At 43.9% G+C, this 72,089-nt stretch overlaps 1 long non-coding RNA gene across 1 annotated transcript; it reads left to right on the top strand.

Annotated features, from left to right (window-relative positions):
* The first annotated feature begins 36,751 nt into the window (after positions 1-36,751).
* Positions 36,752-65,150, top strand: LOC143781166 (uncharacterized). Its single transcript, XR_013216597.1, has 3 exons — positions 36,752-36,807; positions 61,771-61,930; positions 64,686-65,150. It is a non-coding gene; the product is annotated as an uncharacterized LOC143781166 (long non-coding RNA).
* The last annotated feature ends 6,939 nt before the right edge of the window (positions 65,151-72,089 follow it).

Here is a 72,089-nt window from a genome sequence, read left to right as displayed (position 1 = left end):
TTACCTTGTTTCTAAACCTGTATGGTGAGATGTTAAATATAAAAACGTATGCATCTAACAGACGCCTTGATGAAGCCACCTATAGGTCACCCATAAGCTCCCATGTTTAGAAAGTATACATTTGATGTATGCTTTTTTAACTGAAATCCTGTGACTAATACCACCTGATGGCTGTCAGTCATGGGCTCCCATATTTAAAAAAGGAGTATACATTTAACTTATACATATTTTTACAGGATGACACTAGATTGTATTGGCTTGATAGTATTTCAAATTGTATGGTATAATGGAGGCCACATGTGACCCATGATACCCTTCTGTGCGGTGCTCAACCATCTGCATTGTGTCTGGTCTCAAGTATATTCCAAGTTATGGGAAACACCAGTGGTGCGTAGCACCCTAGGGATGGGTAATTATGAATGGTGTGCTGTGTGGTCATTTCTAGGGCAGTCATATTTTGGCAGAATAGGTGAGTCCTGAGTCCTGTAGCACAGAAAGGAGTATATGGGGTAAATAAGTGGCCATGCATGAGTGCTGTTATATTCATTGTAGTTTATGGGATGAGGGAAACACTGTATTGTTTCAATGCAAATACTACAATGTAGAGAGTAGAGTGCATGGTCTTTCTTTTTCTGGTCTACAAACCCATGAATAGGGTGCCTCTACCATCCTGATAGGTGGGAGCCCTGTAAATGGAAACAGCACCTATTAAATATTTATGGCACAGACCTTAAATATGAGCAAACGTCTCATAAGGGAATACTTTGGTAATATTGTGTCTTATGGGGTTGATTCGGTTTGACAATGTGGCCCTCACCTGAAAAAGGTTGTGCACTAGTGATGAGCGAGCATTCTTAAGTGCTAATAGAGCATCTATGGCGTATTTTAATAATATGTTCGAGTCTCCGCGGCTGCATGTCTCTTGGCTGTTAGACCGCAACACATGCGGGGGATTCCTAACAAACAGGGAATCCCTGCATGCCTTGTGACTGTCGAACAGCCGTGATACATGAAGCCGCGGGAACTCAAACATAGTATTAGAGCATGACAAAGATATCTATTAGCACACGAGCATGCTCAGATAACAGCTTATCTGAGCACACTCGCTCATCACTATTGTGCACCCCTGGATTAAAGCAATTAAAGAAAAGTTAAGGATGACATATCTGTATATTATTGCGTACATCTACCTGATAATAGATTAGTCTAGAAATAAGTTTCAAATATTGTTCATTTAAAATTTATGGACTCTATGACTATTTCTGTGTTGCACCTCAAAAGACTTAAGACTCTTGTAAAACCCTTTGGCTCTTCAATGTGCCTCTAATCTCATTCTCTGAGTAGCCTTCCTCAGCTTACAGCAGTGTCTTCTTTGTAAATAGAGAACTATTGAAACAGGTGAGAAAATAAGTAAAAGGATTCAAATGTAAGCAGGGCTGCCACCGGGAATTTCAGGGCCCCATATTGGCAACATTTTCGGGCCCCTTGAGACTCTGCCCAGGCTCCACTCCAATTCCACCTCCACCCCTCAAACCTTCCACAGTCCCACCGCCCACTCTTTGAAAAACTCCAATTCTGCACCACGTCTTCACCAATCACATATTAACAGTTATCATCGAACACTATATCACACGCATAGCCATTAGCTTTTGTTTTGGCCAAAAGGTTTTATAAGCCAGCCACCATGACAAGGTGGACTCTATTAAAAATTTGCTAAAATATCCAATACTCTTTATGAACAATAATGCCACATGACAAATACCATCACACCATGACCAGACCACATATTACCACAACATAGTGACCAAATAATATGACATACATGGACAAATACCACCACACCAAGACAGACCACATATTACCACCACATAATAATCAAATAATACCATATACAAGGAACAAATACAGTCACACCATGGCTAGATCACATATTACCACCACATAGTGACTGAATACTACAATACTGATCATTAATGAAAAAACCCACAATGCTAATATTATTATAAGTGCCATTATACACATAAGCTCTGTGCCTAGTGTATAGTATAAGTGTACAGGTAATACAGGGACTCACCAGTGACATTAAACACAGGAGCTCTGTATATAGTGTCAGTGTACAGATAATACAGTGATCACTAGGGATATTATACACTGAAGCACTGTATATAGTGTCAGTGTGAAGGTAATACATTGATCATCAGTGAAATTATACACAAGAGCTCTGTATATAATATACGGGTAATACAGGGATCACCAATTATATTCTACATAGGAGCTCTGTATATAGTGTTAGTGTACAGGTAATACACCAGTGACATTATACACAGGAGCTCTGAACATAGAATACAGTGTATAGTGTAAGTGCACAGGTAACACACTAACTCACCAGTGACATCTCTAGTCTTCTTTTCTTTTTACTTTTCTTTTTTATCCAGCACAGACTGCCATCACTTCTTTCAGCCAGGACTCATCTTTGCAGAAATTGACACAGTTATCTAGAGCACATTCCTCAATGTTTCCCCAACTTCTACACTTCTGTGTGAGATGAAAAAAAAAGTGACATAGTGGTATCCCCCTAGTGAAAACAGTATCTTCAAAAATAACATACATCACTGCAGTAATAATATCACTTAATTTGCCCCTACAGTAATAATGTCCCACGTCCTGACCCCTTCCTGTAATAATATCCCACATACTGGCATCATGTGTCTCAATTCTGGCCTCATATATTTTCCCATCCTACCCCCAGGTGTCTCCATCCTGGCCCCAGGTGTCTCCAATCCTACCTCCTATGATCTCCAATGCTGCCCCAGGTGTCTCCCATCCTGCCCCAGGTGTCTCCCATCCTGCGCAATTTGATCTCCCATCCTGCCCCAGGTGTATCTATCCCATGCCAGGTGTCTCCATCCTGCCCCATATGATCTCCCATCCTGCCTCCTATAATCTCCCATGTTGCCCCAGGTGTTTCCCATCCTGTCCCAAGTGTCTCCCATCCTGTGCCATATGATCTCCATCCTGCCCCATGTGTCTCCATCCTGCCCCATGTGTCTCCATCCTGCCCCATGTGTCTCCATCCCATATTACGGCTTTCAGCACAAAAAAATAACAATTTCTCCTTACTTGGCCATGGTCCAGCAGTGTCTTCTTCCTCACCCATTTGAGGTGCGGATGTGCCAGCATATGGCAGTGACTTCATACACCAGCAACGTGAGCGCCAACATCAGCTGCCGTCCTTTGATAGGCTGGCGGCTGCCGTGGCTTCCTGTACAGCAATAGATTGTAACTGAATGTGCGTCCGAGGACACACATTCAGTTACTGAACTGGCAGAACCTTGTCCCTGGGGCTCAGTGAGCAGAAGCATAAAGAGGGAGGGCCTTGTCCGGGCCCTCCTCCTTGCTACTACTCACCGGGCCCCATATACCAGTAAGAGCAGTAATGCCCTGATGGTGGCCCTGAGTGTAATTATAAAGGGTTCTCCAAACTTTATTGAGTTACTCAAACTTATATAACAGATAAGCCACATAGCTAAATTCATAGTATGCAAATGCAAGGAAATCTGTCAATAGGATCAACCCTACGCAGCCGTCTGTGTGCCCATAGAGGTCATTTGAAGCTGAATAAAATATCTGCGATCTGAGATCTTATTCCATTGAAATCCCGGTTTTTCTTCATACGTATATGGGCCGAGCACAGATCTTCCTGAGAATCTGCCTCCAGAGCTTATTGTAAATGAAAGGAGGCATTACCAGTGTGATACATGTAGCCATGTTCATTAAAAAGGCCACAATCTGTCTTTTTTTCTGCCTTTTAACTGTTTTTACAATACTTTTTAACTGGCATACATAAAATCACTCCAGTGGAACAGCGGAATACATTTGCTGCAAGTTTTGCAACTTTTTCCAAAAGTTGCATTTCATGAATTAGTCTGCAACATATGGAAAAGCCACATAGATGTAAAAATCAGAAAAGTAACTAAACCACAAAAGACAACTTGAAGAAAGGCCCAAATCGCTTGATGAATTTATCGCAAATCAAAAGACTCACCAATTGGTTGGTATTAACACCAAAAACATGTCAAACATGCAATAATTAATTGGGTTCTCTGAGTGCATCGTTACAGGCTTGTGAACACATATCTGCCATGTGAATGAAGCCTTAAGCATTTACACCTTCTATAAGTGACAAGAGAGACTAATTTTTACATCTACTCACTCTTACCATATTGTTATTGACTATCTTGAAAACATGAGTATTCCAGGTTCAGATTTCACTTTATTTTCAGGTCTCTGTTTTACAGTGTGGGATGGTTTATTTAAAAAATTGTACAGTCCAACGGTTTTACATAATAAAACACTCAACTTACACTATAATACTAACACAATGAGCAGAGTAGTACCGTAATTAAACTAATAAAAATACATGTAATTCTGTACATTGTAAATTGGTTTAAAAGCCGCTATTTCTTATTGTCTTCATTTAAGTTTTACTTATTATTATTGATATAGCACCATTGATTCCATGGTGCTGTACATGAGACATTCATTCATCAAATTGTTCACGTCATCAAATAGAACAACCTAATTTTTTTCACAGTTTGTTCAAAATGTCTTGAAAGTCAGCAGATAACAGATCCTTCTTTCCTTTTATATGTCTGGAGCATATTGGATGTGCCAGTATAGAGCACACACTATTCATGCACAATAACTTGTCAAGTACATTGTATGTCTGATGAAAAATATGCTGGTACTATACAATGCCAGGCTGTCAAAATGACTTGAAATATTTTCTGTTTAAAAGAAAAAAAGTTGAATGTTGTAACTAAAATATTTGCCATTCATAAATGAGCATGATTGTCACATAATACCTTTACAAGTAAGGTGACATCTGACTGACTGACTTTTCTCTTTAGATATAAAGACTGTATAGACAGGCAACAAGACTTAAAAAAACCAGTCTTAAAAATGTTTATTTTTGCTGATCTTTTTAGAAATTGGTACAATGGAGTATTTTTTGTAAGTGATGCCATAGCTGTTATACTTTTTTAATGTTCATATAGTAACCTGGGACAAGCTGCATGCTCGTGTCTTCAACTATGCAGAATGCACCCTTAATAAAGGCTAGTTAAGCCGAAACGTTGGGATGTTCGCTTCTGCTAAGAAATTCTCCTTTGTTTATCATTGGCTGTGAAATCCCGGATTTAAATTTGTTGAAATAAAAATGTTCAACTGCAACCTGACTTCTCTACTGAATGTGTGCCCGAGGTTACTATATGAATATTATTCAGTTTTTTTTCCTCGGTGTCTCCAACTTCATTTATTGAGTGTGCAAATCTAGATCCTTACTTCCGGTGTTATACTTTTTTAATGCAAATTAAGGAGAGAGAGCGCACATAGGGCGATAAAAGTGATGATTTGGATGACAATACACGGTAGGTGCACTCACCTTTAGAGGTTGTGAAAAGTCACAACCCCTTGCAGAATGTGAGAAGAAACAGTGGTCGCTGCAGACTCCCGTAGATAACAATGTGACAAAGAAGGAAGGCGAATACCAGGTTTCTCAATGTATCCACGCTGACCACACACAATGGAAATATTCTTGAAATCTTTATTGTGCCGACGCGTTTCGTGGCAATCTGCCACTTCCCCAGGGGCCTATAGTGTGTGGCCAAGATTTTGATAGGTGCCAATTAATAAATAGAGGAGACAAGTTGGAAGTCTTTACCTGGTTTACTATGGATGACAGGCCACAGTCCAGGGCACCGGCAACAGGTCCATTAGGAGTCCAGGCAGCCCAGAGACAAGTGGAATCCCCTTGGTAGGTCAGGTAGGAGCCTTCCGCTCTGCGCTTGCTGTGTCTGAGGTCCCTGCTGCCACTAAGTGTCCACAAACAAGGTCCTTATTCTTTCCCCTGTCCTGGGACAGGTACCTGTATGGTAGGCAGCTTGAGCTGTGCCTACTGGGGTCCTTTCTCGGTGACTCCAGGCTCCAAGGTGCTGCTGTACCACAGGTGAAAATGGGCAAAGTCCATGTAATTCTATGCCCTCCAGTTCAGCTCTGTGTCTTATAGTTCCACAAAAGCCTCAGGCTCCAGGTACTCGGTTTCTGCGCATTGACTCCTTGGAGGCTTTCTCGTAGCCTCCTGGAGTCCTATATCTCCACTGTGCTCCGTTCCTGTCTGTCCTCGCTCACAGACTCTCCGTGCAGACTAACCTGCTCTCACTGGTCTCTTGGGACCAACTGTCTGACTCCTCCTCCAAACCAGGATCTTTATCCAGGGAAGCTGCCCTAAAACAGGGTTTTGAGCTCCCCCTCCTGGCCTGGATTTGGAAGGTGTTGTGTGAGTGATAACCTGTCAAAGGGAATCTCACTTGTCTCCAGGCATAGCACTACCCTCCCCGAGAGGAAGGCAGCACTACTGTGGTACCCAAACTCCTGGGGTGCCACATATGTACCGATTGGTATCTTCCCTGGTTTCCACTTCAGTTCTAGTGATGAGCAAGCGGGCTTGGATAAGGTGTTATCCGAGCATGCTCAGGTCCGAATTGATTATTTTCAGCGTGATCAGAAAATTTGCTCGAGTTGCCACAGCTGTTCGTCAGTCGCAGCATGCAAGTCATGCAGCCATGGTGAATTGAGCATATTTTTCAAGCACACCGAAAATATTCGATTAGGACACGAGTGTGCTTGGATAACACCTTATCCGAGCACGCTCGCTCATCACTATTCAGTTCTCTTCTGGCTCTTGTGATCTGAAGTCAGACTAGCTGACTCACACAGGGGTTTTTGAGCATACTCGAAGTCGCTTTCTCAATGTAAGTGTCACGGTGTACCAATGCTTTCTGGTTGATGATTTGGTCACTTTTGAATGTTGGTTGTGCTTTCACACTGTGGTGGCATGACACGGTCTCTACAACGCACACAAGTGGCTCAGGTAGTGCACATCAATGCAAGCTGTGGCAAGAAGGTTTGCTGTGTCTGTCAGCATAGTGTCCAGAGGCTGGAGGCGCTACAAAGAGACAGGCCAGTACACCAGGAGACGTGGAGGGGGTCGTAGGAGGGCAACAACCCAGCAGCAAGACTGCTGCCTCAGCCTTTGTGCAAGGAGGAACAGGAGGAGCACTGCCAGAGCCCTGTAAAATGACGTCCAGCAAGCCACAAATGTGCATGTGTCTGCACAAACGGTTAGAAACCGACTCCATAAGGATGGTCTGAGTGCCCAACATCCACAGATGGGGGTTGTGCTCACAGCCCCTCACCGTGCAGGATGCTTGACATTTGCCACAGAACAACAGGATTGGCAAATTTGCCACTGGCGCCCTGGGCTCTTAACAGATGAAAGCAGGCTCACACTGAGCACATGTGACAGACTTGACAGAGTCTGGAGATGCCATGGAGAGTGATCTGCTGCCTGCAACATCCTTCAGCATGACCAGTTTGGCAGTGGGTCAGTAGTGGTGTGGGGTGGCATTTCTTTGGAGGGCCGCACAGGCCTCCGTTTTCTCTCCAGAGGTAGTCTGACTGCCATTAGGTACCGAGATGAGATCCTCAGACCCCTTGTGAAACCATATGCAGGTGCAGTCGGCCCTGGGTTCCTCCTAATGCAGGACAATGCCAGACCTCATGTGGCTGGAGTGTGTCAGCAGTTCCTGCAAGATGAAGGAATTGAAGCTATGGACTGGCCCGTCCATTCCCCAGACCTGAATCCGATTGAACATATCTGGGACATCATGTGTCACACCATCCACCAACGTCACGTTGCACCACAGACTTTCCAATAGATGGCGGATGCTTTAGTCCAGGTCTGGGAGGAGATCCCTCAGGAGACCATCCACCGCCTCATCAGGAGCATGCCCAGGCATTGTAGGGAGATCATACAGGCACGTGGAGGCCACACACACTACTGAGAATCATTTCCTTGTCTTGAGGCATTTCCACTGAAGTTGGATCAGCCTGTAACTTCATTTTGCACTTTGATTTTGAGCATCATTCCAACTCCAGACCTCTGTGGGATATTAGTTGTGATTTACGTTGATCATTTTTAGGTTTTACTGGTCTCAACACATTCCACTCTGTAATGAATAAAGATTTACAACTGGAATATTACATTCAGCAGTATCTAGGATGTGGGATTTTAGTGTTCCCTTTATTTTTTCGAGCAGTGTATTAACGAAGAACTTCCATCAATAACCAAAATTCGGTAATCTTGTATTTTCCTTTTTAAAACTGTTATTAAAGGGGTTATCCACTACTAGGACAACCCTTTCTCAATTTGAATGTTTGCCCCTGTTAAAATAAAACCGCTCTATTTAACTCCAGTGCCTGTGTTATTCCAGCGGTGATGGCACTCCCATTCCTGGGGCTCTCGTGAGGCTGTTACATCACGTGACCCCTGTGCCCAGTCAGCACGGGCTTCACTGGCCATGCCTTCGTAAGAATCGAACATTAATAGGAAGCCTGGGCTTTGATGTAACTATGTTGGCATAGTTAAATCAAAGAGCTTACACTGATTTCTAGCCATGTGACTAATTCCTTTACGAATTTGTTCCTTGGAGGTCAAAATAGAAAAACCAGCAAAGAGATATAGAAAATTGTTGTTGTTCGGGATTTTTTTTATTGTTTCAGAACAGGCAGGGTCAGCTTTAGGGGTAGGCAGAACTGACAGCTGCCTAGGGCCCCCGCTCCTCTATTCTCCCCAGCCAGTGGCGTGCCGCTAATAGTGTCACACCATGCAGCCTCTATGGGGCTCATGAGTAAGAGGTGCCTGGTGCCGCCCCCTCCCCCGAATTGATACAGTTGAAAGCAGTGATGGAGGAGAGAGCGTCACCTGACCCTCCCTCACCCATCACTCTGCCTCTGACTCAGTTGAGCTGAGATGCTCTGCAGAGTGCAGAATCCAGAGTAGGGGGGAACGAGGAGGAGAGGTAAGCATTTTGTGGGTGTGTCTGCTGCACTATACTGTGTGTGTGTATGTGCATTATAGTGTGTGTGCCTGCTGCACTATACTGTGAGTGTGGGGGCTGCATTACACTGTGTGTGTCTGCTGCACTATACTGTGTGTGAGTGGGCTGTACTATACTGTGTGTGTGTGTGGACTGCATTATACTGTGTGTGTGGGGCTGCACTATACTGTGTATGGGGAGCTGCATTATACTGTGTATGTGGGGGCTGCATTATACTGTGTGTGGGGGGGCTGCATTATACATTGTGTTGAGGGGGATGCATTATACGGTGTGTGGGGCTTCATTATACTCTGAGGGGGCTGCTTTATACTCTGTGGGGCTGCACTATACTGTGTGTGTGGGGCTTCACTATGCTGTGTATGTGGGTGGGCTGCACTATACTGTGTGTGTGGGGGCTGTATTATACTCTGAGGGGGCTGCTTTATAGTCTGGGGGGCTGCTTTATAGTCTGGGGGGCTGCATTATACTGTGTGTGTGGGCGGCACTATGAGGGGGCTGCATTATACTCTGAAGGGTCTGCATTATACTGTGTATGTGGGGGGCTGCATTATACTGTGTGTTTTGTGAGAAGGCTGAATTATACTGTTTGTGTGTGAGGGCTACTTTATAAAGTGTGTGTGTGTGTGTGTTTGTAGGGGGCTGAATTATACTGTGTGTGGGGGGCTGAATTATATTGTGTGTGGGGGGGCTGCATTATACATTGTGTTGAGGGGGATGCATTATACGGTGTGTGGGGCTTCATTATACTCTGAGGGGGCTGCTTTATACTCTGTGGGGCTGCACTATACTGTGTGTGTGGGGCTTCACTATGCTGTGTATGTGGGTGGGCTGCACTATACTGTGTGTGTGGGGGCTGTATTATACTCTGAGGGGGCTGCTTTATAGTCTGGGGGGCTGCTTTATAGTCTGGGGGGCTGCATTATACTGTGTGTGTGGGCGGCACTATGAGGGGGCTGCATTATACTCTGAAGGGTCTGCATTATACTGTGTATGTGGGGGGCTGCATTATACTGTGTGTTTTGTGAGAAGGCTGAATTATACTGTTTGTGTGTGAGGGCTACTTTATAAAGTGTGTGTGTGTGTGTGTTTGTAGGGGGCTGAATTATACTGTGTGTGGGGGGCTGAATTATATTGTGTGTGGGGGGCTGCATTATACTGTATGTTGGGTGCTGCATTATACTCTGTGGAGGCTGCTATATACTCTGGGGGGGCTGCATTATACTGTGTGTGGTGTGTGGGAGGGCTGCATTATACTGTGTGTGGGGAGGTGCATTATACTCTGAGGGGGCTGCATTATACTTTGTGTGTGTGGGGGTGCATTATACTTGAGGGGGCTGCATTATACTGAGGGGTCTACATTATACTCTGAGGGGTCTACATTATACTGTGTGGGAGTCTGCATTATACTCTGAGGGGACTATGACTGGGCTGCATTATACTCTGAGGGGGGCTGCATTATGCTTTGAGGGGACTGCATTATAGTCTGTGAGGGGGTCTGCAATATACTCTGAGGGGGGCAGCATTATACTCTGTGAGCGGGGCTTCAATATACCCTGAGGAGCCTGCATTATACTATATGTACTATATGGGACCTGCATTATACTGTATCGAGGACTATCTGTACCCATAACTCTTCCTCAGCTGGTGTAAAGAGGCCAGAAAATAAGTGTCGAATGACTTCAATATTGTCGATCGCGCTTGTTTAGCGGTCTGAACTCAGTAGATGTAAATACAACAGAAATGTTTCTGTGTGATGGTGCAATATGCCCATGCCCCCACTTTGCCTAAAACAAGCCCTGAGAACAGGGAATATATTAAAACAAGTAAATCCCTGCTGTTCTAGGCACTTTTTGTACTGCTGGGCTTTGTTGACTTGTCCTGCGTACTTGACCACTGCAGCCAATCATTGACATCTCTGCATTCATGTATAGCACAAGACCACTGAGGCTACTGACTGAGAATCCAGTCACGTTCACATATATGGCATGTCTTCACTGCAGGATAAGTTAGCAAAGACCAGTGGGACCACCAGAGTATATGGGTATTTACTGAGCAAGTAAAATTTATTTTATTGCATACTATGCTTTTAGGAAATAGAAAAAAAATTCTGGTCCTCTTCTTTAAATTACATTACTTAAAAAAAAATAAGTGAATGCTTAAAGGGAACCTGTATCTCCATTCTTGCAGCCAAAACAAGGGGCAGCATGAATCAGAACCTGGCTGCACCGAGGCTATTGATTGAGTGCCCACTCACATACACATGTATGGCCTGTTATCACTTCAGGAAAAGCCAGCAAAGACCATTGGATCCACCAAAGCATCTGAGTATTTACTGAGGTGATCATATTTATTTTACCACATACCATGTTTTCAGGCAATAAGAAAAAAATCTAGACAACTTCTTTAAACTATTACTTAAAAAAGGACACTTTGGTTTTTGCATCAGAAAAATCTGCAGCAAATACTCAACATGTTCACATACCTTTTTAAATAGAGGATATCTTCGGATGCATCAGTGTTTCTATAATGAATAAGTCCAGAGATGAGTTTGATATGCTTACAGCAGATGAATGGTTAATCAGCAGATGTGTGCCAGGAAGTAGATGCAGATTGTAGAAACCACAGAAATTTGCAGAAAGATAGCCAGCTGGGAGAACTGATGATGCAACGGAGCACAGGGTTACTAAATTGTAGCTTACACAATACTCAGACACACATGGGTGAGAGAGTTGGCTTTGAGGGGCCTTAGGAGATGTCACTGGTGTTCATCAGGCAATATGTGAAAGTGGTGTAGACCACAGTAAAGTAAAGCAGTCATAGGAGAAGGGAGCAGGGGGCATCACCACAGCTGGGACAGTAATACCCCTTAAACTTCATGAATGTTAATTTATCCTTAAGTGATTGTGAATCACCTTCTTTCAACTGGTTTGGTGGCCAAGCACAATTACTCTTTTTATCTTTTCCAACTGATGTTTCTCTAGTTTAGCGTTTTGCTAGTGTTCTTGTCACTAATACATTACATAATACATTCAAGTTGCCAGTCCTGCTCATTCAGAATGGCACATCTTCAGATGCATCACGAGGTTTGGTGTGTCTTTTGAAACAGTGTCAAGAACGTGGAGCAGATACCAGAACACAGGCCATTTCATGAGAACAGTCATACAGGGATGTTGAAGGGAATCAACTCAATAATACTGATATTTTCTCTTCTGTGAGGAGGAACAGGGGGAGCACTGCCAGAGGCATACAGAATTATCTTTATATCTTCAGCAGGTTGCTGGTGTGCATGTTTCTGACTAAAGGTACTGTTACACTAAACGACTTACCAACGATCACGACCAGCGATACGACCTGGCCGTGATCGTTGGTAAGTCGTTGTGTGGTCGCTGGGGAGCTGTCACACAGACAGCTCTCTCCAGCGACCAACGATCAGGGGAACAACTTCGGCATCGTTGAAACTGTCTTCAACGATGCCGAAGTCCCCCTGCAGCACCCGGGTAACCAGGGTAAACATCGGGTTACTAAGTGCAGGGCCGTGCTTAGTAACCCAATATTTACCCTGGTTACCATTGTAAAAGTAAAAAAAAAAACACTACATACTCACATTCTGATGTCTGTCACATCCCCCGGCTCTGCTTTACTGCTGGCGCTGACACATTCAGTGCAGGAAGCTCTGAGCAGCAGCGCGTAACCCTGTGGACGCAGGGGGACGTGACAGACATCAGAATGTGAGTATGTACTGTTTTTTTTTTTTACTTTTACAATGGTAACCAGGGTAAATATCGGGTTACTAAGCGAGGCCGTGCGCTTAGTAACCCGATATTTACCCTGGTTACAAGTGAACACATCGATGGATCAGCGTCACACACGCCGATCCAGCGATGGACAGCGGGTGATCAGCGACGAAATAAAGTTTCTGGACTTCTAGCTCTGACCAGCGATATCACAGCGGGATCCAGATCGCTGCTGTATGTCAAACACAACGAGATCGCTATCCAGGACGCTGCAACGTCACGGATCGTCGTCGTTCTCGCTGCAAAGTCGCTTAGTGTGAAGGTACCTTAAACTATCAGAAACAGACTCCATGAAGACATGATGTCCTATAGGGGGACCTGTGCTCACAGCTTAGTACCATGAAGCCTGATTGGTTTTCAGAGAGAATGATAAAATTATCCAGTCCACCATTGATACCCTGTCCTCTTCATAGATCAAAGCAGGTTCAAGCTGAGCATATATGACAGATGTGAAATAGTCTGTAGTTCCCAGGGTGATTGTCATAATGCCTGAAACATAATACTGCATGAGCGATTTGGCAATGGGTCAGTGATGGTCTGGGAAGGCTTATCTTTCAGGGGTCTCATAAATCACTTAATAGCCAACAGTACACTGACTGCTGTTAGGCACCAAGATGAAATACTTGGGCTGTTGTCAGTCCTTGCCTGGGGCAGTGAGACATGGTTCCTTCCTGGTACAGGACAATGATTGGCCTAGTGGCCAGAGCTTGTAGGCATTTCCAGGATTACAAAGGCATTGATACCATTTACTGGTCCTCAAATTGTCCAGACCTGAAAACAATTAAAATCCTCTGGGACATTAGATATGAACATTGCCAAGTAGTGCCACAACTCTCCAGAATTATTATTATTATTTATTTATATAGCACCATTGATTCCATGGTGCTGTACATGAGAAGGGGTTACATACAAGTTACAGATATCACTTACAATAAACAAACTAACAATGACAGACTGATACAGAGGGGCACACACACGCCGATCCAGCGATGGACAGCGGGTGATCAGCGACGAAATAAAGTTTCTGGACTTCTAGCTCTGACCAGCGATATCACAGCGGGATCCAGATCGCTGCTGTATGTCAAACACAACGAGATCGCTATCCAGGACGCTGCAACGTCACGGATCGTCGTCGTTCTCGCTGCAAAGTCGCTTAGTGTGAAGGTACCTTAAACTATCAGAAACAGACTCCATGAAGACATGATGTCCTATAGGGGGACCTGTGCTCACAGCTTAGTACCATGAAGCCTGATTGGTTTTCAGAGAGAATGATAAAATTATCCAGTCCACCATTGATACCCTGTCCTCTTCATAGATCAAAGCAGGTTCAAGCTGAGCATATATGACAGATGTGAAATAGTCTGTAGTTCCCAGGGTGATTGTCATAATGCCTGAAACATAATACTGCATGAGCGATTTGGCAATGGGTCAGTGATGGTCTGGGAAGGCTTATCTTTCAGGGGTCTCATAAATCACTTAATAGCCAACAGTACACTGACTGCTGTTAGGCACCAAGATGAAATACTTGGGCTGTTGTCAGTCCTTGCCTGGGGCAGTGAGACATGGTTCCTTCCTGGTACAGGACAATGATTGGCCTAGTGGCCAGAGCTTGTAGGCATTTCCAGGATTACAAAGGCATTGATACCATTACTGGTCCTCAAATTGTCCAGACCTGAAAACAATTAAAATCCTCTGGGACATTAGATATGAACATTGCCAAGTAGTGCCACAACTCTCCAGAATTATTATTATTATTTATTTATATAGCACCATTGATTCCATGGTGCTGTACATGAGAAGGGGTTACATACAAGTTACAGATATCACTTACAATAAACAAACTAACAATGACAGACTGATACAGAGGGGCGAGGACCCTGCCCTTGCGGGCTTACATTTTACAGGATTATGGGGAAGGAGACAATAGGTTGAGGGTTGCTGCAGCTCTGGCGTTGGTGAGGCAGTAGCTTCAGTAGTGATGAGAAGGCAGAGGGGTCAGTGCAGGCTGTAGGCTTTCCTGAAGAGATGGATTTTCTGGTTCCGTCTGGGATCCGAATGTGGTTGATAGTCGGACGTGTTGGGGCAAAGAATTTCAGAGGATGGGGGATATTCGTGAGAAGTCTTGGAGGCGATTGGATGAGGAGCGAATAAGTGTGGAGGAGAGAAGGAGGTCTTGGGAGGACCGGAGATTACGTGAGGGAAGATATCGGGAGATTAGTTCAGAGATATATGGAGGAGACAGGTTATGGATGGCTTTGTAGGTCAGTATTAGTAATTTGAACTGGATACGCTGAGGGAATGGGAGCCAGTGAAGAGATTTGCAGAGGGGGGAAGCAGAGGAGTAGCGAGGAGAGAGATGAATTAGTCGGGCAGCAGAGTTAAGGATGGACTTAAGAGGTGCAAGGGTGTTAGCAGGGAGGCCGCAGAAAAGGATGTTGCAGTAGTCAAGGCGGGAGATGATGAGGGCATGCACAAGCATTTTAGTAGATTGACGGTTGAGGAAAGGATGGATTCTGGAGATGTTTTTTAGCTGGAGGCGACAGGCGGTGGAAAGAGCTTGGATGTGCGGTTTGAAGGACAGGGCAGAGTCGAAGGTTACTCCGAGGCAGCGGACTTCCGGTACGGGGGAAAGCATGATGTTATTGATTGCGATAGATAGGTCAGGTAAGGAAGATCTATGGGAAGGAGGAAAGATGATGAGTTCAGATTTGTCCACATTGAGTTTGAGGAAGCGAGAGGAGGAGAAGAAGGAGGATATGGCTGATAGACACTCTGGGATTCTGGACAGCAGAGCGGTGACGTCTGGGCCAGAGAGGTAGATCTGAGTGTCATCAGCATAGAGGTGGTACTGGAATCCATGGGACTTTATGAGTTGTCCCAAGCCAAGTGTATAGATTGAGAAGAGTAGGGGTCCTAGAACAGAGCCTTGGGGGACTCCAACAGAGAGAGGATGGGATGAGGAGGTAGTGTGGGAGTGGGAGACGCTGAATGTGCGGTTGGACAGGTACGGGGAGATCCAGGATAGGGCGAGGTCTTTGATGCCAAAGGAGGAGAGGATCTGTAGTAGGAGGCAGTGGTTAACTGTGTCGAAAGCAGAGGACAGGTCTAGAAGGAGGAGTACAGAGTATTGTCCATTAGCTTTGGCGGTAAGTAGGTCGTTAGTGATTTTGGTCAGGGCTGTCTCAGTTGAGTGATGGGGGCGGAAACCAGATTGTAGATTGTCAAAGAGCAAGTTGGATGAGAGGTGGGAGGAAAGTTCAGAGTGGACGTGCTGCTCCAGGTGTTTGGAATCTCACTGATACCCTGGTCCAAGTCTGGAAGGAGATTCCTCCTGACACCATATCTGCTGCTCTCATCAGGAACATGCTCAGACATCAGGAGTGCATACTGGCACAGGGGGATCATACTCACCACTGAGTTACATTGTTGCCATAATTAAATTCACAAAAGATCTGCATATGATTTCAGTTTTTTTACTTTGATTTTTGGGGTGATTTGGAATCTAGCTCTCAATTGTTTGATAGCCTTTAGTTCCCACTGACCGTTCATACATCCTTTTGTTCTCAATCAAAATTTTTCACCTTGAATCTTTGAATTACTGAGATTTAATGTATGATTTAAGTGTTCTCTTCCCTTTTTTCAGTTGTGTATACTTTTTTATATATGGAATTTTATTCTGGCCAATTATACAGTATGTTCTTGTAATCTCTAATGTCTTATCTGTTATATCTGTAACTAGATGTTTCAACAAAGTGAATTGATTTTCAGCAGTGGTGATTGAATTATTTAAAGCTTTTATGAAATATTAATTTTTCTCTAGTATATAACTAGAGAGCTATAAATGTTCTTTAACTACTTAATTAGGCATTTTTTATAAGATATACTCTGTGCTCCTTACTAGTGTTACAGTTACTGACTCAGTAGGAGGCAACTTCACATCATTATATGTAGTGTTTTTTTGTTTTTTTTTAAATGACACACACAGGTGCAAAGTTAACTGGAGATTAGTGATTATGATTACATTTGCATATTTGCCAGATGATGATATGTTAATTTAAAAGTTGATTGTTATTAGCTACTGTTAAAAAGTTTTATGATTTTCTTTTTCATGGATAAGTAGAAAGTTCTATAACTCCCCACCAGCTGTGGTGGAAGAGAAAAAAGTAGAGTGAGACCCCACAGACTGCTGAGGGTGACATACAGCTCTGTACCTCTTAGAGGTGGTACAGAACTGAAATACCATAGTATGTATGTGGCTAAAAGCATGTGATTTTAATCCACCAACAGAATAGCAACTGAATGGGCTCAAAAAAAAGTATCACCCCAGACCATGATAAAAATAATATCTTAAAAAAATAAAATAAATACTTCTGCAGTGCTCACCTTTCCGCCTCTTCCATTCCTCACCATCGTATATCTGGTTCCCGTTGCATCATCTTATCCCCACATCAAGCGCTGAAAGCCCAGGTCTGTTCACGCTAGGCTAGGATTTCCTGCTGTCATAAGGCCCAGGATGGTTCTGGGCATGCGACAGTAAGAAGATGCGATGAGGAAAGAACAGAGGATGGTGAGGAGCAGAGGGATCGGAGAGGTGAGTGGTTAGGTATTTTTTTATTTGTAACCTCTTGATGGTCCCACATGGTTCAGCAATATGGCGGCCAGTCGGCCGCCATTTTGCTGAATCCCCACAGAAGTGATTTTCAATAAATTTCCCATTTTGTAGATTGTATATTTTTGTAATATTCAAGTAGAATTTTTTTCCATTTAAATAAATTCCCTCAGCTCCAGATACACAGAGGTATTGAAGCAGAAATCTTTGTTTACTAGAGATAAAAAGATCTGTACAACCACTGGTCTGGCATACACTTCAGTACTCCAAGGCTGGTGGACCAGGACAGTGCAAACTTCCTCAGCTGGCACACAAATGTTGGCAACCTAAGCACCTCTTGCAATTACCAGACACCTGCAACTTCATGACTAATAATGCGTCTAATGTTCGGATGAGGCACCTAAGACGCTGGTATTCAAGTGCCCATGAAGGAAGTTCACACTGAACTGGTCCAGCTCACAGAGTACCGAAGTGGAGCCGAACCAAGGTAGTAGGAATCTTTTTGCTCATCTCTGTTTAAACATTACAGATGAGGCACAAAGCTTCATAGTTTACTATTAAGAAATCTTGTTTTTTAGGCAGATAAGTCAAAATATCATCTAATACCAATAATACTTTGTAACATTTCATACAAGCGCTGTTATTACTCACCTGTCCCGGATCTGGGCTTTGCTTCCCTCACTCTGGTCCACTAAACTCTGTTTTGTTCTACGTTGGGCTGTAAAGATGGGCCAGCGTGATCTCATGTGATCATCTTCCTGGACTTATATGTCTCACCAAGGCACACAGTTTACTTGTGTACAGTTTCCTGTCTGTGGTGTTTAAGACATCACCTGGTTTCTGGTCTCTCAGTTACATTTCTTCCTGTGACTTCTAGTACCTCAGTTATCTGGCTGCAGCTTCCAGTATCTCAGTTGCCTGTCTGCATGTTGCCTCCAATACCTCTGCTATCTGTTTGCAGATTCCAGTATCTCAGCTACCAGTTTCCTGTGAACCTCACCAGCCTGTTGCACCGACACCCATGGCCAGTGTGCCCACCCGTGACAAATAGGCTGTGACCCGCCCGATGCACTACACATACAGTTGTGTGAAAAAGTGTTTGCCTACTTCCTGATTTCCTATTATTTTGCATGTTTGTAACACTTAAATGTTTCAGATCACCGAACAAATGTAAATATTAGACAAAGATAATACAAGTAAACACAAAATACAGTTTTTAAATGAAGGTCTTTATTATAAAGGGAAAAAGAAATGCAAGCCTACAACACCCTCTGTGAAAAAGTGATTGCCCCTTAAACCTAATAACTGGATGGGCTACCCTTAGCAGTAATAACTGCAATCAAGCTCTTGCAATAATTAGCAAAGAGTCTTTTACAAGGCTCTGGAGGAATTTTGGCCAACTCATCTTTGCAAAATTGTGTAATTCAGCCCCATTGGATGGTTTCCAAGCATGAAGTGCCTTTTTAAGGTTATGACACAGCATCTCAATCAGAAAAAAGTCAGGACTTTGACTAAGTCACTTCAAAATCTTAATTTTGTATTTATAAGACATTAAGAGGTGGACTTGCTAGTGTGTTTTGGATCATTGCCCTGCTATATAACCCAATTGCACTTCAGCTTGAGGTCACGAACAGATGGCCGGACATTCTCCTTCAGAATCTTTTGGTAAACAGCAGAATTCATGGTTCCATTTACCACAAGTCTTCCAGGCCCTGAAGCAGCAAAACAGCCCCAGACCATCACACTACCACCACCTTACTTTAATGTTGGTATGATATTCCGTTTCTGAAAAGCTGTGTTACTTTTGTGCCAGATGTAATGGGACATACACTTTCCAAAATGTTCAACTTTTGTCTCATCAGTCCACAGAGTATTCTCCAAAATGTCTTGGGGATCATCAGGATGTTTTCTGGCAAAACTGAGATGCGCCTTTATGTTCTTATTGCCCAGTCTCTTTCTTATGATGGAGTCATGAACACCAATCTTAACTAAGGCAAGTGAGGTCTGCAATACTTTGGATGTTGCTGAAGGGTCTTTTGTGACCTCTTGAATGAGTGCTTACTGCGCTCTTGGGGTAATTTTGGTCAGACAGCCACTCCTGGGAAGGTTCACCACTTTTCCATGTTTTCACCATTTGTAGATAATGGTTCTCTGTGGATCACTGAAGTCCCATAGCTTTAGAAATGCCTTAATAACCTTTTCCAGACTGATATATCGAATTTACTTTTTTTTCTCATTTGAATTACTTTGTATCGCTGCATGATGTCTACCTTTTAAGGATCTTTTAGTCTTCTTCACTTTGTCAGGCAGGTCCTATTTATGTGATTTCTTGATTGAGAACAGGTATGGTAGTAATCAGGCCTGGGTGTGGCTAGGGAATTTGAATTCAGCTTCCCAAAGATGTGATAGACCACAGTTAATTTACGTTTTAAGGTGTGTGTGTGTGTGTGTGTGTGTGTGTGTGTGTGTGTGTGTGTGTGTGTGTGTGTGTGTGTGTGTGTGTGGGCTGGGGCAATCACTTTTTCACACAAGGCCCATTTAAAAATTGCATTTTGTATTTGTGTTATCTTTGTGTAATATTTAAATTTATTTAGTGATCTGAAACATTTAAGTGTGACAAACATGCAAAAAATAGGAAATCAGGAAGTGGGGAACACTTTTTTCACCCAACTGTATCTGTCTGATCGGGATCTTATACAAGTCTTATCGTTGTGCATTTAAAATACTAGGCATTCACTTGAGTGGTTGTTCATCAGTATTTTGCACCTGTGCTACCTCCATCATTTACCATGGGAGCCTGACTGCATTCTACAGTGAACTCGTATTTTAATCCATATATTTGTAAGCTTGGCATGTTACGCATCATTAGGATTCAGCAAGCTGTAGCTAGATGGACTGACAGACGGAAAAATATGCCTAGTCTGGAAAACCCTGCATTCCTTTTGCCATACCTGAGTGGAGATATCCATTAAGGGGCCAGTGTATCCATACTATTTGAAGGGTCACACCACATCACCCGTTCATGAAAGGGTTGGGTGGATGAAGCATTGTAGAAAGCAAGATACAAGAACTGTAAATCAGTGTCTAGATGATTGTGATTATAGAAATGATGGATGAACTAGGTCAAGTGTTTTGTGTTTACAGGCAGTTGTTGTGGCGACCTCTTGTCCACCATGCTGGATATCATATCATTGTATAGTGTTAGCAGAGCAGGATAAGATTAACAATCAGCTAAAAAAAAGAAAGTAAACTTCACTTCAAAAGACAATCTGTTAAAAAAAAAGTTGAGGTTACTTTACCATCACATATTAAATATTGCCATTTAATTTTTCATAATATTTAATATTTCATTAATAGTAACATATGAATTAGTAAAGTCTGATAATGTAGTTTGATTGTTGGATTGTCCTATATTACAAAAAGCTATTTCTTGTTATAGGGAGAAACACAAGAAGGGAGCAAGTTTTACAGGATTAGTACTCCATTACCCTTCACCCTTTTCTCTACTCTTCCTGGAATCCGCATTTCTTCTAGGACTGTTGTAGGTAAGGAGGCCTGTATGTAATGCTGTCACCATCTACTGGTGAGAGATGAGCATTACACAGTAGATATTCAGTTCAACTTTTAACAGCATATGGCAGACAATATTGCACACAGACATCAGAGTAGTCGGACAGATGAGGAGGGAGGAGAGAATAGGTTTTCTGCATGATTTAGGCTAGACAAGCCTGAGATGGTCACAGCTCCTCCTACAGGGGTGTATTTATCACAAGGGAAATTCTTTAAGGCCCCTTTCACACCTCAGTTTTTTTACTATCAGTCGCAATCTGTGAAATTTTGAAAAAAAACGAATCCGGTGATTGATGCCGCCGGATCAGTTTTTTTCTCATCGACTTGTGTTAGCGATGGATGGCCTCATGTTTCATCCGTCGTTCGTCGGATCCGTTGAAAAATTTTGTCTGGCGGCCGGAGATGACGGACAGAGTAACGTTTTTTGTGTACGTCGAAAAATCGGATCCGTCTCCATCCGTCGTTTGCTTGAATGGAAGTCTATGGGCGCCGGATCCGTCAAATGATGGAATCCGGCGAAGGATTCTGTTTTTTTACTGAGCGTGCTCCGATTTATTTAGGATCCAATTAGCCAGCCCCCAAATTTTTCTTGCTTTCATCCGAACATAGTTAAAAAAAATTCTCGGGGGTTTCCTCTCAATTCCATATACACTGTGTTCCAAATTATTATGCACATTGGATTTAAGTGTCATAAAGATTTAATTGTTTTGTTTTTCAAATAAACTCGTGGATGGTATTGTGTCTCAGGGCTCAATGGATCACTGAAATCAATCTTAAACACATGTGATAATTAGTTTTCCAGGTGATTCTAATTAAAGGGAAAATTAAAAATGATGTTCCACATTACTAAGCAGACCACAGGTTTAAAGCAATATGGAAAATAAAAAGGATCTCTCTGCTGCTGAAAAGCATTAAATAGTGCAATGCCTTGGACAAGGTATGAAAACATTAGATATTTCACGAAAACTTAAGAGTGATCATCATACTGTGAAGAGATTTGTTACTGAAAAAGAGCACAGACAGAGTTCATGCAGATAAAGGCACAATGACGAAGGTTTCTGCCAGACAAATTCATTGGATTAAAAGAGCAGCTGCCAAAATACCATTACAAAGCAGCAAACAGTTATTTGAAGCTGCTGGTGCCTCTGGAGTGAGTCCCTCGAACCTCAAGGTGTAGGATCCTTCAAAGGTTTGCTGTGGTGCATAAACCTACTATTCGGCCACCCCTAAACAGTGTTCACAAACAGAAACGATTGCAGTGGGCCCATACATTCATGAAGACTAATTTGCAAACAGTATTGTTTACTGGTGAGTGTCGAGCAACCCTGGATGGTCCAGATAGATGGAGTAGTGGATGGTTGGTAGTTTGCCACCTTGTCCCAACAAGGCTGCGACGTCAGCAAGGAGGTGGAGGAGTCATGTTTTGGGCCAGAATCATGGGGAAACAGCTGGTAGGGCCCTTTAAGGTTCCTGAAGGTGTGAAAATGACCTCTGCAAAGTATATAGAGTTTCTGACTGACAACTTTCTTCCATGGTATAAAAAGCAGAAACGTACCTTCAGGAGCAAAATCATCTTCATGCATGACAATGCCCCATCTCATGCTGCAAAGAATACCTCTGAGTCATTGGCTGCTATGGGCATAAAAGGAGATAAACTCATGGTGTGTCCACCATCTTCCCCTGACCTCAACCCTATAGAGAACCTTTGGAGCATCATCAAGCAAAAGATCTATGAGGGTGGGAGGCAGTTCACATCAAAACAGCAGCTCTGGGAGGCTATTCTGACTTCATGCAAAGAAATACAAGCAGTAACTCTCCAAAAACTTACAAGTTCAATGGATGCAAGAATTGTGAAGGTGATATCAAAGAAGGGTTCCTATGGTAACATGTAACTTGGCCTGTTAGGATGTTTTGGAGTTAAATAGCTTTTTTGTTCAGTGAATGTGACCTCCTAATGCTGCAAATTCCACAAGTGAGCATTTTCAGTTCTTTAAAACATATCAAATGTTTAGAAATTCTACTGTGATGAATAATTTGGAACAGTGCATTTTGAGTTTTTACTCATTTTGGAGATTATACTGTTATCATTGGGAGGTTTCTTCAATATAATTCGATGTTTACTCTAATGGGTGATGACTTTTATTAGACTGACTGTCATTTGCACCGACCATTTAGGAAAATCCGAGAAAAATGTCATTTGCATAATAATTTCGAACATGGTGTATAACGTAGAATACACCCCACGTGTCATTCTCAGTGCAGTGATTGGGTGGATCCAAAAACGACGCCGGCGCAGACGCATGATTCGCTGTCTTTCTTGCTCCTTTTCAAGAATGATCGCTTCCAAACAATTCGCCTCAAAAGTGAAATCCACATAGATCTTCACAATGTTCGCAATCACACCTTCCATTTTTGCCACTTGCTCTACAACCTGTCAAAGATGGGGTGTAGAAACACTGTATATATAGGTTTTCAGTAGCCAATAACGTTTGGGAGCCTCCCATTGGGTATTTTTAAAAAACCGGATCCATCGTAAAAGGGAAGAAATGGATGAAAAAACTGATGCGATGGATCCATAGAAAAAACGGATCCGTCGCATCAGTTTTTCATAATCCGTCGGAAAAACGGATCTGTCGATCTGTCGAGCCAACGGATTGTGGCTGATGGCAAAAAATTATGTGTGAAAGGGGCTTAAAGCACCACTCCAGTTTTTTGTTATTGCAGCACTGGACTGGTGTCACTAATCTAAGTTCCCTGACCCTAATATTGTACTTATCAGCTGTTCCTGGCCCGCTTGAGTTGGTCTCCAGTAGGTTGTGACCTGCTGGAGTTCTCCAGTGTTCGCTGAAAGTGTAGGAGAGCCAGAACAAGGCCAGAATTAAGCTCTGATAGATTTATGCTTAGTCAAAAGTTGTGGTCACAAGTTGGCAGTCCAGGACAGGAGCGGTGCTGGGAAGAGCTGAAGACAGCGGATGGTAAGTATGACTAGGGGCAGGGAACTTAGATTAGTAGCACCACTCCAGCACTGAAATCTAAAAAAAAATCTGTAGTGGTGCGTTAAAGTCAGTTTTATAGTGTACAGCGGCATGTAAAGGTTTGGGCACCCCTGGTCAAAATGACTCTTATTATGAACAGTAGAGATGGGCGGACCACTGGATGTTCAGGTTCGGCCGAGCAGTTAATAAAGTTCAGGTTCAGGTACCAGAACACTACCTGGATGCCATTTACTTGAATGGGGAGCCCAAACACCCAGTGTTTGCTATGCTGTTATGTGAATGACAGCGTGGCAAACACTGCTTCTTATCAGGGGTAAAATCATTACCGCCAGACAACAGTCACGGTTATCAAGCTGTCAAATAAATAAAGTTTATCTCAGGACACTGGCATGGGCTGATGGGACTACTGCTCCTATCAGTCTATGTCTGCTGCCACTAATAACAGCAGGAACAGCTGATGGGAGCATTCATCAGCCATTGCCTGCTCTCTAAATAAATAATAATAAAAAAAAAATTGCATGGGTTCCTCTGTATTTTTGATAACCAACCAGGCAAAACTGACAGCTAGGGCTACAACACTCAGATGTTAGCGTTAGCAAGGCTGGTTATCTAAAAATGGAGGGGTCTCCATGCTGTTTTTTTAAATTCTTATTTGTGTCCCCCCCCCCCCATTTTTGACAACCAGCCTTGCTAAAGCAGACAGCTGGTGGCTAGTATTCTCATGCCATTGATATTGGCCCCCAACCTAAAAACAGCAGCCCGCAGCTGCCCAGAAAAGGTGCATCTATTAGATGCACCAATTCAGGCGCTTTGCCCGGCTCTTCCCACTTGCCCTGTAGCAAGTGGGGTTCATATTTGTGGGTTTGATGTCACCTTTGTATTGTCCGGTGACATCAAGCTCACGGCTTAGTAATGGAGAGGCGTCTATAAGACACTTATTCATTACTAATCCTATAGTTATATTGTAAATAAACACACAGTCAGAATAAAGTGATTTTAATTGAAAGAGTGACAGACTCCTTTAATGATTCTATATTAAATCATACGGACCTCATGGCCAGTCCATTGAAGCCATTGTCTCCAGTAATAAAACAAAAATAAAAAGCAAACATATCCTTCATCTGCCCGTTTAGTCCCACAACGTACTCCATGTCTGACCGTCCATCCTGAGAACCACTGATGAATGAGCTGCTGTGATCATAGCCTCAGTGACCATGGTGACATCATCAAGGTTACCGCTGGTCACTGAGGCTGCTTCCCCAGCAGGACCACTGAATTGCGGTCACCTCGGTGAGATCATCGCTTTGGTTTACTGATACATTGATATCAGGGTTCATCATTGTCCATGTCATTATGTATGTCATTTCATTGATAAAATAATGTTCACCAAAGACAGACCAAACCATATGTTGTCTCCTGAAATATGCAGGATGTGCTGCTGTGAGACACTGCTGACAAAGAAGTTACACTGCCAGACTGTAGTTGTTATTCCCTAATTGGTGACGGGAGAAAGTGACTACAGACAACTAGAGTCCTTTTATCTTCCGCAATCTCCTTATAACAGTATCATAAAAGCGTTTTTTCACAAACTAAACTTAACATGAAATCATATTCTCCTGCTTTTATGCTACATTAAAATAATGATATATGTAGTGCATAGCAGCATGTGTTCATTACACTGCATTTCCAGAATATTGTTCCCAGAATCGGGTCAAATTAAGATTTAGATTTTTACTTCAATCTTATCTCAAAATATCTGGTTTTTTTTGCATGTAATCCAGCAGGCAGAAAATATCGGCTTTCAATAAGTATCTAAGAAATAAGTATCTAAGACTTGCACATTCATCAGGCAATATTGCCTGAAATCTCCCCATTGCCCTGTTATAATTTTTTAAATCCACTAAGTTTTATCCATAATGATATAGCAATTATATTATATGGATATCAGATGCCATCCAATAATATAAATAGACATATTTTATGATTAATATACCAATGGTAAGCATAAACAGATTGGTGGTAATTTTACGAAATTGTTTTTGAAAAACAGGTCACATCATACTGAAAAAATGATCATTAGTTCTTAGACAATTAAGCAATGACTTGCAATATATTTGTTGTTCCTATGGTCCCTTAAAAAAAAAAATATAATAAAAGTCAGCTTATGCTCTGAATAATCATTTTCAAATTTTATATGAAACTCCTTTGCGTGGTTCCTGCCGTCTGAAATTGTGCTCTTTTATAACAGCTTTGAGAGACATGTGTCAAGCTGAATGTGCCTTAACTCTAATGCACTTTCACCAAAAAACAATCAATAGGGGGACTGTAGACGTATGATGCCACCATGACAATGATTGGCTGAGATGGATGTTTTAAATAATAATAGGGGCATTACATGGGATTAACAAATGGAGTGGGTGGGTGGGAGCATAGGGGTTATATAGCCAAAAGTGCAGGAAAGAATGCCATTTTGGGATCATGTAACAATATTTGAGAACCCTACACACAAAAGTGCCCCTACCTTATGGACAATGTAGAGTGTCTCCTGGGGTAGCTTTGGGATGCTGCTGGCTTTAGGAGAGAAGTGTGGTTGCAGGAACAAGTTGCGGGCATGCTGGTGTGCGGCAGCAGGATGTTCCTGAGGGGTCCGGCCGGTGGGCGAGGGTGAGGCCGCTGGAGCGTCTCAGTCCTGAATTCACCCCTCACTGCAGGCGCAGGCTCAGGAGACCCTATGTGTGGTAGGGGCAGTACAGTTGCTACTGACTGGCACCTGAGACTCAGCAGAAATCTTTCCAGCCAGGCTGTGTCTGTGAGAGTGAGTTGGCCGCGGCCTATACCAGAAGTGCGGCTTACTTCTCACCAACCTCAGGTAACCAGCATCCTTGCGGCAGGCCGGCCTTGCGATGTTCCATTTGGGAGACCTACTAGGCGGAGCAGCAGAGAAGGTTCCCAGATCATCAAGGTGGCAGGTATGGGTGGGCCACACGATGGACTGGATATGCGACCTGTTTCCCTCCCAGCGACCAGGTGTGTGCAATGCAGTTGAAGATGGCAGATGGACTTCGGGCCTGAATAACACTGAGACTGTTGCTACCGTTCTGGTCCCCTCTGCCTTGACGGGGCGCAGGCTGAGAACATCCTGCAAATTTGGAGGAATCTTATGCTAGAACTGAGCTGTGCATGGATGCTGGTTCTGTGGCTGGTGGTTTCAGGTTGCCTGTGCAGACTGGTGAGTATGCTTCTATGTCTTGTCTGTTTCCACTTAGAATTAGATCAGAGCAGCGTAGTAACGGTTGGGCGGTTGGGCCCGTTTTTTCCAATAATGAGGATCGCAGTGAGTCAGAAGTATTGGGGTTGATGGATTTGTTGATAAATATGAAGGAAGTTTTGTTGCGGTGGGATCGAGGGTTGGTGGTAGGGCCAATGTTATCCCCATCAGCAGCGTGGATACCATTACAACAGGTATCGGAAAGGCTGAGGTGTGTCAGACAGAGGGCGCAAGGGATTGCTAAAGGGGTGTCGACAGGGCCGGTCTTAGCCTGAATGGTGTCCTGAAGCAAAACTGCCCATTGGTGCCTCTGTCCAATTGATTTTCTTTACCCAGTTTCCTAGGGCACTTGCCAGGACAATACCTCATTTTTTTTATATACTATGAAAATTATTTCTATACATATATTGTACTGTAAATTTCTTTGAATTTGTGGTGAGGACTCTGCACCTCAAATCCACATTAATTCCACTATGTCTCAGCTAACCCATACTGGGGTATTCTTATATTGTGCATTTATGCCTTATCAATGGATATTTCATAATCAATGGTATATGCGGAGAGATGGGACCCACATATATATTGAGAATGAGGCACTGTTGCTTTTCGAGAGAGGTGGTATAAATTACTATACACATGAATTGAAATTCTGCCATCTCTTGGCCGAGAGCAGCATATGTCATAACTCAGTTAGTGAGATCCACATCAACTACAGTGGGGGAAATAAGTATTTGATCCCTTGCTGATTTTGTAAGTTTGCCGACTAACAAAGACATGAACAGTCTATAATTTTAAGGGTAGGTTAATTTTAACATTGAGCGATAGAATATCAAAAATAAAATCTAAAAAATCACATTGTATAAATTATATAAATTTATTTGCATTTTGCAGTGAGAAATAAGTATTTGATCCCCTACCAACCATTAAGAGTTAGACGCTCCTAAACAACTTGTTACCTGCATTAAGGACAGCTGTCTTACATAGTCACCTTTTATAAAAAGTCTCCTGTCCACAGACTCAATTAATCAGTCAGACTCTAACCTCTACAACATGGGCAAGACCAAAGAGCTTTCTGAAGATGTCAGGAACAAGATCATAGACCTGCACAAAGCTGGAATGGGCTACAAAACCATACGTAAGGGTGAGAAGGAGACAACTTTTGGTGCAATAGTAAGAAAATGGAAGAAATACAAAATGACTGTCAATCCACATCGATCTCTGGCACCATGCAAAACCTCACCTTGTGGGGTATCCTTGATCATGAGGAAGGTGAGAGATAAGCCTAAAACTACACAGGGGAACTTGTTAATGATCTCAAGGCAGCTAGGACCACAGTCACCAAGAAAACCATTGCTAACACATTATGCCGTAAAGGTTTAAAATCTTGCAGTGCACACAAGGTCCCCATGCTCAAGAAGGCCCATGTGCAGGCCCATCTGAAGTTTGCCAGTGAACACCTGGATGATTCTGTGAGTGATTGAGAGAAGATGCTGTGGACAGATGAGACTAAAATTTAGGTATTTGGCATTAACTCAACTTGCGTGTTTGAAGGAAGAGAAATGCTGCCTATGACCCAAGAACACCATGCACACTGTCAAGCATGAAGGTGGAAACCTTATGTTTTGGGAGTGTTTCTCTGCTAATGGCACAGGACTATTTCACTGCATCAATTGGAGAATGGATGGAGCCATGTACCATAAAATTCTGAGTGACAACCTCCTTCGTTCCACCAGGACATTAAAAATGGGTCGTGGCTGGGTCTTCCAGCAAGACAATGACCCAAAACATACAGCCAAGGCAACAAATGATTGGCTGAAAAAGAAGCACATTAAAGTCATGGAGTGTCCTAGCCAGTCTCCAAACCTTAATTCCATAGAAAACTTATGGAGGGAGTTGAAGCTCCAAGTTGCCAAGTGACAGCCTCAAAATCTTAATGATTTAGAGATGATCTGCAAAGAGGAGTGGACCAAAATTCCTCCTGACATGTGTGCAAACCTCATCAACTACAAAAAACGTCTGACTGCTGTGCTTGCCAACAAGGGCTTTGCCCCCAAGTATTAAGGCTTGTTTGCCAGAGGCATCAAATACTTATTTCTCACTGCAAAGTGAAAATAAATTTATATAATTTATACAATGTGATTTTCTGGATTTTATTTTTGATATTCTGTCTCTCAATGGTAAAATTAACCTACCCTTAAAATTACAGCCGGCTCATGTCTTTGTTAGTGGGCAAACTTACAAAATCAGCTAGGGATCAAACACTTATTTCCCCACTGTATATACCTTTCTACATAGAAGATGATGCATGATGTAGCTGGGCCACTGCTCCACTGATCACAGCTGTCATCAACCTCAATTACCATTACGCCAATTCAGGTATGAACTGGTGCTAAAATTCAGCCTTGGAATTTGAAATCACATAGGCCCATGTTGTCTCCGTCCCCATGAGCCAAATGGGATATATTACTAATATTACCCTGGATGGAGGAAAGGAAGATTTTCTACACGACTAATATTTCTAATGATTGCCTGCTGGATTAAGTGACGGAGTCAGCAGCTTTGTGCTCCTTCACAACTCTGAACAGTATGGGTGTCTTGAGAACACAGATTTTGCTAACAATGTAGCAGACAAGGCAGCCCATGACCAGCATTTGCCAGAATTGCCAGATGGCCAGTCCAGCCCTGCCCGATTGCCACCACACCAGGGCAATCGGAAAGAACTGGACAAAGGCCAGAATTGGCGTATTTAATGTGATGCACCAATTCTAGCACAGGTGTGAGCTTGTATTTTTAGACTGGGAAGGGCCCAATAACCATGACAGGGCAAAGAGTGAGGTTTATATATGTTTTGAAGGGCCATCGGGGGCTCATTTAAAAAAAAAAAAAAAGGTAAAAGAAGATCTGATGGGATAAGTATGTTAAAATATTTTCTTGCCCTTTCAAGAAAAATGTAATTTGGGCAAGGGTAAAAAAGATGATAGCAAAGAGGAGAAGTGCAGGTGGCGTCTGATACTGCACACTTTTATTTATTAGCTGCAAGCTTTCGCTATCTTAACTAGTGTAGTTGGTGAAATGGTGCCCAAGGGCTGTTCCCCTCTTTTTTGCTATATAGATGCGATAGGGGAGGCACACAGAACTTATGGTGGAAAGGTTTGGCTGCAGTATGATGAGCAATTTCGTCAGATTAAAGGAGTTCTGATTCATCATCTTTGTAACACTCGCGCCTAGACTAGATGACACGAGCGAGGATTGTGGCCCCACTGTGTCATAAACCAGACTCACCCAGGAGGGACGTGACTAAGCAGCTACTTTGGTATTCAGTGGAGCCTCTAGTGGTGAGGTCAGGCTTGTGCGGCAGGTAGCTGCCAGGTACCACTCCAGGACGGTATCTTGCTGTAGCAGCTAGCCCCCACAGGGGGACAGGATGCTGCAACGACAGGTGCAGGTGAGTACTGGCGGGCACAGGTGACGTGCAGACAAACAGGCATGGCTGACACTCTGGCAGGCAGCTGGGCAAAGTTCAGACTGGAGAAACAGGAACTGTTTAGAAAGTACTGGAACATTGACAGGTACGAGTGAGAAACAGGGATGGGTAGGACCCAGTTCAGACTGGATGAGCAGGAATAGGTTCAGGCAAGTAATGGCGGGCACGGGTGACGTGCAGACAGGCGGGCATGGCTGACACTCTGGCAGGCAGGCAAAATTCAGACTGGAGGAACAGGAACTGTTTGGAAAGTACTGGAACACTGGCACGTACGAGTGGATACAGGGATGGGTAAGACCCAGTTCAGACTAGGAACACTTTCAGGAAGCCACTTGACGATAGGTTGGGGACACATTAGGAATGCGCACACTGTCTCTTTAAGAATCAGTGTAAGCAGGCGCCGCCACCCTAAGCATACAGCCAGGAAAAATGCACACAGCAAGCAGTGAACAAATGCTTTACAGCAGTCAGCAAGCAGAGCGCAGAAGTCACTGCATCGCCCGGAGTGGTGACTAAGTTTGTGCATCAGCATGGTGGGAGATGGGAAGCCATGCAGTGATGCCGGCAGGGAAGATACAATCTTTAGAACCCAAAGGGATAATCCGTTAATGATGGAATTGACCTTGAATTGTGTTCGGTTGTTTATACTTCGTTTGCGGCGGTAGAGTGGGTTCGGTGATCTGGACCGGGGTAGTTGGCAAAAACAGACATTGAATCAGCATTTAAGTTTTTACCAGTATACCTGGACAGTGTCAGGCAGTTGAGTTGCTACTGGATGTTGAGTAATATTTGGACAGGTGTTTACCCATAAGTTATGCGATTTTTGTTCGTTGTTTGAGGCATTTAGTTATTTTTTGTAGTGGGTGGTAAAAGATGTTTCGACGTCCCAGTCTATTATTCATCTGGATAATGTTTTGTTTCTAGGTCCACCCAATTTGTTAGTTTGTCATAATTTACTGTTAACAAACACAGAAACATACCTCTCCGCAGACACAGCTTGTCTACCCACAAGTCATTGGGTTTTCCAAACAAACTACATCCATCAGATGGCGTCTGGGGATGGACAATCCAACTACAGCGAAGGAGTATCGGACTTCACAAAGATGGCTGCTGGAGCCTCACACACTAGGTCCGTTTCCTCAAGTGGGTGTGACTTAGTGACAGCTGCTAGTACTGTGTCTCTGAAGTGCCATATTTGAAGTATTCGCCATTTTGTTTTTTGGAAGACGGGAAAGATTGAATCCGTATATCATCAAGAGAAACGCGAGAGGACGAGGAGGATGGCACCGGGGACCAATGGTGACCCTCTTGATCTTACCACATCTTTATGAAAGATATGGAGTTGGCTGAGGGCTCAATTTTTGCACCCCGAGCTGACGTTTTTATTGACACCATTTTGGATACAATAGATGCAATACAATGTTTTAATCGCCTGTTATTGCATTTTATTGCAATGTTGCGTCAGACAACAAAACGTAATTTTGGTGTTTTCATTTTTTTCTCGTTACACTGTTAACTGATCGGATTAATTTATTTTAAATTTAACAATGGAATGGGTAGCCAACCATTTTAGGATCACTTTAGCTAAGGAAAATACAGGCAACTGCATGCTTTTGATTTTTTGGGTAATTTTCATTGATGCGGTTTGTATGGAATGTCGTTTACCCGAGGATACATTGATGGCTTTACAGCTAGAAGTATCCAGGGAGTAAGGACAATGGAAAGTGACTTTGAAATAGTTGCAACCACTGTTCGGGAAGTTAAAGTTTGCATGTAGGATTATACCAATGGGAAAGATTTTCTGTTGCAGATTGGCTGTGGCAACCGCAAGGGTTAAGTCTCTGCATCATTATATCTGTTTGAATATTGATCATAGGGAGGATTTGTTTGTTTGGAAAAAATTCCTTGAGAGGTACAATAAGAGGTCATTAATACAGGTCAAAGGTAGTGGACATTTTTTATTTGGAAATTTACATGGACACTGCAGGTGGAGTAAGACATGGACCTTATTGTAAGGGGCAGTGGAGTGCAGGTTAATGGCCCACGTTTTGGAACGTTCAAGGTTTTCTTAAAAATATGTCATTGCTCGAATTATTCCCGATTATTGTTGTGGTATCTATATGGGGGAGGGTTTTAATAATCATAAGGTGTGATTTCATTGCATTTAACATGGGCATGGTTTCGATTATTGATAGCGTCTCAGCCTCATCACTGCCAGTAATCAGGCTAGTTAGGGAGTTAGGTAGGCAGTGTCTGGAGTTGAATGCATGGATGGTTGTTTTGAATGTTCCTGGGGTTCAAAACTCCATTGCAGATTCCTTATCTTGTTTCCAGTGGGATCGTTTCTGCAAGCTGGTGCTGGAATCTGAAATTTTGGCAATGGAATATTCTTCACATCTATGGAAGCTGGTTATGGAGGAGCTCGGCAACTGATTTGTAATTCAATTATGCATCAGACCTGGGCTCATATGATGTTATCTCGGACAAAGATAGGATGTTGCCAGTTCTATATTTTGTTGCTAGAGCTTCTGATATGGGCTGTACAGTAGCAAAAATTACCAGGTTTGTTACTGGTCTTGTTTTTGGATTTAAGCTAATAGGTCAAAGAGATACAACTTTTTTTTCTGGTCAGACAGGCTTTGAAAGGTTTTACGAGAGGGCATAGCAAGATGTATCATCAAAGGCCCATGTATTTGGGGTTTTTGGAAAGGTTAAGGGAAGTATTGCAACAAATTTGTATTTCAAGTTTAGAGTCAGGATATGGGAAAGTGTTTTTATTTCCTGAGGATGTTAATTTTTGGGTTGGGGGTACTGATTTTTGGATTAGGAGATCTAAATTGGATCAATTAGGTAGAAGCAGATGTGTGGTGCTGGGAACAGTTGAAGGTGCTTTGATGTGCCCAAGGCGGTGTGTTGAGGTATATTGGCGGTTATAGTCAGGCAGACTAGGCACATTACTTTGTAATGTGGATACATTTTTCCTGTCTCATTTTCAGTGGTTATGAAAAAGGGTTTATTGGATTTAGGTCTTGACCGGTCTGTGCACGCTTCTCATTCGTTCAGAATTGGTGCAGCAACTGAAGGAGCAAATAGGGGCTTGTGTCCTGAAGAAATTAAAATAATTGGGAGGTGCAGTTCAAATAACTGTTTGTCTTTATATAAGGCTTTAATTTGGTTAGTGATATCTTGAATGGTGATTCTTTTAAAAAAGCTGCTTAATTTTGTTTTGTGATTATTCCTCGCTGACTTCGGTCCATATTTGGCTTCGATTTTTGGACATTTGTTCATGCATTTGGGGCATTGCATGCTGAAATCAGACCAGATGGTAGGCAGTTAGGTTTTAGGAGAGAGCTGGTGGTAATCAAGTGGCTCAGTTTTAGGGATATTGTTTGCTGTAGAGTTTTGTCAGAAATACATAGGGCAGCGCGTTGGGACAGAATGCTAGAGATTTTGGTCCTGCATATGGGTGGGAATGATTTGGGGGGAGAGCAGTCAGAGAACTGATCAGGGATATTCATTTTGATCTTTTGTGGTTTTGGTTATCATTGCTAAACATTGTAACAGTTTGAACTGATATTGTGTTGAGGGAAAAATGGAGAAAAGCAAGATTGGAAAGAGTTATTAGTAAGGCTAGGATTAAGTTAAACACTGCCATATTGCCCTTCTTAATTTGCAACAGCTGAGTCTGTGTTCGTTTCCATGAATTGTAATCTAGAGAAGGAAATTCTTAGCTAAATGATGGTGATGGGGTGTACTTGAGTATGATAGGCATAGATTTGTGGGCACTCACTCTGCAATAAGGTATTGAGAGACTATTTGGTTTGGACGTCTCACAAGCTTGAGGTGTCAGCGCTGTTCATCCTTTGAGTTAGCAATGTAATTGGTGGATGGTTCCCTTGAGTACTAAATTGAGTAGGGGTCAATCTGGCACTTGGATTGGACTCTGCCCTGTGTTTTCACCCCGGGAGCTTGTGGTGTGGTTAATCTATCACATATAGTGGCAGTATGGTGCCCTCGAGCTGCAGTTTCTACATCTGAGTGTAAATAATGGTCAATTGGAAATGTAAGAAATTTGGTGTTATCATCAGTAAGAGGGTAGGTATTGGGGTATACATATAGAACAAGTTGGCCATACCTGGTCAAGACTTGTGCTCTATTTATGTGATTTGGACACCTTCTACAGCTTTTTGAAAAGGTGGCATAGTCTATCATGTAACACCATGTGCCAACATTTGTGTCATAAATTAAGTTAACTATAAAGTAATGTAAACTAGACTTCCAAAAGATAAGCCAGATTTATCAAACAACATGGACCCCCCTATGACACCTGGCACATTTCAAGACCCAATAGTCTAATGCACCCATACACATAAAACTAATGTTGACCAAACTTGTCAATATCGATGACAACCTAATGTGTGTGGGAGCCCAGGACAACTGAGTGTTGGAATAGATAACAATTGGGAATGTCTGATTTCGGACTGCTCATCTGTTTGTTCTCAAGAGATAAGCTTACACCAGCTATATCTATTTTATAGAGACCACAGAAGTGCTTGGCCAAACATGCGCTGAAGTGTTTGGGAGAGCCAGCCAAGATGGTTACTGGCCAAACAATTTTACTGACAATCATCTAACGTGTCTGGCGGACTTAAGACTGCACTGACAAAGACAGTATTGATAAAAATGGCCCTTTGTGTTTTTATTCTAATTAAGTCCAAAATTCTGTAGGTATTCATTTTCTAGCATTTCTTTATAGTGGTCAGAGCTCCGTGTTCATGATATGTGGCTGGTATTGTATAAACATATTATTAAATGATGCCACCGGAAGGACGAGCAGAGATTTATCTATGTCCATACAAAGTAGTTCTGTATCCATACATTCTATTACCTGTGCTATTTTATTTCTATGCCTTCTTGTTTAATTCATGTATAAGTTTTACTGTTTTTTCATGAGCAATTAATCGTCCTTCACTAAAGTTCTGCTGATCGTGACTCTGTAACAAATCCTGTCCTGAAGGAACAGTTTAGATCAATATTGCGCTATTCTTAGTTGCCTGTAACCTCAATCTTCCATTGCAGAAAGCATTCAAATGTTTAACTGGGTAAAACAGATGTAAATGGGATACTTGTGTAATGAGATGAGAACATCCAAAGTGTCCATTACAGATTAGAGGTGCATTATCTAGAGACGAGATTTATTTCCACTTCCAGTGTCAAATAGCTGCACAGTAATATGTAGGGTCATAGGTAACATTTCAAGAAAAAATATGTTTTATTTAGTTATATAGCAGCATTTCAGATGTTCAGTTCTGGCTATCCCACAATAAAAGATAAAGCTCTTCCAGCTCTGTTGCAGATATTCCTGGTAGGAATATATAGTAGGCAACAATCTGGGGCAGGGTTTTGTTGCTGGCACCTTGGAGGCAGAGGTGTGTTTTGACACTCATGATTCCTAATGCAACTTTGTGACAGGGCTACTTGTGATCTTCTGGTTTATATGTTCACTAGCTATTTCCATCCTTGAATCAACTTTGGGATAATACATATGGAAATAACATGGTCCAGTACAAGATCCATTCACTTGAATGGGAACGGAAAATTGAAAAAATGTCTTCCTTTTGCCCCTTCCCATCTGCTATCCATTTTTTAGAATGTTCAAAAATACAGTCTGCATAACTTTTTTTGTCCATCCAAAAACAGATAGCAAACCGTAACATCTGTGCTGGGTTCTGCATCAGCTGCTAGGCCTTTGTTGTGGGTGATGCTTGACATTATCAGTCCTTTTTTATTACTGGGACTTTTGGTGCCATGGGATCTGGGAACTATGGGGTTAATTGTCTGGTTTTGATTGCTACTTTCTGATAGCCCTGAGTGGTGCTGGTTGCTATTTAAACACCTGGGTCTCTGACTTTGACTGCCAGTCGATTAGCTTTGCTACCTGGCTTGTGCTAAACATTTCTTGTGTTATTTTCCTGATTTCTCTTGTTTTCTGATGTCAGCATAAAATTTGACTATCCTCTAGTTTTTCGATTTTGTTCCTGATGTGACCTCTTGGCTTTGACCCTGCTTGGCGTCCCTTCCTGCCTCCAGAAAACAAGAAAAGAAAAAAGAAGTGTGTATAAAATGGTAAGGATCACCAAAATATAATGCAATTAAGTTTATTAAGAAAAAGAACCAGCAACAATTAAAAACATTTGAAAAGCCAAAGTGTTAATGTGCAATGAATGAAAGCCCATGTAAAGACTGACTATCCTCCTCCGCTGTGCGTACTTGATCAAGTGATGAAGAACCTGCTATGTATTGACTAAAACATCAGATGGGCGCATAATTGTGGAAAATGTATGACAAGGTATAGATGGGAATATCAGAAATTACAAATGGTAACTATATTCAAGAACATATGCAGATGCACCAAAAGAAAAAAGAAAAGAAAATCATTATGTCATAGAGAAGTGCATGAAAAGGCAGCCTAAAGCATGGAATAAAGAAAGGCTGTTATGAAATAAGCAGGTCACAGAAATAGCAGGGCTATATACAACCTGTTGGTTGGAATATAAGAGAACCCAGTACAAGCATGGTGCAGGGAGAAGAGAGCCCCATGCTTATAGATACTAAGCGTGGCTTCCTCAGGAGAGATAGCGGCAAGGAATGATGTCTACCCTATACATAAAAGAATAAACATTAGTGATGAGCGAGTGTACTCGTTGCTCGGGTTTTCCCGAGCACATTTGGGTGACATCCGAGTATTTATGACTACTCGGAGATTTAGTTTTCATCATGGCAGCTGAATGATTTACATCTGTTAGCCAGCTTGATTACATGTGAGGATTCCCTAGCAACCAGACAACCCCCACATGTACTCAGCCTGGCTAATAGCTGTAAATCATTCAGCTACCGCAATGAAAACTAAATCTCCGAGTAGTCATAAAAACCCGAGCAATGAGTACACTCGCTCATCACGAATAAACATGAATAATTACTGAGGCAGCAGGTGTGTAGGTGACCTGGAATGATTGCGTCCGTAATAATCACGCATGCGTGCAAGATGCTTGATGGTATTCAGGGGTGCGCATGCGCACTGTGGACCAAGTCCTGGAGATCGCATAATACGGCTCCTTTGAGTGCATGTGTGCAGCAAAGCAAAGCGCAACAGCGCATGTGCCAAAGGGAAAAGAGTATATGATAGACATGCGTGTGCTTTCACAATAAAGCATGGAGACAGCTCATGCATCAAGACAAAGTACATAGCTTATGCTTACAAAGCCTAAGGCCGGGTCACACTTGTGAGTGCAATGTGAGAAATTCGCACGAGTCTCTCACCTCAATACCCGGCACTAGGGTTGAGCGACTTTCATTTTTTTAAGATCGAGTAGGGTTTTGGGAAACCCGATTTTGTCCAGAGTCGAGTCGAGTGCAGTCGGCCGATTATCGCTAAAAGTCGGGGATCGACCGAAACACGAAACCCAATGCAAGTCAATGGGGAAGCATAGTCGGCAGTGAGTGGAGGCCAGGAAAACACCTACAGTGCCCATTTTAATGCCAAAAACATCCATTCTTGTTTCTGAAGCTTGTCAATCTTAATTAACTTTATAATAATAGTTGGGCATAGGGAATTGGGGGTCATTTGGCAAAAGTTGTGGGGGGAGTAGGGCCGGCTCAAGTTTTTCGTGGGCCCAGGAAATGCGGACTACGTCACGGCGGTGTTGCAGGGAAAGGTAATTATTTAAAAGTTGCAAGTGCTGTGATCCTGAGCAAGCAGGGGGGGGGCCCACTCGTTCGCATTGCCACTGGCACAGGGCCCCTCAAAGTACGGCGGTGTGTTTGCATGGCGGGGGCGCCTCCCACCAGCAGCGACACTTTTGCGTACTCTGAGGGGCCCTGTGCCAGTGACGTCGCCAACGAGTATGCCCCCCCACCTGATGAAGGAACCTGCACTTTCATCTGCACCTTCCTCTTTGTCCCTGTGTAAGGTGGTATAACATGCGGGAAGGGGAACCTTACTTTCAGCAGGGACAGATTCTGGCTGTGTAGAGTACAAGGGGAATGTAGTGGTCTCGGTCAATGTACCAGCAGACTCATTTAGCAGTGGCTGGGCAATGGGCAGGATGAGGAGGAAACAGATACAGGGCCAAAGAATAAAGTAGGCTACATGCAGTTCAAAATTGGTAACAGGACTAAACAGGCGGCATTGCTTTGTTCAGTGGAGTAGCAAACCCAAGAGCAGCAGACACTGTTTCAAGGGCCTAACCACACTAGTAGGCCAAATGCAGTTTAATATCTGATAGTATAGGGCGAAAGCCAGAATGTGGAAGCTCAGCTTTGTTCAGTTGAGGACAACACCAGGGAGGGGCAGACACCTTTAGTAGGCCGGAAAAGCCTATTGCATTTTTTAAAATGGTAATTTGGAGCAGAAGGTTGAAGCTCAGCTTTATTTAGTTGAGGGCAACACCAGGGAGGGGCAGAAGCCGTTAGTAGGCCCTAACCACCATTTTTTTTTTAAAACCACTTAATGAGAGCCGGAAGGTTGAAGCTCAGCTTTATTTAGTTGAGGACAACACCAGGGAGGGGCAGAAGCCGTTAGTAGGCCCTAACCACCATTTTTTTTTTTTTAAACCACATAATGAGAGCCGGAAGGTTGAAGCTCAGCTTTATTTAGTTGAGGACAACACCAGGGAGGGGCAGAAACCGTTAGTAGGCCCTAACCACCTTTTTTTTTTTAAAACCACATAATGAGAGCCGGAAGGTTGAAGCTCAGCTTTATTTAGTTGAGGACAACACCAGGGAGGGGCAGAAGCCGTTAGTAGGCCCTAACCACCATTTTTTTTTTTAAAACCACATAATGAGAGCCGGAAGGTTGAAGCTCAGCTTTATTTAGTTGAGGACAACACCAGGGAGGGGCAGAAGCCGTTAGTAGGCCCTAACCACCATTTTTTTTTTTAAAACCACATAATGAGAGCCGGAAGGTTGAAGCTCAGCTTTATTTAGTTGAGGACAACACCAGGGAGGGGCAGAAGCCGTTAGTAGGCCCTAACCACCTTTTTTTTTTTTAAAACCACATAATGAGAGCCGGAAGGTTGAAGCTCAGCTTTATTTAGTTGAGGACAACACCAGGGAGGGGCAGAAGCCGTTAGTAGGCCCTAACCACCATTTTTTTTTTTAAAACCACATAATGAGAGCCGGAAGGTTGAAGCTCAGCTTTATTTAGTTGAGGACAACACCAGGGAGGGGCAGAAGCCGTTAGTAGGCCCTAACCACCTTTTTTTTTTTTAAAACCACATAATGAGAGCCGGAAGGTTGAAGCTCAGCTTTATTTAGTTGAGGACAACACCAGGGAGGGGCAGAAGCCGTTAGTAGGCCCTAACCACCTTTTTTTTTTTTAAAACCACATAATGAGAGCCGGAAGGTTGAAGCTCAGCTTTATTTAGTTGAGGACAACACCAGGGAGGGGCAGAAGCCGTTAGTAGGCCCTAACCACCTTTTTTTTTTTTAAAACCACATAATGAGAGCCGGAAGGTTGAAGCTCAGCTTTATTTAGTTGAGGACAACACCAGGGAGGGGCAGAAGCCGTTAGTAGGCCCTAACCACCTTTTTTTTTTTTAAAACCACATAATGAGAGCCGGAAGGTTGAAGCTCAGCTTTATTTAGTTGAGGACAACACCAGGGAGGGGCACACAGACAGACTCCTTTAGTAGGCCTGAAAAGCCTATTGCATTTTTCAAAATGGTAATTTGGAGCAGAAGGTTGAAGCTCAGCTTTATTTAGTTGAGGGCAACACCAGGGAGGGGCAGAAGCCGTTAGTAGGCCCTAACCAAAGTTGAAGGCCAAATGCAGTTTAATTTCTGATACTATAGGCCGAAAGCCAGAAGGTGGAAGTTCCGATTTAGACAGTGGAGCACAATTTGAATTAGGGACTGCAGACAGACTTAGTAGGCTGTCCCCTGTGGACCATGCATCCACCACATTAACCCATTGCGCCGTAATGGACACGTAATCTTCCGTGGCCATGCCTACAGGTCCATGCGTCTGTTGTCAGGTGCACCTTTGTACTCACAGATTGCCAGAGTGCATGGACAATGCGGTCTTCTACATGCTGGTGGAGGGTTGGGATGGCTTTTCTCGCAAAAGAAGTGTCGACTGGTTAGCTTGTAGCGTGGTACAGCGTAGTCCATCATGGCCTTATTAATAGTAAATAAAATATATAACTAGGCTCTATGAACTTTTAAATAGGTTCCAGGGGTACACGGGCAGCATTGGTGTGGTCAGTGGAGGAGTATTGCAAGTAGGGGCTGCAGACAGGCTATCAAAGGCCTAAAATAACAAACAGTAGGCAGTCATGGCAGTTTTACATCGGTTACATGGATACACAGGCAGGCACTCCAGGCAGCATTGTGGTCAGTGGAGGAGTATTGCAAGTAGGGGCCGCAGACAGGCTATCAAAGGCCTAAAATAACAAACAATAGGCTCATTGCAGTTTTACAGCGGTTACATGGATAGACGGGCAGGCAGCTTGGTGGTGGTGACTGAGTGGAGGAGTATTTAAAGTAGGGACCGCAGACAGGCTTCAAAGGCCTAACATAAGAAAATGGGCTGGCTGTAGGCACTTTATAATTGGTTCCAGGGGTACACGGGCAGCAGTGGTCTGGTCAGTGGAGGAGTATTTAAAGTAGGGACCGCAGACAGGCTTCAAAGGCCTAACATAAGAAAATGGGCTGGCTGTAGGCACTTTATAATTGGTTCCAGGGGTACACGGGCAGCAGTGGTCTGGTCAGTGGAGGAGTATTTAAAGTAGGGACCGCAGACAGGCTATCAAAGGCCTAACATAACAAACAATAGGCTCATGATGGCAGTTTCACAGCGGTTACATGGATACACGGGCAGGCAGCTTGGTGGTGAGTGGAGGAGTATTTAAAGTAGGGACCGCAGACAGGCTATCAAAGGCCTAAAATAACAAACAATAGGCTCATGGCAGTTTCACAGCGGTTACATGGATACACGGGCAGGCAGCTTGGTGGTGGTGAGTGGAGGAGTATTTAAAGTAGGGACCGCAGACAGGCTTCAAAGGCCTAACATAAGAAAATGGGCTGGCTGTAGGCACTTTATAATTGGTTCCAGGGGTACACGGGCAGCAGTGGTCTGGTCAGTGGAGGAGTATTTAAAGTAGGGACCGCAGACAGGCTTCAAAGGCCTAACATAAGAAAATGGGCTGGCTGTAGGCACTTTATAATTGGTTCCAGGGGTACACGGGCAGCAGTGGTCTGGTCAGTGGAGGAGTATTTAAAGTAGGGACCGCAGACAGGCTATCAAAGGCCTAACATAACAAACAATAGGCTCATGATGGCAGTTTCACAGCGGTTACATGGATACACGGGCAGGCAGCTTGGTGGTGAGTGGAGGAGTATTTAAAGTAGGGACCGCAGACAGGCTATCAAAGGCCTAAAATAACAAACAATAGGCTCATGGCAGTTTCACAGCGGTTACATGGATACACGGGCAGGCAGCTTGGTGGTGGTGAGTGGAGGAGTATTTAAAGTAGGGACCGCAGACAGGCTTCAAAGGCCTAACATAAGAAAATGGGCTGGCTGTAGGCACTTTATAATTGGTTCCAGGGGTACACGGGCAGCAGTGGTCTGGTCAGTGGAGGAGTATTTAAAGTAGGGACCGCAGACAGGCTTCAAAGGCCTAACATAAGAAAATGGGCTGGCTGTAGGCACTTTATAATTGGTTCCAGGGGTACACGGGCAGCAGTGGTCTGGTCAGTGGAGGAGTATTTAAAGTAGGGACCGCAGACAGGCTATCAAAGGCCTAACATAACAAACAATAGGCTCATGGCAGTTTCACAGCGGTTACATGGATACACGGGCAGGCAGCTTGGTGGTGAGTGGAGGAGTATTTAAAGTAGGGACCGCACACAGGCTATCAAAGGCCTAAAATAACAAACAATAGGCTCATGGCAGTTTCACAGCGGTTACATGGATACACGGGCAGGCAGCTTGGTGGTGAGTGGAGGAGTATTTAAAGTAGGGACCGCACACAGGCTATCAAAGGCCTAAAATAACAAACAATAGGCTCATGGCAGTTTCACAGCGGTTACATGGATACACGGGCAGGCAGCTTGGTGGTGGTGAGTGGAGGAGTATTTAAAGTAGGGACCGCAGACAGGCTTCAAAGGCCTAACATAAGAAAATGGGCTGGCTGTAGGCACTTTATAATTGGTTCCAGGGGTACACGGGCAGCAGTGGTCTGGTCAGTGGAGGAGTATTTAAAGTAGGGACCGCAGACAGGCTATCAAAGGCCTAACATAACAAACAATAGGCTCATGATGGCAGTTTCACAGCGGTTACATGGATACACGGGCAGGCAGCTTGGTGGTGAGTGGAGGAGTATTTAAAGTAGGGACCGCAGACAGGCTATCAAAGGCCTAACATAAGAAAATGGGCTGGCTGTAGGCACTTTATAATTGGTTCCAGGGGTACACGGGCAGCAGTGGTCTGGTCAGTGGAGGAGTATTTAAAGTAGGGACCGCAGACAGGCTATCAAAGGCCTAACATAACAAACAATAGGCTCATGATGGCAGTTTCACAGCGGTTACATGGATACACGGGCAGGCAGCTTGGTGGTGAGTGGAGGAGTATTTAAAGTAGGGACCGCAGACAGGCTATCAAAGGCCTAAAATAACAAACAATAGGCTCATGGCAGTTTCACAGCGGTTACATGGATACACGGGCAGGCAGCTTGGTGGTGGTGAGTGGAGGAGTATTTAAAGTAGGGACCGCAGACAGGCTTCAAAGGCCTAACATAAGAAAATGGGCTGGCTGTAGGCACTTTATAATTGGTTCCAGGGGTACACGGGCAGCAGTGGTCTGGTCAGTGGAGGAGTATTTAAAGTAGGGACCGCAGACAGGCTTCAAAGGCCTAACATAAGAAAATGGGCTGGCTGTAGGCACTTTATAATTGGTTCCAGGGGTACACGGGCAGCAGTGGTCTGGTCAGTGGAGGAGTATTTAAAGTAGGGACCGCAGACAGGCTATCAAAGGCCTAACATAACAAACAATAGGCTCATGGCAGTTTCACAGCGGTTACATGGATACACGGGCAGGCAGCTTGGTGGTGAGTGGAGGAGTATTTAAAGTAGGGACCGCACACAGGCTATCAAAGGCCTAAAATAACAAACAATAGGCTCATGGCAGTTTCACAGCGGTTACATGGATACACGGGCAGGCAGCTTGGTGGTGAGTGGAGGAGTATTTAAAGTAGGGACCGCACACAGGCTATCAAAGGCCTAAAATAACAAACAATAGGCTCATGGCAGTTTCACAGCGGTTACATGGATACACGGGCAGGCAGCTTGGTGGTGGTGAGTGGAGGAGTATTTAAAGTAGGGACCGCAGACAGGCTTCAAAGGCCTAACATAAGAAAATGGGCTGGCTGTAGGCACTTTATAATTGGTTCCAGGGGTACACGGGCAGCAGTGGTCTGGTCAGTGGAGGAGTATTTAAAGTAGGGACCGCAGACAGGCTATCAAAGGCCTAACATAACAAACAATAGGCTCATGATGGCAGTTTCACAGCGGTTACATGGATACACGGGCAGGCAGCTTGGTGGTGAGTGGAGGAGTATTTAAAGTAGGGACCGCAGACAGGCTATCAAAGGCCTAACATAAGAAAATGGGCTGGCTGTAGGCACTTTATAATTGGTTCCAGGGGTACACGGGCAGCAGTGGTCTGGTCAGTGGAGGAGTATTTAAAGTAGGGACCGCAGACAGGCTATCAAAGGCCTAACATAACAAACAATAGGCTCATGGCAGTTTCACAGCGGTTACATGGATACACGGGCAGGCAGCTTGGTGGTCAGTGGAGGAGTATTTAAAGTAGGGACCGCAGACAGGCTATCAAAGGCCTAAAATAACAAACAATAGGCTCATGGCAGTTTTACAGCGGTTACATGGATACACAGGCAGCTTGGTGGTGAGTGGAGGAGTAGTGCAAGGAGTGTCTGTCCCAGTACTCCCAAAATATAAATAGATGTTAATGTCTCGCAAAACAACCAAAACAAAAAAAAAAGGTGGCATACTTAGGTACAGGGGTGGGCTCATCTACTGAGTTTCTGACATTGTAATTTGGCAGTAACTATTTAATGGTGCCAATATAGGACACAGACACAGACTACTTTAAGTTGCATCATAGATGTCTACAAATTTGTATTGTCAGTGCCAGACATTGAATGATGTCAGCGAATAGACTAAAGATTGGTGGAGCTGTGCGACATAATTTTGCACGTGGTAGAGCACATTTTGAGCTGGGGTAGGGGGGAACTCTCTTGAGGCCGGCGGGACCGCCCCAGGGCCCCTCATGTTACAACGGTGTGTCTGACGTTGGGTGCGCACCACCACCGCCAGAGACACTACATTGTACTATGAGGGACCCAGTAGCAATGCCGTCAACCAAAAGCGAGCACACCCACCTCTTCAGACAAACAGCAGTCTCACGGGTGCTTGCGCCAAGTCGCGATACCACGGCCCCGTGTGGGGAGTTTTGCCATTTAGGGAGGTGTAAACATGTCGTATGCTGTACAATCAGCTGCAGCAAATTAGACATTAGAAAAGTAATTCACAGGCAAGAGCTTTTCATAGGAAAGCTAGGTGTCGGCCGGGCAAGGTGGGGCAAAAGATTTCGAAATCCAGTTGTGGTTCATTTTAATGAATGTTAGATCGTCAACATTTTGGGTAGCCAGACGAGTCCTTTTTTCGGTTAATATTGAACCTGCAGCACTGAATACTCTTTCTGATAGGACACTTGCTGCCGGGCAAGCAAGCTCCTGCAATGCATATTCTGCCAATTCTGGCCAGGTGTCTAATTTGGAGGCCCAGTAATCAAATGGGAATGACGGTTGAGGGAGAACATCGATAAGGGATGAAAAATAGTTAGTAACCATACTGGACAAATGTTGTCTCCTGTCACTTTCAATTGATGCAGCAGTACCTGTCCTGTCTGCGGTCATAGCAAAATCACTCCACAACCTGGTCAGAAAACCCCTCTGTCCAACGCCACTTCTGATGTGTGCACCCCTAACACTCCTAGTCTGCTGCCCCCTGGAGCTTGTGTGAGAACGATCACGTGCGCTGTGTGCTGGGAATGCCTGAAGCAAACGGTCAACAAGAGTTGATTGTTTGGTTGCTAATATTAGTTCCAAGTTCTCATGTGGCATAATATTTTGCAATTTGCCTTTATAGCGTGGATCAAGGAGGCAGGCCAACCAGTAATCGTCATCGTTCATCATTTTCGTAATGCGTGTGTCCCTTTTTAGGATACGTAAGGCATAATCCGCCATGTGGGCCAAAGTTCCAGTTGTCAAATCTCCGGTTGTGATTGGTTGAGGGGCAGTTGCAGGCAAATCTACGTCACTTGTGTCCCTCAAAAAACCAGAACCCGGCCGTGACACGCAACCAATTTCCTGTGCCCCCGTGAAAGTTTCCGCATTAAAAATATACTCATCCCCATCATCCTCCTCGTCCTCCACCTCCTCTTCGCCCGCTACCTCGTCCTGTACACTGCCCTGACCAGACAATGGCTGACTGTCATCAAGGCTTCCCTCTTCCTCTGGTGCAGACGCCTGCTCCTTTATGTGCGTCAAACTTTGCATCAGCAGACGCATTAGGGGGATGCTCATGCTTATTACGGCGTTGTCTGCACTAACCAGCCGTGTGCATTCCTCAAAACACTGAAGGACTTGACACATGTCTTGTATCTTCGACCACTGCACACCTGACAACTCCATGTCTGCCATCCTACTGCCTGCCCGTGTATCCTCCCACAAATAAATAACAGCACGCCTCTGTTCGCACAGTCTCTGAAGCATGTGCAGTGTTGAGTTCCACCTTGTTGCAACGTCTATGATTAGGCGATGCTGGGGAAGGTTCAAAGACCGCTGATAGGTCTGCATACGGCTGGCGTGTACAGGCGAACGTCGGATATGTGAGCAAAGTGCACGCACTTTGAGGAGCAGGTCGGAGAACCCAGGATAAGTTTTCAATAAGCACTGCACCACCAGGTTTAAGGTGTGAGCCAGGCAAAGAATGTGTTTCAGTTGGGAAAGGGAGATGGCAGCCATGAAATTCCTTCCGTTATCACTCACTACCTTGCCTGCCTCAAGATCTACTGTGCCCAGCCACGACTGCGTTTCTTGTTGCAAGAACTCGGACAGAACTTCCGCGGTGTGTCTGTTGTCGCCCAAACACTTCATAGCCAATACAGCCTGCTGACGCTTGGCAGTAGCTGGCCCATAATGGGACAACTGGTGTGCAACAGTGTCATCTGCCGATGGAGTGGTTGGCCGACTGCGTTCTGTGGAAGAGCTGTAGCTTCTGCAGGAGGACGAGGAGGAGGAGGAGGGGGTGCGAACGCCTACAGCCAACTGTTTCCTAGACCGTGGGCTAGGCACAACTGTCCCTAAATTGATGTCGCCTGTGGACCCTGCATCCACCACATTCACCCAGTGTGCCGTGATGGACACATAACGTCCCTGGCCATGCCTACTGGTCCATGCATCTGTAGTCAGGTGCACCTTTGTACTCACAGATTGCCTAAGTGCATGGACGATGCGCTGTTTAACATGCTGGTGCAGGGCTGGGATGGCTTTTCTGGAAAAAAAGTGTCGACTAGGTAGCTCGTATCGTGGTTCAGCGTACTCCATCAGGGCTTTAAAAGCTTCGCTTTCAACTAAACGGTAGGGCATCATCTCTAACGAGATTAGTCTAGCTATGTGGGCGTTAAAACCCTGTGTACGCGGATGCGAGGATAAGTACTTCCTTTTTCTAACCAGAGTCTCATGTAGGGTGAGCTGGACTGGAGAGCAGGAGATCGTGGAACTTTCGGGTGTGCCGGTGTACATGGCAGACTGAGAGACGGTTGGAGACGGTATTGTTTCCGCCGGTGCCCTAGATGCAATATTTCCTCCTACTAAACTGGTGATTCCCTGACCCTGACTGCTTTTGGCTGGCAAAGAAACCTGCACAGATACTGCCGGTGGTGCGGAAAATGGTGGCCTTACAGTGACGGAAGGGATGTTGCGTTGCTGACTAGCTTCATTGGCCGAGGGTGCTACAACCTTAAGGGACGTTTGGTAGTTAGTCCAGGCTTGAAAATGCATGGCGGTTAAGTGTCTATGCATGCAACTAGTATTTAGACTTTTCAGATTCTGACCTCTGCTTAAGCTAGTTGAACATTTTTGACAGATGACTTTGCGCTGATCAGTTGGATGTTGTTTAAAAAAATGCCAGACTGCACTCTTCCTAGACTCGGATCCCTTTTCAGGGATTGCAGACTGAGCTTTAACCGGATGGCCACGCTGTCCTCCAACAGGTTTTGGCTTTGACACGCGTTTTGGGCCAGATACGGGCCCGGCAGATGGAACCTGTTGCGATGTTGATGCCTGCTGCGGCCCCTCCTCCACCTCCGCTTCTGAACTACTGCCGCCTGCACCCTGTTCCCCCAATGGCTGCCAATCGGGGTCAATAACTGGGTCATCTATTACCTCCTCTTCGAGCTCGTGTGCAACTTCGTCTGTGTCACTGTGTCGGTCGGTGGTATAGCGTTCGTGGCGGGGCAACATAGTCTCATCAGGGTCTGATTGTGGATCTGTACCCTGAGAGGGCAATGTGGTGGTCTGAGTCAAAGGAGCAGCATAGTACTCTGGCTGTGGCTGTGCATCAGTGCACTCCATGTCAGAATCTACTTGTAATGGGCATGGCCTGTTAAATGTTTCACTTTCTAAGCCAGGGACGGTATGTGTAAAGAGCTCCATGGAGTGACCCGTTGTGTCGCCTGCTGCATCCTTCTCTCTTGTTGTAGTTTTTGCTGAGGAGGACAAGGAAGCGACTTGTCCCTGACCGTGAACATCCACAAGCGACGCGCTGCTTTTACATTTACCAGTTTCGGAAGAGGAGGCAAAAGAGCTAGAGGCTGAGTCTGCAATGTAAGCCAAAACTTGCTGTTGCTGCTCAGCCTTTAAAAGCGGTTTTCCTACTCCCAGAAAAGAGAGCGTTCGAGGCCTTGTGTAGCCTGACGACGAAACTGGCTCCACAGCTCCAGACTTAGGTGGAATATTTTTATCCCCACGACCACCTGATGCTCCACTACCACTACCATCATTACCAGCTGACAATGAACGCCCACGACGACCTCTTGCACCAGACTTCCTCATTGTTTAAAAATCGTAACCAAACTAACTTTATTTGTTGCTGTCAAACAACTTACACGGTGAGCTATAACTTCAGTATGATTTCAATATCCCTTAACAGGTTGGTGAGACCACAAGGAAAATCAGGCACAATGTTACACACTCTGTTTTCTGTGACACCAAATCACAGAGATGACACACACGCAGGACTGTCACTCAAGCACTAATGTCAATATTAATCTCCCACCTAATTTATTTTTTTTTTTTTCTCTGTGAGACTTTAGAAACCAAATAATATTTAAAAAAAAAACAAAAAAACAAGGCTTTCTATGGCCCACTGAATGAGAGATGGCACGCACAGGAGTGGCACACAAGCCCTGACTGAGGCCAATATTTTTCTCCCACTGATTGATGTAGTGTTTTTGTGTTGAGGTTGATTTTAAAACACAAATGAAGGAAAAAAATAAAAAGGCTTTCTATGGCCCACAATTAGAGAGAGAGGTGGCACACCCAGGAGTCAAGACTGGCACACAAGCTGAAATGGCAATATTACTCTCCCACTGTTTTTTTATGTATTTTTTTTTTATTTTCAGGGAGACTTTAGAAACCAAATAATATTTAAAAAAAAAAAAAAAAACAAGGCTTTCTATGGCCCACTGAATGAGAGGGACAGAGGTGGCACACCCAGGAGTCAAGACTGGCACACAAGCTGAAATGGCAATATTACTCTCCCACTGTTTTTTTATGTATTTTTTTTTTTTATTTTCAGGGAGACTTTAGAAACCAAATAATATTAAAAAAACCAAAAAATAAATAGGCTTTCTATGGCCCACAATTAGAGAGAGAGGTGGCACACCCAGGAGTCAAGACTGGCACACAAGCTGAAATGGCAATATTACTCTCCCACTGTTTTTTTATGTTTTTTTTTTTTATTTTCAGGGAGACTTTAGAAACCAAATAATATTAAAAAAAAAACAAAAAAACAAGGCTTTCTATGGCCCACTGAATGAGAGGGAGAGAGGTGGCACACCCAGGAGTCAAGACTGGCACACAAGCTGAAATGGCAATATTACTCTCCCACTGTTTTTTTATGTATTTTTTTTTTTTATTTTCAGGGAGACTTTAGAAACCAAATAATATTAAAAAAACCAAAAAATAAATAGGCTTTCTATGGCCCACTGAATGAAAGGGAGAGAGGTGGCACACCCAGGAGTCAAGACTGGCACACAAGCTGAAAGGGCAATATTACTCTCCCACTGTTTTTTTATGTTTTTTTTTTTTTTTCAGGGAGACTTTAGAAACCAAATAATATTAAAAAAAAAAAAAAAATAGGCTTGCTATAGCCCACTGAATGAGAGATAGCACACACAGCAGTGGCACACAAGCCCTGACTGAGGCCAATATTTTTCTCCCACTGATTGATGTAGTGTTTTTGTGTTGAGGTAGATTTTAGAACACAAATCACGGAAAAAATAAATAGGCTTTCTATGGCCCACTGAATGAAAGGGAGAGAGGTGGCACACCCAGGAGTCAAGACTGGCACACAAGCTGAAAGGGCAATATTACTCTCCCACTGTTTTTTTATGTATTTTTTGTTTTTTCAGGGAGACTTTAGAAACCCAATAATATTTAAAAAAAAAAATAAATAGGCTTTCTATGGCCCACTGAATGAGAGGGAGAGAGGTGGCACACCCAGGAGTCAAGACTGGCACACAAGCTGAAAGGGCAATATTATTCTCCCACTGTTTTTTTAGGTTTTTTTTTTTTTTTTCAGGGAGAATTAGAAACCAAATAATATTAAAAAAAAAAAAAAAAAATAGGCTTGCTATAGCCCACTGAATGAGAGATAGCACACACAGCAGTGGCACACAAGCCCTGACTGAGGCCAATATTTTTCTCCCACTGATTGATGTACTGTTTTTGTGTTGAGGTAGATTTTAGAACACAAATCACGGAAAAAATAAATAGGCTTTCTATGGCCCACTCAGTGAGAGATGGCACACACAGGGATGGCACTGTAGCAGAAATGCCAATCTTAATCTCCCACAAAAAAAAAAAACAAAAAAAAAAAAAAAACTGTCCTACAATTACTATCTCCCTGCAGTAATGTAAGCCAGGTATGGCAGGCAGCAATAGGAGTGGACTGATGCACAAATTAAATAAAAAGTGTGGAAAAACAGAAAAGATAGCTGTGCAGAAAGGAAGGAACAAGAGGATATGTGCTTTGAAAAAAGCAGTTGGTTTCCACAGTGGCGTACACACAGCAATACAGCTATCACGGAGCCTTCTAGGGCAGCCCAATGAGCTACAGCGCTGAGGGGAAAAAAAAAAAAAAATAGCTTCCACAGTCCCTGCACACCGAAGGTGGTGTTGGACAGTGGAAATCGCTGCAGCACAAGCGGTTTGGTGGTTAGTGGACCCTGCCTAACGCTCTCCCTGCTTCTGATGAAGCGGCAGCAACCTGTCCCTAAGCTCAGATCAGCAGCAGTAAGATGGCGGTCGGCGGGAACGCCCCTTTATAGCCCCTGTGACGCCGCAGACAGCAAGCCAATCACTGCAATGCCCTTCTCTAAGATGGTGGGGACCAGGATCTATGTCATCACGCTGCCCACACTCTGCGTTCACCTTCATTGGCTGAGAAATGGCGCTTTTCGCGTCATTGAAACGCGACTTTGGCGCGAAAGTCGCGTACCGCATGGCCGACAAGCACAGGGGTCGGATCGGGTTTCATGAGACGCCGACTTAGCCAAAAGTCGGCGACTTTTGAAAATGATCGACCCGTTTCGCTCAACCCTACCCGGCACTGCCGCCGACCGTTCGGACAGAGCGTTCAGCTGCTTAGAAATACATGCAGCCACATGCTCCGGTGCCGGCGACAGTGCCGGGTATTGATGCGAGAGACTCGCGTGAGTTTCTTTCATTGTACTTGCAAGTGTGACCCCGGCCTAATGGCGATAACAGCGCTGGCAACTTAGAAGAAAAAGTTTTAACTCTTGCTAGTCAAAGCACCTATGCACACAATGGACAGCGCAAACATAAGAAAAGTTTAGAAATATGATGGTAACATGCTGATGACTCAGCCGTTTATGCAGAACACCACATGCATCTTTTAGCACGAAAACAAAAGCTGTACTCTGACCAAGTTGAAGTTGTGTTTGTTGCACAAAAAAGAAAAGGGATATTTAGTGAAAAAAAAAAACAGTCGGTGAAGAAAGGTTGAACTTAATGGACCTAGGTCTTTTTTCAACCTATTTAACTATGAAATGAGAAGGGAACTGTTCCACATTCCTGAGGACAGGTGACCCTGAATGTTCCGGGAACCCCAAACGGCTGAAGTTTTGTGTTATTCCCCCTTCACAGTTGTTTTATGCATGGCTGTGTATCCCCCTGCTGGATGGAGGGACTGTGAACCACTTAAGGGTCTCAAACCCTTTTTGCCCCTATGGACTGTGCACATGCCCAATGGACTCTGACCCATCTACCCATGAACTCTGCCTCTTGTTTTTCCATAAAATATACCCCAAAGGACTGAGTATGACACTAGGGCAGCATTGTGCAATTTAAAAGGACTATTTTCCAAAAAATGGGGGAGGGGAGAAACCAGACTACCCTATCTTCGAGACAGGTCAGGACTTTGTGAACTGTACCCTTGTCTTAAAGGACTGATGAGGGACTGTATGGATTGTGCTCCTGGCTTGTTGAGCTATTGATCTGATGGCCAATGGGTCTTTGAGTACAAAGAATTTGGACACGTTGTGTCCGTGTCTCGAAACTAGTGAGATTCTGTTCATGTGGACCCATGGGGACAAATTGACAACCCATTGTCCCAAAAGAATTGAAGAAACTGGACTATGTCCATGGACTGTTGGGCAACTATTCTTTGGGCCTGAGGTCCATTGTTTTACAGGAAACATGGACTCGGATATTAGAAAAAACAAACAAAAAAAGGAGCGTCAGCCGAAGACAACAGGGAGTCTACACTGGGAGATGGGGAGTTGAAAGATTGAAGCTCCACTTACTTCGTAGTGTGGAGAAAGATTCACATACCCCAATCTTCCAGGTCAGCCTCTCTTCCTTGCACATAGACCAATGTAGTGGTAGATAAACCATATATGTGAGTGAATGCCAATCCAGCAAGAGACTTGCAGAATTAATTTAATGGATAATAGACTTTTTACAACTCAATAGCAAAGACGGAATGCAATTGTCTTTATCCAAATCCCTAAGATCATTCAAAACCATATCATAAAAAATATTGATACCTGGGCCTTTACTATCCACAGGATAAAACATTACTTTTTCTTTAGTGTAGTGTGATTAGCACCATTGCAAAGATATTCTAGACTTGCACAATCCACTAATTTCTAGCCTATCACATCCTTTGGTTTATCTTTAAACTTCCTTTGTTGATTTCATAATGCCTAGTGACTGTAATTTTCCTGATGAGCTCATTCAGGTCCAAAAAGGTTTCAAACAAATTAATTTTAGCAGAAGGACAAAATGGCAAACTCCTCCCCAATACTCGCATTTCATCCCATGAAATGTTGTGCTCAGAAATATTCAAAATACTCACCATCAGTGCCAGCTCCAGGTTTTTGTGGGTCCCGGGCGACAGACTCTCAGTGGGCCCCTTTAACACATACCACATTTCATGAGGCACAGAAATATAGGTGCGTTCCAATACCAAAGATTTCACTTCTTTCATTACACGAGTGATATCGATTTGTAAATTCTACAATAGCTCAGACACCGGACAGTATAGTCCTCCATATAGTATTATGGGCACTACATAGTGCTCCATACAGAATAATGTGCCCCATATAATGCACAACACGGTATCAAGGGCACTACATAGTGCTCCATCCAGAATAATGATCCCCATATATTGCTTCATATAGTATTCTGGGCACCACATAGTGCTCCATACAGAATAATGAACCCCATACATTGCTCCATACAGAATAATGGACCCTATATAATGCTCCATACAGTATATTGAGCCACATACAGTGAAGGAAATAATTATTTGAGCCCTTGCTGATTTTGTAAGTTTGCCAACTGACAAAGACATGACGTGTGCAAACATATTCAACTACAAAAAACGTGACTGCTGTGCTTGCCAACAAGAGTTTTGCCGCCAAGTATTAAGTCTTGTTTGCCAGAGGAATCAAATACTTATTTCTCACTGCAAAATGAAAATAAAATCATATAATTTATACAATGTGATTTTCTGGATTTTATTTTTGATATTCTATCTCTCAATGTTAAAATTACACTACCCTTAAAATTATAGACTGTTTATCTTTATTAGTGGGCAAACTTACAAAATCAGCAAGGGATCAAATAATTATTTCCTTCACTGTATACAGTATAATGAGCCCCATATATTGATCCATGCAGTATAATGGGCCCCATATAATGCTCCAAACAGTATAGGATGAATGCCATACAGTATAATGAGTCCCATATAATGGCCCCATATATGATGTTCCAGCGTATGATGCGATCCATATGATGCTCCAAACATTAAAAAAAAATAAAAAAAAATGAAATACTCACCTCTCCTCACTGGCCCCTGCTCTGCTCCAGATTCCTCCACATTGCTGTCTTCTGGCTCTCTGCACTGTGACTGCTCAGGCAGAGGGTGCACACTAGTCACATCATTGCACCCTCTGACTTTAACGTCACAGTCAGGAGACGTGGAAGGGGTGGAACTGGAAGAGGTAAGTATTGCAAGTTCCGAGAGCCCTGAGCAAGTGTAGGGCCCACTCATGGGCATTGTCACAAGCACCGGGCCACCATAACACCCTGGTGTCCCTGATGGCAAGTGAGGGGCCCCCCTACCTGCTCAGAGCCCCAGCACATGCCCGGGTGCACCTAGTGTTGACGCCGGCCTTGCCCACCATTGTAAGTTGTTCTTCATCAGAGATCCCCCAACTACTATTTATTCCTTTAATTCCCTTTGCCTTTTTATTAGAGTGTATCAGGAGTGGCATAAGGTCACCCAAAAGCAGTGTGAAAGACTGGTGGAAAGCATGCCAAGACGCATGAAAGCTGTGATTAAAAATCATGGTTATTCCACAAAATATTGATTTCTGAACTCTTCCTGAGTTAAAACATTAGTATTGTTGTTTCTAAATGATTATGATCTTGTTTGTTTTTTTTTTTGCATTATTTGAGGTCTGCAAGCAATGCTTTTTTGCTATTTTGACCATTTCTCATTTTCAGAAAATAAATACAAAATTTATTGCTTGGAACTTCGGAGACATGTTGTCAGTAGATAATACAATAAAAGAACAATTTACATTTTACTCAAAAATATACCTATAAAGAGAAAAATCAGATAAACTGAAAATATTGCAGTGGTCTCTTAATTTTTGCCAGAGCTGTATATAGTAAAATATATTTAGAAAAAAGAAGGCAGCACTCTAAATCCTTTTCAAGGTGAAAAAAGTGTGTAGTTTATTCAAACCCACATCTCTGTGCGACGTTTCGGCTCACACTGAGCCTTTCTCAAGCAGTGGGTATTACCAACAGTTGTGTTTTTATAGGCATAATCCACAATCATTTGCATATTACAACAATAGCCATAGATATATATATTTAACCCCTTCATGACCCAGCCTATTTTGGCCTTAATGACCTTGCCGTTTTTTGCAATTCTGACCAGTGTCCCTTTATGAGGTAATAACTCAGGAACGCTTCAACGGATCCTAGCGATTCTGAGATTGTTTTTTCGTGACATATTGGGCTTCATGTTAGTGGTAAATTTAGGTCGATAATTTCTGAGTTTATTTGTGAAAAAAACGGAAATTTGGCGAAAATTTTGAAAATTTCGCAATTTTCACATTTTGAATTTTTATTCTGTTAAACCAGAGAGTTATGTGACATAAAATAGTTAATAAATAACGTTTCCCACATGTCTACTTTACATCAGCACAATTTTGGAAACAATTTTTTTTTTTGCTAGGAAGTTATAAGGGTTAAAATTTGACCAGTGATTTCTCATTTTTACAACAAAATTTACAAAACCATTTTTTTTAGGGACCACCTCACATTTGAAGTCATTTTGAGGGTTCTATATGGCTGAAAATACCCAAAAGTGACACCATTCTAAAAACTGCACCCCTCAAGGTGCTCAAAACCACATTCAAGAAGTTTATTAACCCTTCAGGTGTTTCACAGCAGCAGAAGCAACATGGAAGTAAAAAATGAACATTTAACTTTTTAGTCACAAAAATGATCTTTTAGCAACAATTTTTTTATTTTCCCAAGGGTAAAAGGAGAAACTGGACCAGGGACATTGTTGTCCAATTTGTTCTGAGTACGCTGATACCTCATATGTGGGGGTAAACCACTGTTTGGGCGCACGGCAGGGCTCGGAAGGGAAGGAGCGCCATTTGACTTTTTGAATGAAAAATTGGCTCCAATCTTTAGCGGACACCATGTCGCGTTTGGAGAGCCCCCGTGTGCCTAAACATTGGAGCTCCCCCACAAGTGACCACATTTTGGAAACTAGACCCCCCAAGGAACTTATCTAGAAGCATAGTGAGCACTTTAAACCCCCAGGTGCTTCACAAATTGATCCGTAAAAATGAAAAAGTACTTTTTTTTCACAAAAAAATTATTTTAGCCTCAATTTTTTCATTTTCACATGGGCAACAGGATAAAATGGATCCTAAATTTTGTTGGGCAATTTCTCCTGAGTACAACAATACCTCACATGTGGGGGTAAACCACTGTTTGGGCACATGGTAAGGCTCGGAAGGGAAGGAGCGCCATTTGACTTTTTGAATGAAAAATTATCTCCATCGTTAGCGGACACCATGTCGCGTTTGGAAAGCCCCTGTGTGCCTAAACATTGGAGCTCCTCCACAAGTGACCCCATTTTGGAAACTAGACCCCCCAAGGAACTCATCTAGAGGCATAGTGAGCACTTTAAACCCCCAGGTGCTTCACAAATTGATCCGCAAAAATGAAAAAGTACTTTTTTTTCACACAAAATTTCTTTTAGCCTCTATTCTTTCATTTTCACATGGGCAACAGGATAAAATGGATCCTAAAATTTGTTGGGCAATTTCTCCTGAGTATGCCGATACCTCATATGTGGGGGTAAACCACTGTTTGGGTGCACGGCAAGGCTCGGAAGGGGAGGCGTGCCATTTGACTTTTTGAATGGAAAATTAGCTCCAATCGTTAGCGGACACCATGTCGCGTTTGGAGAGCCCCTGTGTGCCTAAACATTGGAGCTCCCCTACAAGTGACCCCATTTTGGAAACTAGACCCCCCAAGGAACTTATCTAGATGCATAGTGAGCACTTATAACCCCCAGGTGCTTCACAGAAGTTTATAACGCAGAGCCGTGAAAATAAAAAAATAATTTTTCTTTCCTCAAAAATGATTTTTAGCCCAGAATTTTTTATTTTCCCAAGGGTAATAGGAGAAATTGGACCCCAAATGTTGTTGTCCAGTTTGTCCTGAGTACGATGATACCCCATATGTGGGGGTAAACCACTGTTTGGGCGCACGGCAGGGCTCGGAAAGGAAGGCACGCCATTTGGCTTTTTGAATGGAAAATTAGCTCCAATCATTAGCGGACACCATGTCGCGTTTGGAGAGCCCCTGTGTGCCTAAACATTGGAGCTCCCGCACAAGTGACCCCATTTTGGAAACTAGACCTCCCAAGGAACTAATCTAGATGTGTGGTGAGCACTTTGAACCCCCAAGTGCTTCACAGAAGTTTATAACGCAGAGCCATGAAAATAAAAAATAATTTTTCTTTTCTCAAAAATGATTTTTTAGCCCACAATTTTTTATTTTCCCAAGGGTAACAGGAGAAATTGGACCGCAAAAGTTGTTGTCCAGTTTCTCCTGAGTATGCTGATACCCCATATGTGGGGGGTAAACCACTGTTTTGGCACACGTCGGGGTTCGGAAGGGAAGTAGTGACGTTTTGAAATGCAGACTTTGATGGAATGCTCTTCGGGCGTCAGGTTGCGTTTGCAGAGCCCCTGATGTGCCTAAACAGTAGGAACTCCCCACAATTGACTCCATTTCGGAAACTAGACCCCCAAGGGAACTTATCTAGATGTGTAGTGAGCACTTTGAACCCCCAAGTGCTTCACAGAAGTTTATAACGCAGAGCCGTGAAAATAAAAAATGTGTTTCCTTTCCTCAAAAATATTTATTTAGCCCAGAATTTTTTTATTTTTGCAAGAGTAACAGGAGAAATTGGACCCCAAAAGTTGTTGTCCAGTTTCTCCTGAGTACGCTGATACCCCATATGTGGGGGTAAACCACTGATTTGGCACACGTCGGGGTTCGGAAGGGAAGTAGTGACGTTTTGAAATGCAGACTTTGATGGAATGCTCTGCGGGCATCATGTTACGTTTGCAGAGCCCCTGATATGCCTAAACAGTAGAAACCCCCCACAAGTGACCCCATTTTGGAAACTAGACCCCCCAAGGAACTTATCTAGATGTGTGGTGAGCACGTTCAACCCCCAAGTGCTTCACAGAAGTTTACAACGCAGAGCCGTGAAAATAAAAAATCATTTTTCTTTCCTCAAAAAAGATGTTTTAGCAAGCAATTTTTTATTTTCACAAGGGTAACAGGAGAATTTGGACCCCAATATTTGTTGCCCAGTTTGTTGTGAGTGCGCTGATACCCCATATGTGGGGGTAAACCACTGTTTGGGCACACGTCAGGGCTCGGAAGGGAAGTAGTGACATTTGAAATGCAGACTTTGATGGAATGGTCTGCGGGCGTCACATTGCATTTGCAGAGCCCCTGATGTGCCTAAACAGTAGAAACACCCCACAAGCGACCCCATTTTGGAAACTAGACCCCTGAAGGAACTTATTTAGATGTGTGGTGAGCACTTTCAACCCCCAAGTGCTTCACAGAAGTTTATAACGCAGAGCCGTGAAAATAAAAAATAATTGTTCTTTCCTCAAAAATTATGTTTTAGCAAGTAATTTTTTATTTTTGCAAGGGTAACAGGAGAAATTGGACCCCAACAGTTGTTTCCCAGTTTGTCCTGAGTATGCTGGTACCCCAAATGTGGGGGTAAACCACTGTTTGGGCGCACGTCGGGGCTTGGAAGGGCGGGAGCACCATTTGACTTTTTGAACGCAAGATTGGCTGGAATCAATGGTGGCGCCATGTTGCGTTTGGAGACCCCTGATGTGCCCAAACAGTGGAATCCCCTCAATTCTAACTTCAACACTAACCCCAACACACCCCTAATCCTAATCCCAACTGTAGCCATAACCCTAATCACAACCCTAACCCCAACACACCCCTAACCACAACCCTAACCGCAACACACCCGTAACCCTAATTCCAACCCTAACCCTAATCCTAACCCTAATCCCAACCGTAACCCTAATCCCAACCCTAACCACAACTGTAACCCCAACACACCCCTAACCCTATCCGTAACCCTAACCACAAGCCTAATCTTAACCCTATTTCAAACCCTAGCCCTAATTCCAACCCTAACTCTAATTCCAACCCTAACCCTAAGGCTATGTGCCCACGTTGCGGATTCGTGTGAGATTTTTCCGCACGATTTTTTAAAAATCTGCTGGTAAAAGGCACTGCGTTTTACCTGCGGATTTACAGCAGATTTCCAGTGTTTTTTTGTGCAGATTTCACTAGCGGATTCCTATTGAGGAACAGGTGTAAAACGCTGCGGAATCCGCACAAAGAATTGACATGCTGCGGAAAATACAACGCAGCGTTTCTGCACGGAATTTTCCGCACCATGGGCACAGCGGATTTGGTTTTCCTTAGGTGTACATGGTACTGTAAACCTGATGGAAAACTTCTTCGAATTCGCAGCAGCCAATCCGCTGCGGATCCGCGACCAATCCGCTGCGGATCCGCGGCCGATCCGCTGCGGATCCGCGGCCGATCCGCTGCGGATCCGCGACCGATCCCCTGCGGATCCGCGGCCGATCCGCTGCGGATCCGCGGCCGATCCGCTGAGGATCCGCGGCCGATCCGCTGCGGATCCGCGGCCGATCCGCTGCGGATCCGCGACCGATCCGCTGCGGATCCGCTGCGGATCCGCTGCCGATCCGCTGCGGATCCGCGGTCGATCCGCTTTGTGTGCACATGCCATAACCCTACCCCTAACCCTAACCCTACCCGTAACCCTAACCCTACCCCTAACCCTAACCCTACCCCTAGTTCTAACCCTAGTTCTAACCCTAACCCTAGTGGAAAAAGAAAAAAATATATTTTCTTTATTTTATTATTGTCCCTGCCTATAAGGGTGATAAAGGGGGGGGGGTTATTTATTATTTTTTTATTTTGATCGCTGCGATAGAACCTACCACAGCGATCAAAATGTACTTGTAATGAATCTGCCGGCTGGCAGATTCGGCGGGCGCACTGCGCATGCGCCCGCCATTTTCCAAGATGGCGGCGCCCATGGAGAAGACGGCCGGACACCGGGAGGGACATCGAAGCTAGGTAAGTATGGGGGGGTGGGATCGGAACACGGGGGGGGGGGATCGGAGGACCGGGGGAGCAGACAAGAGGACCGGGGGAGCGGACAGGAGGGAGGAGGGGAGCGGACAGGAGATCGGGGCAGAAAGGACGACTGGGGGGGCGATCGGTGGGGTGGGGGGGGGGCAGATCGGGGTCTCCAGCCATGGCAGATGCTATTGCAGCATCGGCCATGGCTGGATTGTAATATTTCACCATTTTCATAGGTGAAATATTACAAATCGCTCTGATTGGCTGTTTCACTTTCAACAGCCAATCAGAGCGATCGTAGCCACGGGGGGGTGAAGCCACCCCCTTGGGCTGAAGTACCACTCCCCCTGTCTCTGCAGATCGGGTGAAAATGGAGTTAACCCTTTCACCCGATCTGCAGGGATGCGATCTTTCCATGACGCCACATAGGCGTCATGGGTCAGATTGGCACGGGTTTTCATGACGCCTACGTGGCGTCAAAGGTCGGGAAGGGGTTAAATAATCTTAAAATATTATATATATATTTGAATAAACTACACACTTTTTTCACCTTGAAAAGGATTTGGAGTGCTGCCTTCTTTTTTCTATTTTTTTCTATTTGATATACAATTTGGGTAGATGTGTGGACCATTCTACCCAGGAGGTAAGGCACCCATCGGTGAGCATTGTGCTGTTCCAATTTTTTCTATCTATTTTTGTCCGGAAATGTGTGCACAATTTAAACTGTGAAAGTTATTTATAAGTATTTTTTGCATAACTTACAATTTTTTGCTCTGAAGCCATTTTTTTGTGCCATGGATGGAAGCACCATGGAACTAGGAGTCTTTAAGTATACATCTGAAGACGAGGGGGCATTGATGGAGAAGCAATTTTTCTAAAAACACCTTCCACATTGGAATTAAAACGCAAGTATGAAAGTGATGTGAAACGTCTAGTGAATTTACAGCTGCATATGATGACTTTGGGGCAATACTATAAGGAAGGTAAAATCACTAGGGGATAGAGATCGAGCATACATCCAAATTTATTCCAAGGTAATGCAGCATATTGTGCACGCTTTGTCATGATATCGAATAAATATGCTATGGACACAATTTTACTCAATATTGACTTTTTGCAAGCTGAGATTAAGAAATTACAATTGAATATTGGAGAATCTGAGTGTAAAATACAAACATTATTAACGGTTGAAGAGTGGAATACTTTTAAAGAAAAAGTTGATAAGGAGAGTGTAAAATTATGTAACGACTTGGAAGAAATTAAAAGGAGAAAGTGGAATAGAGATCTGGAGGACTATGAAACAGGACATGTATATACATGGCAGAAGGAAAACACTAAACCTATTTGGAAAAAGAAAGGTGGCTTATGGAGCAACCATAAAGGTGGTGATAATGAGAGACTGATTAATAATAATGTTGTTTTTTATAGACCAGGACAATACAACAGAAGCACAAACAAGCGCAAGAGGAGAGGAGGTAAACGCCACCACCGGAACCAAAAGAAAACCAGAGAAGAACAGGTCACAGCCGCAGAGGCAAGCAACTTCCAAGAAGCGGGAACAGAACTTGTAATTAACATCTCTGAAAAGGTATTAACCCCTTCACAGGTCTCAATTTTGAGTAGAGGGCTGTCTTTTGCCCCCTGTTCACACACAAATTGGTTTAATTTACAAATGGATTTGGAGAGATTTCTTAGGACAATTAAATTAAAAGAATGGTTTCAGGACAAGAACGTAATGAGTAAAGTAAGAAGTAGTGAATTTCACTCTAAACATATGGAATTAAGGAAAAGCAGTGAGTTTATACCGCCTATGAACTCCACAGTTATAGATGCCTTTGAGAAAGTAGTAAGAAGGCATATTGAGGAAATAAGAGATGGGGCTTCAGATAAATTTAAACACCCTAATATAACAAGGGAGGAATTTGTGGCGTTGCAGGAACTTGTCCATGATGGCGACATCATAATAAAACCCGCGGACAAGGGTGGTGCTGTCGTCATCATGGACAGGTTGCAGAAATTGATGGACAATTGAGAGATGAGAGGGTATACCAAAAATTAGACCGCGATCCCAAATTTAAAATAATGGGGGAAATTAAAAACTGTCTACAAGAAGCATTAAATATTAAGATTATAGATCAAGAATTAATGGATTATTTATCTATAGAATTCCCCAGAACCCCGGTACTGTATACGACCCCAAAAATCCACAAATCACTAATAGACCCCCCGGGGCGACCAATAGTATCAGGGGTGTATTCAGTATTCAGTAGAATAGGAATATTTTTAGATAAAATCCTCAACCCCATTGCTAGAAATTCTAAATCCTATATTAAAGACACCACTGATTTCTTAAACAAACTGGAATCAATACAATTAGAAGGGGAAGTGATTTTGGCATCGTTCGATGTCATTTCACTTTATACATCAATTGAAATAGCTCTGGAATACGAGCAGTCAAAAACAAACTCAATACAATAGAGATATCTGTGGAAGGCAAAGCATTCATAATAAAATTATTGGAAATAATTTTAAGTCGGAGCTACTTCTTATTTGGTGATACTTTTTACTCACAACAACGCGGTACAGCAATGGGGGCCAATATGGCCCCAGCATATGCAAACCTTGTCATGAGTGTCCTGGAGGAGGACCTCGTCTATGTGTCCCACCACTTCCGATATGTGTTGGTGTGGTGGAGATATATAGATGATGTCTTCCTCCTATGGAAGGGCACAGAGAGAGAACTTGAGGACTTTCATCAGTACTTGAACAAAATAGATGAGACCATTAAATTTACGTTGATGTTTTCTAAGGGTACTGTCACACAGTGGCACTTTGGTTGCTACAACGGCACGATCCGTGACGTTCCAGCGATATAGTTACGATATCGCTGTGTCTGACACGCTACTGCGATCAGGGACCCCGCTGAGAATCGTACGTCGTAGCAGATCGTTTGAAACTTTATTTCGTCAAGTGTCCCGCTGTGGCGGCATGATCGCAGCGTGTAACAAAGGTGTGCACGATATTCCCAATGTCCCGTATGACTTCTACATCGCAACTACGTCATGAAATTATCGCTCCAGCGCCGTGCATTGCAAAGTGTGACCGCAGTCTACGACGCTGGAGCGATAATCAAGCAACGCTGCAACGTCACGGATCGTGCCGTCGGAGCGATCAAAGTGCCACTGTGTGACAGTACCCTTAGTCTAGCATATAATTTTTAGATGTCTCCATTAGACAAGATAATGGAGAACTGACAACCAGTCTATTTGTTAAGGAAACGGATAAAAATAACCTCTTAACCTATGATAGCCAGCACCTCCACAGTATGGTGAGTTCAATACTGTACCTCTTAGCCAATTACTAAGGGTATGTAGGATTGTAAAGGAGTAAAGGGAGGTAAAGGATGTCAGAGATACACTAGTGAAGAAATTTCTCGAAAGGGGGTATCCAAAGGAACTATTGAACATAGCGAAACATACAGTTCTAAAGAAAGATAGAAGGGAATTACTTGGAAGGAGTGGCAAGAAGAAAACACTAACTAGAATACTGTGTGTGATGACATATACTGAGGAAAGTAGTGATATAGCTGAGATCATTAGGAAACATTGGGGGATGTTGAGCAATTGTTTACCAGGAATAAAAGAATTTAGGGAACCTCCATTATTTTCATATCGTAGGGGCAAGAATATCAGAGACTACGTAGTCAAATCAGATATTGGCCCCTTAAAAAATACTTGCCAAACCACAATGACTGGGGTGGGTCAAAAAGGTTGTTTTCCATGCCTTTCTTGCGTGAATTGTACATATATGATAAAGGGTTCCTCCTTTAAACACCCAGATACAAATAAGGAATATACAATAAAACAGTACTTAACGTGTAACTCTGACCATGTGATATACATATTGGAATGCCCCTGCAAACTATGGTATGTAGGTGAGACAACTTGCGAGTTAAAAATACGCATGAACAACCATCAACATTCCATTAGGAAAAAAAGATTAGACCTCCCGGTTTCAAAACACTTCGTAGAACAGAAACATACAGAGAGAGATCTTAAATTTAGGATAATAGACAGGATCCCTATACAAAGGAGAGGGGGGAGATAGAGCATGCCTCTTGAAAAGACAAGAACTTAGATTGATTTATGAGCTAAATACATTGAAGCCGAAAGGACTTAAATGTGGATTTTAAAATTCATCCGAATATGTGTTAGCCTATTAAGGGTACCCTTGAGATTTAGATGTATATGGACCCCGGTTTAAACCTTGGGGCACGATGCATAAATGAATTTTGTTATAGTGCTCCAATTTTAATACTGTTTCATTTTTCTTAATTATTTTAGTGAATCTTCACTTCTAGCAACTCATATACAATTGTCAGTCTGCCGGAGGATGGGATATAGCCATATGGAGGATGGAAAATCTTTTTATCAAAAGTTTTTTTCTTTTCTTTTTTTTTTCTGTTTTTTGTGATAATTAGATTAATATGGCATGTGTGGCCTGTCGGTCAGTGACAATAATTAACTTTATTAATAAAATATGGTGCATAGTAAAAGCCAGCTGTGTATAAAAAAAATTTTTCGTATAAAAAATTAGATACTAGGCAAGAGATATGCCCACTTATATAGATCCTCTAATAGCGATGTTGTGGCCTGGAAGGGCTATACATTAAAGTAGAGGTACATTGGCAACTGGAGACAGCCTGAGTAAGGTGCCGTCCGGTGTGTCAGAGTGGATGTGTAATAATTATAGGGGATAACTCAGGAGACTCTTTGCGTGGAACAAGACAACTACAGGACACAGTTTTATAAGTGGTAAAGTCTATATTATCACACGGTGATTCAAACAGGTGCAGAGAGAAACTCAAGTCCACAACACTTGGTGTAAATATTAAATGCAGCTTAGCAGTCTATAGGAAACTTCAGAGGAAAATGCAATCATGCAGAAAGTCTATGAAGCACAATTATTCTTGAGGATACTTGACACGAATAAGTCCTTGTTTTAGTCCAAACACAGATAGATATGCTTATAAGGCAGTTCAAATAATATCTTAGCTCAACCAGGGAGGCCTGGGTAATAGTCTCAGGTTTTTGCAGAGCAGCAACAGCTTACATGTCCAGCAAATGCAGATGGAAGTAAACACGAGCAGCAGATGAAGGAGGATTACTGGAAACTGGTATATGCATCAGGAACTCAGAGCAGAGTAGCAGGATCACCACACAGGTTCACAGGAGCAGGTATATAGCCAGGGAGTCATCAGAGTCAGGAGCTGGATGCAAGGCAGAATACTCTAGCACAGACTGAGGGCTGGGGTGGAGTTTTATAGCAGGAAGACACAGTGCACATGAGACCAAAGATGCCATCTTGGAAAAGGGCAGTAATGCACAAAAGGTAATAAAAAATGTTCAGAGTCCTGACATTACTCCCTCCTTAGAAGCGGCCTCAGGATGATCCTGGACCTGGTTTCTCAGGGAATCTCTGATGAAAAGGAGAAATCTTCTGTTGGGCATTGATGTTTTCCACAGGTTCCCAAGAGTCTTCCTCAGGGGGATATCCCTGCCATCTTATCAGATATTGGAGCCGATTCCTGCGAATCCTGGAATCAATAATTTCCTCCACCACAAATTGTTCTTGCCCATCAATCACCACAGGCTGCGGAGATGGTACAACACATCCCTGGAAGGTATTAGGAGATACAGGCTTTAGTAAAGATACATGAAAAACTGGATGTACCTTCATAGTCCTAGGCAGCTTCAGCCGGCAGGCCACAGAGCTCACAATACCGTTGATCTTGAAAGGGCCAATGAATTTCTGTCCAAGTTTTTGTGAAGGAACGTTTAACTTCAGATTCTTAGTTGCTAACCACACAGAATCTCCTACCTTGAACATGGGTGCAGGTTTACGGAATCTATCAGCCAATCTCTTATAACGTTCTTGAGCTGTGGTCAGGGATTCCTTCAGAACCTCCAGATTTTGCCTCATCGCAGTCAGCCTTTCCTCCACTGCCGGAACCGGAGAATTAATTGGAGACCTAGGTAAGATACACAGATGATAACCCAGATTGGCAAAGAAAGGTGTAAATTTAGTGGAGGCGCTCTGAGAATTGTTACATGAAAATTCGGCTAACGGCAGAAACTCCAACCAATCATCCTGGAGATGGCTGACATAGCATCTTAGATATTGTTCCAGCATCTGGTTGGTACGCTCAGTCTGACCATTTGTCTGGGGATGGTAAGTGGAAGAGAGACAGACATTAATATTGAGTGCAGAGCAAAACCCCTTCCAGAATCTTGAAGTGAACTGTACTCCACGGTCAGAAATGATCTCATCCGGAACCCCATGCAACCGAAAGACATTCTGTATAACCAAGTTCAATGTATCTTTAGCTGAGGGGAGGTCGGTGCACGGTACAAAATGAGCAGCTTTAGTCAGGCGATCAACTACCACCATGATTGTATTCATGCCCCCCGATATAGGCAGCTCCACAATAAAGTCCATTGATATAGACCCCCACGGGCAGGATGGAACAGGTAATGGTTGTAGAAGACCCATAGGTGCCACATGAGGAGTCTTGTAACGAGCACATACCTCGCAAGAGAGAACATAGTCCTTGGTATCCTTCATGCAAGTTGGCCACCAGAAGAATCAGCTCAGGAACTCTTATGTCTTCTGTACCCCCTGTAACCAGCCAACTTGGAGTCATGTGCCAACTTGAGGATCTGCAGACGGACGACCTCAGGGACGTAGATACGTCAATCTCTGAACCACATACCACCCTCAAAGACAAGATTAATATCTACAGGTGGGTTGGCCAGAAATACATCACCGTAATAGGCCTTCCTGCACTACTTCCACAAGTCCTGATCGTGTATAACTCCAATGAAATTGGCATCAGATAGAATGGTCTTGGACAGGGCTCCAGGTACGGAATCCACAGCATGGATTCGGGATAAAGCATCAGCCTTCCCATTACGAGAACCTGGACGGTACGAGATAACAAAGTTAAATTGATTCAAAAATAAGTTCCAACGAGCCTGATGAGGAGAAAGACATCTTGCGGATCTAAGGAATAGGGTTGAGCGAAACGGGTCGGCCATTTTCAGAAGTCGCCGACTTTTGGCAAAGTTGGGTTTCATGAAACCCGACCCGACCCCTGTGTGGGGTCGGCCATGAGGTCGGCGATCTTCTGAATCTGGTATCGGAATTCCGATACCGAGTTCCGATATGTTTGCGATATCGGGAATCGGTATCGGAATTCATATTTAAGTGTAAAATAAAGAATCAAAATAAAAAATATTGATATACTCACCCTCGGATGCGCCCTGGTACTAACCGGCAGCCTTCCTTCCTAAGAATGAGCGCGTGAATGACCTGCGGTGACATCGCGGCTTGTGATTGGTCGCGTGAGCGGTCACATGGGCGGTCACGGGACCAATCACAAGCCGCGACATCATCTAAGGTCCTTCACGCGCTCATTCTTAGGAAGGAAGGCTGCCGGAAAGAAGCAGGGTGCGTCCGAGGGTGAGTATATACCTAATAGGAATATACTCACCCTCGGACGTGCCCTGCTTTTTTCCGGCAGCCTTCCTTCCTAAGAATGAGCGCGTGAAGGACCTTAGATGACGTCGCGGCTTGTGATTGGTCGCGTGACCGCCCATGTGACCGCTCACGCGACCAATCACAAACCGCGACGTCAACGCAGGTCATTCACGCGCTCATTCTTAGGAAGGAAGGCTGCCGGTTAGTCCCAGGGCGCGTCCGAGGGTGAGTATATCAATATTTTTTATTTTGATTCTTTATTTTACACATTAATATGGATCCCAGGGCCTGAAGGAGAGTTTCCTCTCCTTCAGACCCTGGGAACCATAGTATCCCATTGCACTGCATTGGGTTTCGTGTTTCGGCCGACCTCGACCCCGACTTTTTTATAGGATCGGTCGATTTCACTCCACCCGACTTTTGAGGAAGTCGGGTTTCATGAAACCCGACCCGATCCTATGAAAATAAAAGTCGCTCAACCCTACTAAGGAACTCTAAATTGCGATGGTCAGTTAGCTGTTGTGATCCTAGTGGCAAGGATCGCAAGTTTGACTAGCCAAGTAACTAAACCGACGACCAGCTCTGGGGAAGTGGTATCTGGATTGACCGCAACCTGATCCTATCCGCAAACAACTATAGGCAGCCGTGGAAAGTTACCTGGAAATCCTAGACGTCTCTTCACGGCCTGAGAGACTACCTATTCCTAGAGGGAAAGTTAAGTCCTTACTTGCCTCAGAGAAATGACCCCAAAGATATAGAAAAGCCCCCCACAAATATTAACGGTGAGTTAAGGGGAAAGCACAAACGCAGAGATGAAATAGATTTAGCAAATGAGGCCCGCTAACACTAGATAGCAGAAAATAGGAAGGGAGCTGTGCGGTCAATAGAAAACCCTAAGCAAAATATCCACGCAGAGATTGCTCGAGCCCCCGCACCAACTAACGGTGCGGGGGAAGCAACTCCGTACCCCAGAGCTTACCAGCAGCAAGAACTCACATATTAGCAAGCTGGACTAAACTCATCATACAATGAAATCATATTGCAGACTGATGAGCAAAAAATAATCAAACACAAACTTAGCTTCTCCAGAAGAGACTGAAAACGAAGATAATCAGGGGAGATCAGAATAGCACTGAATACATCGACAGCCGGCAACAAGTGGAGGTGAAGCAGAGCTAAATAGGAAACTCCCTAGTGCATAACGAGGCAGCTGATCCAGCCACAGATCCGCAGGATAACAAACAAAGCCACCAGGGGGAGCCCAAAAACAAAACTCACACAATACCACCTGTGACCACAAGAGGGAGCCCGAAAACAGAGTTCACAACAGTACCCCCCCCTTGAGGAGGGGTCACCGAACCCTCATCAAAAACCCCCAGGGCGATCAGGGTGAGCCACATGGAAGGCACGAACCAAATCAGCCGCATGAACATCAGAGGCGACAACCCAGGAATTATCCTCCTGACCATAGCCCTTCCACTTAACCAAATACTGAAGCCTCCGTCTAGAAATACGAGAATCCAAGATCTTCTCCACCACGTATTCCAATTCTCCCTCAACCAGCACAGGGGCAGGAGGCTCAACCGAAGGAACCACAGGCACCACATACCTCCGCAACAACGACCGATGGAACACATTATGAATAGCAAACGATGCTGGGAGGTCCAAACGAAATGACACAGGGTTAAGGACTTCCAAAATCTTATAAGGACCGATAAACCGAGGCTTTAACTTGGGAGAGGAGACCCTCATAGGAACAAAGCGAGAAGACAACCACACCAAGTCCCCAACGCGAAGTCGGGGACCCACACAGCGACGGCGGTTGGCAAAGCGCTGAGCCTTCTCTTGTGACAGCTTCAAATTGTCCACCACATGATCCCAAATCTGATGCAACCTATCCACCACAAGATCCACTCCAGGACAGTCAGAAGGCTCCACCTGACCCGAGGAAAAACGAGGATGAAACCCCGAATTACAAAAAAAAGGCGAAACCAAAGTAGCAGAACTAGCCCGATTATTACGGGCAAATTCGGCCAATGGCAAAAAAGCCACCCAGTCGTCCTGATCAGCAGAAACAAAACATCTTAAATAGGTTTCCAAGGTCTGATTAGTTCGCTCGGTCTGGCCATTCGTCTGAGGATGGAAGGCCGACGAAAAAGACAAATCAATGCCCATCTTAGCACAAAAGGTCCGCCAAAATCTAGACACAAACTGGGATCCTCTGTCGGAAACAATATTCTCAGGGATCCCGTGCAAACGAACCACATTTTGAAAAAACAGCGGAACCAACTCGGAGGAGGAAGGCAACTTAGGCAAGGGCACCAAATGGACCATCTTAGAAAAACGATCACACACCACCCAGATGACAGACATTCTCTGAGAGACAGGGAGATCTGAAATAAAATCCATGGAAATGTGCGTCCAAGGCCTCTTCGGGACAGGCAAAACCACTGGCACGAGAACAGCAAGGCTTAACCCGAGCACAAATTCCACAAGACTGCACAAAGGAACGCACATCCCGCGACAAGGAAGGCCACCAAAAGGACCTGGCCACCAAATCTCTGGTACCAAATATTCCAGGATGGCCTGCCAACACCGAAGAATGAACCTCGGAAATAACTCTGTTGGTCCATCTATCTGGGACAAACAGTCTCTCCGGTGGACAACGGTCAGGTCTATCCGCCTGAAACTCCTGCAGCACTCGTCGCAAATCTGGGGAGATGGCAGACAAAATCACCCCTTCTCTGAGGATACCAGCCGGCTCAGAATCTCCAGGAGAGTCAGGCACAAAACTCCTAGAAAGAGCATCAGCCTTCACATTCTTCGAACCAGGCAGGTACGAGACCACGAAATCAAAACGAGAGAAAAACAAAGACCAACGAGCCTGTCTAGGATTCAGCCGCTTGGCCGACTCGAGATAAATCAGATTTTTGTGATCAGTCAAGACCACCACACGATGCTTAGCTCCCTCGAGCCAATGTCGCCACTCCTCAAATGCCCACTTCATAGCCAACAACTCCCGATTACCGACATCATAATTCCGCTCGGCAGGCAAAAACTTTCTTGAAAAGAAAGCACATGGCTTCATCACAGAGCCATCAGAGCTTCTCTGCAACAAAACAGCCCCCGCTCCAATCTCAGAAGCATCAACCTCGACCTGGAAAGGAAGAGAGACATCTGGCTGACATAAGACCGGAGCCGAGGAAAACCGGCGCTTCAGTTCCCGAAAGGCCTCCACAGCCGCAGGAGACCAATTAGTAACATCAGAACCCTTTTTGGTCAAATCCGTCAAAGGCTTAACAGCACCAGAAAAATTAGCGATGAAGCGACGGTAAAGATTAGCAAAACCCAAGAACTTCTGAAGACTCTTAACAGATGTAGGCTGAGTCCAGTCATGAATAGCCTGAACCTTGACTGGGTCCATCTCAATAGTAGAACGGGAAAAAATGAAACCCAAAAAAGAAACCTTCTGGACTCCAAAAAGACATTTTGAGCCCTTCACAAATAAAGCATTGGCACGCAGGACCTGAAACACCATCCTGACATGCTTAACATGGGACTCCCAATCATCAGAAAAAAACAGAATATCATCCAGATACACAATCATAAATTTATCCAGATACTCGCGGAAGATGTCGTGCATGAAGGACTGAAAGACAGAAGGAGCGTTAGAAAGTCCAAAAGGCATCACCAAGTACTCGAAATGGCCTTCGGGCGTATTAAATGCAGTTTTCCATTCATCACCCTGCTTAATACGCACAAGGTTATACGCACCACGAAGATCTATCTTGGTGAACCAACTAGACCCCCTAATGCGAGCAAACAGATCAGATAACAATGGCAAAGGATACTGAAATTTGACCTTGATTTTATTTAGAAGGCGATAATCAATACAAGGTCTCAGGGAACCATCCTTCTTAGCCACAAAAAAGAATCCCGCACCCAGAGGGGAGGAGGAGGGGCGAATAAGTCCTTTCTCCAAAGACTCCTTTATATAACTCCGCATAGCAGCATGCTCCGGCACTGACAAATTGAAAAGTCGTCCCTTAGGAAACTTACTACCAGGAATCAAATTTATAGCACAATCACAATCCCTATGAGGAGGTAGAGAACTGAGTTTGGGCTCATCAAATACATACTGGTAGTCCGACAAAAACGCAGGGACTTCAGAAGGAGTGGATGAAGCAATTGACAGCACAGGAGCGTCG

The sequence above is a fragment of the Ranitomeya variabilis genome, chromosome 6 (assembly GCF_051348905.1).
Source record: "Ranitomeya variabilis isolate aRanVar5 chromosome 6, aRanVar5.hap1, whole genome shotgun sequence".
In the NCBI taxonomy this organism is placed as follows: Eukaryota; Metazoa; Chordata; class Amphibia; order Anura; family Dendrobatidae; genus Ranitomeya; species Ranitomeya variabilis.
The sequence above is the reverse complement of the archived record's forward strand: the minus strand, read 5'-3'. Positions and strand labels throughout refer to the sequence as shown.